Below are 72,089 nucleotides of genomic sequence, written 5' to 3'. Positions count from 1 at the left end.
CAAATGTAAAATTTTGTGATGTAATTATTACAGCCAGGAAGATGGGTCATATGGTACGTTGACTCCTGCCTTTGGTATAATAATGTCCATCATATTACACCTAAGAAGTAGAAGAAAGTTTTCAATGATACAGGCATTCAATTCCATTCAAATGTATAAAAGTGGATGCAGTCAAAAGGTAATTAGATAATTTCATCTGATAATTAAATCATTACTTTATATGCCACCAGTGAAATAATTAGAAATAACAAGCCATGTAAAGATAAACAGCATGCACTGGTATTTGCTGAGCTAATTACTGGTACTGGGTTTGTGTGTTAGAGGTCATGACCTGCTCTAGTATTCCCATTGATTTGAATTTTTCTCTACGTATAATTAGCATATTTTTCTTTTGACAAAGATACATATATTTTTCATATATTAAATATTTTGAGCAACTGACTAATCAAGTTGTAGGCCTACAGCCACCCTTGAGGTGTCATTTACTCTTCACAGCGTGTTTAATTAGTCATAGTGATACTGTACTCTAACTCTCAGGAAATGCTTATTTATTAGCTCTTCCAGTGTTTTCAACATATTGGTATTTGCCTGGGTGTATTAGGTACACGACTCACAGTTGACAGACTTAGAAAAGAGTACAGTCATGAAATCAGTACCATGAAGAATAAGATAGAGGTACCATTATATTTAGCTTTATTTAGTTTTTTAGAATTCCTGATTATTACTGTGATGACAATTGCTATGCTTTAAGACACTGTTACTTCCTAGCTAAGAGAGTTCATATCAAGCTCGTTGTTCACAATGTCACGAAAGTTTGTATTTTACAGTGCTAGTGATTTAATTTAAAACAATGTTCAATTGACATTGTGGAAAATTGTGACATGGTGTATACATATCTTATTTTAGGCAAAAGATCATTATATTAGACAAAACAATTTTCCTATCTGAATTTGAATTGATTATTACATTTGTGATTTGATGTGAATAAATGATAATCATGTGTAAATCATTTTTGTGTGAAACAGATGGAGCTCAGAGGTAACTGTGAAACGGGTGCAACAGTTGAGAGAAACCTGACTTCCAATAATGACGTGGATGTTGGTAGTAGAGATGTTGCGTCTGTTGCCAGTCGTGATGATGATTTGATGATGATGATGATGATTACGATGATGATGACGATGACGATGACGACGATGATGATGATGGTGATGATGATGACAATGATGATGATGATGGTGATGGTGACAATGGTGATGATGTTGATGCTGATGATGATGGAGAAAGACATGACGAAGAGAGAACTGTTGGTAGACAAGGAAGACGCACATTGTTTGGACCTGATACTGGTGAAGGTGGTTTTGCCCCATTAGAGGAAGAGCTATGTCAGTATCAAAATATTTTTAATGTCTTTTTACGGCTTTGTAAGACAAATCCAGTAATAGTGAGATAAATTACCAAATATTAACTTAACTTAATTATTTCCCAATAATCATGGCTAAAAAAGCATGGAAATTGTACGAGGCATGTAGTATAAAAATTGTATTTCCTGTAACATGCCCCTGAAGATTAGTTAGGTAGGGTGGTGAAAATGTTTTTAATTTTTTTACTTTTTGTTGCTAGAATATGGTAAAAATTTGTAAAACTTTTTTTAATGTCAAAAAGGGTCTTTGGATGGTGATTATTCAATGGTTGGTACACTGGAAACACAAAGCAAATGTTTCAATGGGGGGGGGGGGGAGGGGAGAAATAAAAGTTTACAAAATTTTTAAATATTTTTTTCATATCACAAACTGCATACAGGTCCAGGTTACAGCCTTTGCTGGGACAATGTTCAAAAAATGACAGTGTCCCGATACCACACATCAACTGCTCAAAACAGATTTATGATGTGGGCAATGTGTTTTGCCACTGAGAACCGAGTAAGTGCAAGACACTTGACTGAGGAACAACACTGTACAGCGTCAAATATCCCACTGGAGGTTTTCCTTCAACAAATGAAGATTGGGTTGGCTTGCAAAGCAGGATGCAGATAATAGTGGAAAGGACCATTTGCAAACATTTGCCTCATTTTGCTGAAATGTACACTGATTGCCTGGTACAACATGTACAGCATGAGTACTCAGAGATATCTGCGAAGAAAAGTTCTGTTGTAAGTAAAAACCAATGTATTGTCATAGTTGTAATGCTATTCTGCTAATTCAAAATGAAAATCTGATTGCTTGTATAGACAACATTGTATATATTTAGCTTTGAGGCCATAGAAAATACTGCAATTTAAAGCTTACTGACTAGATGCTATTGTGTTTTACTTTGCACTAGGTAAATTTGGGTGTTATTAAAGAGAACCCAGCAAGTGGTAAGGGAGTTATTGAAATTATGAAGTATCTGAAGAAGTACGTTCCTGTACAACTTAATGACAAACCATTTCCTCTGGTATGTAATGGTGATCAGCTTTCTGTGGAGAGGATGATCCAAGGGAGAATTTCGATGTCGGCAGTGTTAATCCACTGAATCGTCTTGGCGGTTTGGAACCAAATCCACAAGAATTCCACAAAAGGTGTATAATACTACAGGTAAATATGAAATTAAAAATATGTTCAAAATACATATATATTTATTTATCTATTTATTTATTATTCATCCTTTGAAGAAATTATAATAAAAGTAAAAAATGTAACATTTGTATGAAAACAGAGACTAACTACACTCATTTAGTTACTATCACTCACTGATAGTGCACTTGTGATTTAAGAGGCACTGTCTGTAAAAACCTGCAAAAGGTGGCCAAGGTCAAATTTTCAATTAAGACGAAACATATCACATATCATAGGGCATAGTTTAACTAAGAAGGAATGAATTTTAATTTTTGTTTAAACGGACCCATTTTGATGTTACAGGCCATGTCACGTGATATGGTGAGGACCTAATATTTCCTTACTTTTTCCCCTTTAAAAAGTTGAAAATTCTGTAAAAATGCAACATATTCACTATATTGTAGATTTTTAACCAACAAAAAGTGCTGGTATAAGTATATATATTTGTCATGAGTAAGGTCCCCTCAGTACGTCCGTAACCTCATATTGACCTTTGACCCTTCTATGCCGTAGAGGGCGCTCTAATGCCGGAGAAGTGAAATCTGAGCAAATTTCAGCATTAAAAGCTTCCAATTTTTTAAATTAAAAATGGTAACCCTTGTGCGAGATCCCGTAGTGACATATACATCATGTTACATAACATGACTAATGTTTTGTGAATCACTTTTAAAACCTGCGGGCAAACAGTTATTTTTTATGTTATGCGGTCATGAAAAGTTATGAAATATTGCTACTTTCTGATTTTGATTTCTGCTAAAGCCTGTCTTAATTATTTATCAACAAGTTCGTTTTTTATACCATTGACAAAAAATAAACCCAAAAACATATTTTCAAATTTACAAACAACAAGAATAACAACAACAACAACAACACAAGTAGCAACTTCAATTCGTGCCACGTTTTATTTGTACCATACGAATACATATACTCCGGGTATAAGGGTGACGAATTCATAGACTAATTTCTTCGGTTTATTGCTAACAGTTTACTTTCGAAAAAAACGGAATATGACATTTAACACAAACAAAATTTAAACTCCAAACTAAACAAAATACGATGACTCATTTCCTTGTAAGCTTGAAGTATCATTGAGTACTACAAATAATGGTTAGACTTCTTGTATGTATTTACTGAAAGTCTGTCGCCTTGGAAAATATTTGACATTAGGAAGTGTTTAGAGACAGCAAACAAGTAAGCACTGCTTCTACTACAATTATAAAAATATTTACCGTCATTGGAACTGCTAGTGGGATTCCTTGACGTTTGTAAGTGAAGACATAAAAAGCAAATAATACAAAGCTTTCTGTCACTATGGGGTCAAAGGTTAATGACATTACGTTACCATACCTGCAACACGCAGTCCAACGTAAACAATAGACCCGCTTGCTGCAATCCGGAAGCAGCCGCCGGTGCACTCCGAGAAAATTGGTGAGTATTGGCATTTGTATCGATGATATTATCGATGAAAATAAATTCGACACACCAAACAGTTTTGTTTCTTTAGTTTTACAAACTTCGGAAGTAAAATTCAGTGATAAAATCCAGGCAACCTCTATCGGTCAAAACAGCGGGAATTTCAAATTTGTGATAGCGATCCTGGTGGTTGACTTGACGTTTATTTGTCAGTCAATGTCATATTTCAGCTTGATGACTTGATGAATCCTAGCAATGTACTGCTATCTTGAATTGCTGTGACATTATCAGCAATCACTTTACCTGGAAACATGGAGGCAGTAGGGTAAACCCTGGCTAGCAATGCCCTGAGTGTTTAATGATTAGACCTACCGTCACATCACATTATCAAATGCTGCATATTTTTATGAGAACTTAGCCGTTTATGATTCGAAATAGGCGAATGTGTACAAGTGTCTGAGACAGGTACAAGCAAGTAATCATTAGGAACGTAATTTGTTTTATTCTCAATTCACAATAATTTCAGATCTACCTGTTGTCATGAAATGAATATCTCTGTCACAGCTGTGGGTTGTGATGGCGGCATTGCTGCCGGAAAAGCAAGTGAATGCCATGGATCGCTAACAGCCCTTGAATTGTGTACTCAAGACATCACTGCACATCTCAGAAGAGTTCGTCAGTCGAAAACTCTTGTCACTGAGTCTGAACTTATTCTCTTGCGAGCTGGTATCGACCATGATGACGTTTCTGTAGAAAATGTTTGCAACTATCATAGAGATACTCTTGGCACGCACTGTACAGTGAAAGTTTCATGTCAACATCCCCTCCACGCAGTGTGTGAAATTAACTTGAAATGCATGCTGGTCCGAAGGACCAATAGCAAAGATAATCTGCTGGTCCTTCTTGACGTATGTTGTATGTCCAACAAAACCTAACAAAAACCTCTTCAAAAATGTATTTTCAATTGAAAATAGCTGATAATATGGTGAATTATCAGTCTCTCCAAATCTGGTGTTGTTATATAATATTGATACAAATAAATGAACAAATATGTATTTTAAAATTTAAGGTTTTTTTTGCTCAATAATATATGCCATAACTAGAGGTAGGTAACATTAAGAACCAGATCCCTATGGGAAAAGTTTTTATAGTTCATTCCAAAAGTAACACGGGGAAAAGTCTTTCAGTTTTCATTCCAAATTAATATGGGAAAAATTCTTTCAGTCCTCATTTCCAATTAACATGGGAAATAGTCTCAGTTTTCATTTCAAATAAGCATGGGGAAAAGTCTTTCAGTTATCATCTCAAATCTCTACTACATTGGAACAAGTCTCCAGTCAGTTTCATTTACACCATCAGCTATTTCAAAGAGATCATGGGCAATATCATCCTCAGAGCAGCTAGAGTCTCCAAACTCAAAGTCAGATCCATAGTCTGATTCAGTGTCCCGATCTGCACACTCAGTAGCAATTGCATTTGCAGCATCTGCCTCCTTCTGCACGGTTTCCTGTTCTTGAGTAGATGTAGATGCAGTGACTGTCACAGCATCTGCCAGCAACTCCTTTTTACGTCGAGTGAAGCCATCCAGACAAAGTCTTTTGATGGACGGTTATTCATACATATGGCATGGACATTACGGGACAGATACTGAAATAGCAGAGTTTTGTGAAGACCGCACTGTTCATTTTTACAGTGTTGCCTCAGCTGTGGCGTATTACGGTTCTTAGCGTGTTCCACGGCGATTTTATGAAACTCTGACTGACTGTGTGAGGCTAAATTTGAGTGTCTAAAGTTGTTAGTGCCAACCACACACGGGCCCTTAGAATAAGTTGAGAAAACAGACTTACAAGATATGCGGCTACTTATGGGCAGAGAGATCGCCGTATGCTCGTCGGCATGGCATGTAGTACATACATCTTCGACTTATGAAGTAATAACCAGTCGCGGAACTCATTCTGCCATGAATGCTGAAAAGATCGCCATTTTCGTATTTCTCGATCAGGCAAAACATAAATAAATAAATAAATTGTGCTGTTCCGATAACATGGTTTTCAAAACTAAGGTAGGTTGGTCTGCAGGGATTTTTTTCCAATTCAATATTTTTATCTTCAAATATGTATTTTTCAGGGGTTCAGGGCGGTCAAACACTGGCCAAAACATTTCCAGAAAAATGTATCATACATATAAAAGAAATAAACATAAAAGACATCCTTGTTCAAGTAAAAATAAAATGTCAAGTATTACGAACACTTGATTTTACGGGTTTTTTCTCTTTCTTTTTTTACTTATGTGTTTACGTAGCTCTAAAAAGTGTAGGGTCAGCAGGCAAAAATTAGGGTAGGTCGGGTTATCGGAACAGCACAATTTTTTTTTGCCTCATATTTCCTTCGTGCCTGTTACTTCTCCTTGTCGTTTGTTTTTGTATTTTTTTTGGGGTGGGAGTGGGCTCGCACCCTTCAAAAACACGCCACATATTGGTAGGGTGATCCGAAACAGCGTAGTCAAGTCGCGCAAGTGTGACAGCAGACTTGCAAGACCTATTACCTTTAACAAACTTTGTTAGTATCAAAATTGTGATAAGTCAAAATTATGAACGCCGTAGCTGTCATAAATGCATTTTAAGCATATTATCTTTTTCAATTTCAGAACATGATTCGCATTTTCATAATATGCTAGGCATTACTCCCACGTCACTACGCATTGAGATGAACATTTTGACATTTCAATAACGTTATTGGCATTCAATAAATCATGTTAGGCATTTGCAATACGTTTGTACGCATCCAGTTAATCATGCTAGGCATTACTCCTACGGCATTAAGCATTGAGATGGTCATGTAAGGCATTTGCAATGACATTATTCGCATTCAGTTAATCATGTTAAGCATTTGCAAAAACGTCATTCGCATTTAGTTGATTATGTTTGGCATTTTAAGCAACATCATTTGCATTTAATAATCATGATAGGCATTCACAATAGCTTTGTAGGCATTCAATTATTTATATTGGCATTTTCATAAATGTTACAGAAAATTTAGTTTACTGTTAAATGCATTCAGTTTGTTATTTCAGGCATTTCAAACACTGATATAACCATTTTTTAAACATTGTAAGCATTTTTATTACTGTTATATCCTTGTGACTGATTTTTGAGGCATTTATTTGGTCATTTTACGAACATTTAACAATTTGATAGGCTTTTAATTAATTATTTTACACTTTACAAACGTTGGAGTCGTGTAAGTAATGATTTTAAGAATCAGCGAGATTTTTAAGGCGTTTCATCTATTATGACAGGTATTTGTAATAATGTAAAAGTTACTACAGACACTTCGCCATCTATCTTAGGCATTAGCAATACAGGCCTTGGCAATAGCTTTGCATACAAGTATGACATCATGGTTGGTATTTTTAACATTCCGTTGAAGTATCTTTTTTCAAGGAGGGATGACCTCTAACCTCAAATGATTCTATTTTCCGAGTGACCTCTGAACCCAAATTAGTCATTCGCGAAAAATGATCAGATCAACTAACAAAAACGTATGAAATATCTTCTTTTAGGCTTTCACATGGTTGACACTTTATTTTGTGACAGGAATCACCACATGTAAGTCACATGAAAAGAATATAAATGATTTTCCAACAATGCATTGCTTTCACAGCAAGTGTAAACTCACTGTACTGACCTAGAACTGAACTGATACTAATATCTATTCAAAATGAAGACAATGGCGGAGATTCTTGCCTCTCATAACCTTGGGGACGTAATTGATACTTTTGAGGGACATCTTGTGGTATACAAAGGTCAACGACATAACAGTGAGAAAATACTGGACATAAGAACACACACGAAAACCACAGATACGTTTCAATTCCTACATAGAACATCATGCCATCCAAAATCTACCTTTAAAGGCCTGATCAAAGGCGAAACACTAAGGTACATCAGAACTTGCAACAATGAGAATGACTTTAGTGCTAAAGTCAATTCATTCAATGCAAGATTAGTTGAACGTGGCTACAAACAGGATGAAATCTCTAGAATTTACATCACAAACAAAGTTCGTCACCAGAATTACGCAATTACAACACCAGCGAACAAAAAACAGAACGAAAAACACACTTGTGTTCACAACAAGATATAGCCCATACATAAAGACACAAGCTATCAAACTAGCTCTGTGTGAAAACTGGGATCACATAGAAAAGGACGAAACATTAAGGAATTTATTTCCTAAAGAACGATCATCGCTTACAAAGAAATACGAACATAAGCGACACACTGATTAAGGCTAAAAACCATTGCATTAGAAACAAGTCAATGAACGAACGAACACATTACGATCCAAACATAAGCATTCTGGCTTCACTGCTAGAAGCACAGGAGATCGACAATATCGACATGACATAAAACAAAAAAGATATGCACATATCTTAGGCGACTGAGGGAGAGACGGCTCTGGTTTCGAAACGTTGGGATAAAAAAAGAGTCACCGCTGTCAATTAAGGACACATCTGACTGCGCCCACGTCTCGCCATGGCTTATTTTAAAATTAACGACTCGTTTGTTACTAGTAATTTCCACACTAACAGCCAAAACACAACTCTGACACTAAACACACCAAAGCACATACAAGACGAGATGGCTGATGTGTGAAGCCACTTTCCCTTTATTACACGGCGGCGTCACCTTCACTTTCCTGTGTTTCTGCTTGAATATGCGCCTGGCATAGCTGGAGACCCATTGTGCCAACTCCCAGTCGCATGAGTTGGCCCTCACTCATAGATGGAACAAGCGTTGGATCGATTCGCTCAGCTTCAAAATTCGAAGCCAAAGTACTGAGAGACATTTGTTCGAGGATTCGTTTCATGGCCATGGCGAAAAGTTTGAGCTCAAGCGTACAATATCATGCGAATGCCCGTTGGAGACGATAGCAGTAAAAGTGGGTTAAAAGTGCGCGGAATTCGCGGGAGTGCTTAGTCTCGGTTACCCAGACCCTCTGCCGCTTCTCGCCGGTAGCGCAGAGGAGTCTGGGTAACCGAGACTAGTCTCGCCGGTAGCGCAGAGGAGTCTGGGTAACCGAGACTAGGGAGTGCTCTGTGATTCGGACCTATTGCGCAGACTCGGAGTTGAGAACAGCGCCCTCACAAATGGGCTCTACAATGATGAAAATGCCTAAGACGATGAGCTGAATGACTTTGACTGTATTGTGCAAGCCTACTATCGACATGGTAATGAGTTGGTCAATCTAAAATAACAGAACAGCGCCCGCACAGTACTATAACAGTATTGCAAATGCCGAAAGTGAACAATCGAGTGCCTTCAACAATCACCTTAATTGTCTATAACATTGTTTGAAATGCCTAACACGATCATTTAAATGTCAGTAATGTTATTGCGAATGCCTAAATGATAATTTCAATGCCTATAACATTGTTTGAAATGCCTTACACGATCAGTTGAATGTCAGTAATGTTATTGCAAATGCCTAAAATGATAATTTCAATGCCTATAACATTGTTTGAAATGCCTTACACGATCAGTTGAATGTCAGTAATGTTATTGCAAATGCCTAAAATGATAATTTCAATGCCTATAACATTGTTTGAAATGCCTTACACGATCAGTTGAATGTCAGTAATGTTATTGCAAATGCCTAAAATGATAATTTCAATGCCTATAACATTGTTTGAAATGCCTAACACGATCAGTTGAATGTCAGTAATGTTATTGCAAATGCCTAAAATGATAATCTCAATGCAGAGTGACGTGAGAGTAATGCCTAACATGTTCTAAAAATGCGAAATAAGTTCTGAAAATGGAAAGAAAATGCATTTATGATAGCTACGGCGTTCCATACAAAATAATAGCCTGCCCGTGAAATTGGCCAATTGCGTACGTTATTTTAAAAAGTTTTAGCTGTCGCGGCTGTCGTTCTCTGTTCGAAGATTTTGTAATTCGTTACGTACTGCAGTAGCAAAACTAGGAAAAACACTCATGCAAGCGGGGATCGGACCGACAAATAGTTGGATACATAGCCAAACAAATTCGATTTTCAAAATTATTATGTGAATTTTGCCTGGTCCGTCGGGGATTCTGTTGGTCTCGGACCAGCGTTAATTTCGCACGCTGCCTGCACGGTGTGCGAGTATCAAAGAAAACGTGTGATCGAACGATTGGCGTTGATATGGTGATGCAAATAAGATTCGCCTGGGTTGTACATGTTCTGTTTGGTAGTGGTGAGTACTAGAGAACTAATACTCAAAATAAAATCCATGAGTATCGAAATACTTAATTTTCATAAATATCCTGTATATTTTTCTCTGAGTTTTTGTTCACCAACCATCAAAGATGGAAAAACATTATATTTTGCCGAATTTTTAAATGTGAGCTCCTTTGAGTGATAAGGGCAAGGTACAAAATAAGCGATGCGAATTTAGAGTTTTATAACAGCGTTTTTGTATAGCTTTCAGTTTAAAAATACTCCACACACTGTTACTCAAAACAAACTAGCGGCCGTGCTTTGCAACCAAGTAGGCCTAACACAGTTCTGTTAAGTTTTGTCTCGCACACGTAGATGTATTAGCACTGTCAATTTGGGAAGTACATTTTTATTTTTTTTTTTTTTTTTATCAGGGGTATGCAGGAAATGTCGTGAAGCTCATTCTAGTCGGAATAAACTTTTGTTGAAACTTTCAGAATAAATTATAGGGGATATTTGAAAGAAAATAAGGCTAAAAATTAGGGGGTCACAACGTAAATTTTTAAGGTAGAAGAAGTCAAATATAGACTATATGAATGTTTTTATAGCGTTTAATGATGCCCACTAGTTCGGTTGCCATGGTAACAAATGATGATATGGTATGGGAATATCATGGGTGTATATAACAAACAATAATGTCTTATTATAAACCGCATCATAAACAACAGAGCGAAATTAAAAGGTACTATTCAAATGAAAACTTACTCTAAAAGTTCCACTGTTAGTGCGTTATTACACAGCATAGGGCATATTCTGCTCCTATGCACTCACTGTCTTTATGATAAAACACTTCAAAATGCTGCCATAACTTCTTTATATGATTTAGTCTCCCATAATTGGACTGGTTGAATCATATTTGCAAGTGATAAATGGTGGCGATAGAAATGTGTACAAAAACATCGACAGAATGGGTTGTTTTGGCATACCGGAAATGAGCTGTGATATACTGTGCAGAACTATGCGCAAAATTCAAAAATAACAGAGGTGCAGTATACCTTAAGACTTAATACACATTGGATTCTTCCAAAACGTGTTATAATATTGTATGTGTTCCATGACATAAGGTTGTATGTTTGTGAACACTAAAATACTCCTGTTCGCCAAATACTGGTTTCCCCATAGATCCTCAATAAAAGCACGGCCGCATTTCTGTTGGTTTAACAGTGACCTTTGACCTTTGCCCTTAACTGAGGTTTAGTGCCATATCGAATAAATAACACAATTATCTTTTGTGACGTGTGTAATATTTATTTATGTTAACAACTATGCATTTATTTATGTTAACAACTATGCATGCAGAGTGATTGGTATAATAAAATTTAACTAATTGTATAATTATTGCAATAATTTACAAAAACATTAACAATGTCAATCATTTATACTAGTCTGATCGATATCAATGGAAACAGAAATAAAGGCAGTACAAAGAAAATTAACAACTAAAATGTACATATTTTAAGAATAATAACATATGAGCACCATCCATTCCGACAGGGACACGCGGGATTGTGCTAGAATCAGTGAAAATAATTGAAAATGACGAGAAAACGCCATTTTTAGGAGTGTTGCCATGGCAACAAACCTTGCCAAATTAATATGATTTTTAATATTTTTGATAGAACTGAAAATGATGTTTCATAGTATACAAGATATCACAATTCAATTTAGTTTTTCTCACAACACTAAACAGTTTTTAACAAACGGGAAGGCTTTGCAAATATTTCTAATTTTCCACAATTTTAAAATAAAATTAAAGCAAAGAACAATGAGTGCCCGCACGTTTTTAATCGGATTATTAGACATCGGTCATGGGTTAATGTAAATATTATATTAACTTTTTACGGTCCCACTTCCTTTTTGAGTTAAACACGTTTGAATTTGAGAAGTTTTCTGTATTTCCACAAATCCGAAAAACATGGCCACTTGAGGGCGCTATCACGAATCTAAGATGGGGTCAAAGGTTAAATTATACCCATTGTCTTAATTGGCTTGACCATTCTCGTAACTATTTTACTGTACTTGTACAATTGAAAAATTAGATAAGACAAGTAATGATTGGTGAAATATTGGTATATTTGTTATATAGAAATGTTGTTTTTGACCGTTTGATGTAAAATTTGCGCCATTAATGTCTTATTTTTCAAACGCTGTTACTATGGTAACAGAAGGTAGCACAACAAAATTATTATACTGGTACTTTAGTTAGATCATGGCCTATCTTTTGGTATATAATTTATATGTTTTTGAAATTTACCCTTGGCCACCTCATATAGGCGCTCTGCAGGTTTTTACAGACAGTGCCTCTTAAATACATTAAGCCCTCGTATGCTATAGTGACATTGACAGCTATAGCAAAGCCAAGAAGTTCAGCTGAATTGACATGGCTTGCTGTTAAGTAGATGAATGCAAATCAGAATGGAAGAGTAATAGGGAAAAACTGTTTTAAACTTCGCAACCCTTCTGTAGTAAAACAATTGGAAAAGACTTGGTGAAAACTGGAAGTTGCATCAGAACAATTCATGGCATGTCCTTGTGTATGTCACTTCCGCCTGTGAGCTCACGCTTTTCAATCACTGATAGTCCACTACTAAAATTAGCAAAAATTGTCTTTGTTGTTTATGCTTCTTTTAGTGATATCAATTTAGTTGCATGGAAACAAACCCTTAGTAGACCCCACTTATACTCACAGCAGTTTTATTTTTTGGGGGTTTTATAGGATACAATGGACTGCTTGTATTCATCAAGAAGTGTTGGTAGCAGTGGCACACTGTACAATATAAAACACTTTTCAAATACAAACAAGTGAAGGCAAGAGTTATGGACAACGTGAACAACGTTACCAATCTACTTAACTTCAGCACTGAAAGTCTTGTCATCCTGCTGACCATGAAAATTCTCCAAATGGAAACTATGGATGGTGTTCCTGAGAACTCACCAGCCCATGATGGAAAAGCAGCAAGGAAGCAGTACATGAAGAATATTTCAAAAAAGTGGTATTCTTCTTGTGGCCAGAAATTGACACGACATCTATTCAGCAAGTGACTGAGGCAAACAATGATGATGATAGTGATGACAGAGAATTTGTGTATCGTGATCATGATGAAGGTATGTACTATGCCAGATAGAGTGTGTTGTACTGTCATGATAGATTGCAATTACAGTCCATACATATCTATGCTAGGATTGGTGTTGAAAATGCCTGAATAGGCCATTAACCCTGAGTGAACTCACATCCTGGTCTTTTTGGTGAATTGGTATCCTATAACATTTAGCGTTTCTCCCTTTTGTAACTGATTACATCTAATGTTTTGTTCTAGGATGATTGTGAATGCATAAATTGAATTTTTGGGTCAACTGTTCCAGAGTTTGAACTCAAAATGGTAAACGCATACCAACAAAAAAAGCCAGGATGTAAAGGTCATACAGGGGTCATGAAAGTGGCCTATTACCAAATCTGTAACTATAATTACACTGTTCTTTTCTTTTGCTAGGTGTTGATTGCTACACATGGATAGAGTGTTCTGCCGGTGATAAGTGTGTCCTTGGAAGGTGGTACCATATAGTATGTGTGGACATTGAAGCAGATATGATACCAGATGAGGAATGGTGGTGTTCACCAGACTGCCAACAGCATGTAACATTTGTTGTAAGACAAACAAACCAGGCACCCCACTAGTGGAATGTTCTGCAGCTAATAATTGTGTGTATGGCATAAAATTTCACTGTGAATGCAAACAATTGACAGAAATTCCAGGTGAGTGTTTACTATAGAGTTGTATGAATTATATTCTCAATAATTTTTGAAAACAAAATTAAATGAAAAATTCCTCTATTTTCATAAAAGTATCAGTGAAATATTCTTGTCCTGAACACCAAAACCTTCCAATGGCATTATACTATCTCAAATGTAAAATATGTCATGTTCTCAAACAACTTTTCTTGGACTAAGATTACCCCTGAGTTTGTTTATGAGGTACTTGGTGACATCACAGTGGACATATTTTGCATCAGTAGTGTAACCTTATTTGATCTGCTTCTGTCATAGCTCTATGCAACAAACCTTAAGCTACAACTACTTCTACTTTGTCTTAACAAAAGTCTTGAGGAAAGAGTTAAATATTGATACTTGACTTCAAACAGATTTTAAACAGCTAGCAGTGTTCATTTTGAGGACACATCCACTCTCAATTGTTACTCAGCATCATCTCATGAATGTACACTTCCAATGTTGGCAGAAATGAATGTTACCAGCTATAGGTAATGAAGATTTAGCAATGGGGCTGTTAATTGGGACAAATCAGATGCACAACAGTCTGATGCCATAGATGAAGAATCATATTTAATACACTGAAATCGCAAGGATTAAAACACAAGAGTGGGCATATAGTTGTAGAAATGACGTTTTTTATTTACATTCAAATACATAATTATTTACAGATGAATGGTACTGCTCCCTAAGTTGTCAGTCTGCAAGAAAGCCAAATGAAAGAATTAGAGATCATGTTCTTGAATATTCCAAAGCCCTTGCTTGGAGAGGCTTGCTGCATATGTCATTAGAGTATGCAGAAAGGGAAAACGATGGCCCAGCAATGCTGTCTCACTGGAGATTAAATATGTTGGATTTTGGATGAACCACCACACAAAATATCTCATACTTGGACCCGGCTACTAGCAGGTACTGTGATCAATTGCAAATATACATCATTACTCATTGTCAGGGAAATCTGGCAAAAGTCATGTATGAATTTTCATGCTTTCTGACTCAATCTTCTGAAGGCCAGACTGCAGCTGAAATTTATGACAAAAGGGACAAATTCAGGTAACGCTGTATTTCTAGTTTAATGTATTTTATAAGAAAAATCTACCAGGTTTTTGTTGAAGTTTGAGATCAGATAAAGCTTTCCTTAAAGGCTGGCTGTAAGTTTTATGATTTTTGATAAATAATTTTTCATCTTTGAAAAGCTGCAATGACTGGCCAAGTATACTGCCTTGTATACAGATTTTGTATCTGTACTGGAGCATGATTACTGGAGATTGAATTCATTTGTCAATTAAATTCGCAGCTACACGTACACACAGTAGGAACATGATATGGAGCAAGCTTTTTTAATTCAGTGAACATCAACACCCCCCTCCCCCCAAAAATAAAATTAACACAGAAAAAAAGGCTTACAAATATGCTGCAACTGTGTCCCCCTTAAATTTATAAAAAATGTAATGCATTGTCATCAATTTTAAAATTTTTGTTGACATTTTTTTCATTTTCAGGAGTGAATGGATGGTTGTCCCCCAGGTTAGCACACGAGATGACTTGGAATCGAACAGCTAATATCCATGGTGGAGCTGGCCACAATATTGCTCTTGACCTTGTCAATGAATTCCTCAATAATGAATTTAAAGGTATTGTGATCTTCTGTCACATTTTGCTCAATGAGCCATGTGACCCAGACACTGTCAATTTCAAGATGTCAGTATGCGATAAGTTTTGGCCTCCTAGATTTCAATAATGAGATTGGCAAAATCTACAAAAATCAGAATTATTTTATTTCAATAGACAGACAGTTTCAGCCTATGGAGAGAATAATTCCTTTCTTTGAGAGGTAAATTGTTTACCTTCTTGAATGTCCCACCACTGTAAAGTTGTGTCTCTTGAGTTACATTTTTACATCAAAACTACTAAACCAATTAGCTGGTCTGACTAAATTCAGGAGACAACCAACAAATCTAACTGTCAAAATCTAGTAATTGTATTTCTGTCAGGGTGTCAGAATTTACATACACAATAGTTTTCGTCACCTTTTAATGGCCTGTACAAATCTAAATGGTATGATCTGACTTTGATGGATGGAAATGTTTGTATTTCTCTCCTGAACTGCGCAGGCACATAGCCCTACAGTGATACCTGTGAAACAGAGAAACACGAGTGACATAAGCCACCAGCTGCAAAATTGTGTATTGCAATTATTTCAAAATTGTGTATGACAATTATTTCATTTCCGATGAAAATAATTTTTCTGCACAGAAAATCTAAAGCACAGCCATGGCCAGTACTCTGATATGCAGGTGGAAAGATGCAGCCAGCTGGTGGGTTCACTGGGACAGCGAATGGACCAAGCATACAGTGTGAACGTGGTTGATAAATACATATCTAAACCCAAAGCAACTCAGGAATCATACAAGTCTGACGTTGCAAAGTTTTTTCCACCTACAAGGATGACAACTTATTTGATGAAATAATAGGTAGACAACACTGCCAGTATGGCAGTTTTGTTCACAGAGTTGGTGTCAAAGATCCACACAAGCTCAAATCTAGGCTAGAGTACTATTCTGAGAACTTAGACAATGAGAGAGACTGTCTTCCTCAAGACACATAATAGAGAGTCAATGACAGACGGGTAGACATGTAGTCAGTCAGTCAGTCAGTCAGTCAGACAGACAGACAGACACCAATACTTTCAATATCCTTAGGTTTGTTGTGATTTGTACCATCACAGATTCCTCATTGATGTCTTGCAAGTCCCCCTGTGCAGATAACGTTGTAGGTTACTAATGTTAATTTGGAAATCATAGTACTGGTAATGACATTGACAATTTGAAAAGCATAGTACAATGGCTGTTTTCATTGTTCAGTTTGTGTTGTTGCGTTTGTTCTGCATGGTTTGAAAAATCATACTTAATTCAGACTTTCGGGATATACCGGTATAACTTTTTGAAATCAATAGTTTTGTGGCAATTGGGCCATACTTAATGTCTAATTTAAGTTAGAAGCCTTTCTGCACTTTTTGGCAAACAAATGGATATTTTTAGAATGAGATCCACAAAAGTTATTTGCAGGCAGACAGGCAAACAGTCAGAAGGCAGTCATTTGAGAGAGAGAGAGAGAGAGAGAGAGAGAGAGAGAGAGAGAGAGAGAGAGTGTGTGACAGAGACAGAGACAGAGACTGTCAGTCATTGGTCATACAATCAGTCAAACAGCAAGGTAGGATTATTTGAATCAAAGCAAATGACAAATAGCTTTCCCATTCCATAAGTACTGCAAAGTGCAGTAAAGAGAGTGCATGTTTATGTAACAAGAAGGCACCAAGCTTGAGGTTTACATGCAAAATTTCTTACATTTTTATTTAAAATATTAGTTGTTTTCAGTGAATATGGGATTATTACAGATAGACGACTATTAATCTTAAGTTTTCTTTGTTTTACATGACTTTTTTTCAATTTCAAACATACAGTTTGAATGCTGGAAAGACATTACAGTTGATTTAAGTGTGGTATGTATTTTGAAAAGGTTTAGCATTACATGTCCACAGTTGTAGAAAAAATAGAAAAAAAATTGTGTGTAAAAGTGGGGGATACTGATTTATCCAACTTTTTTTTTTCATAGGACAATGTTACTTTTGAACCTCATGACCAACCTTTTTTTCACAATCGTTCAAACAGAAATCATAAGAACTTAATGAGCACAATAAATTGACCAAATTGCAACAATATCTAATAATTTTGATACTGAATTACCATTTCTCTGCATTGTGCTCATTTGAACAAGGACCTATGCTTGAGGTGAAAATTCAAGATACAAAACATGTTCATTCAATAAAAGGTCATAAGGGACTGGTCAGTTTCTTCGGCCTGGGGGGGGGGGGGGGCGGTGGTGGATTATATTTTGCCGACGTCAAAAAGTGGCTGACCCCCCCTATTCCAAATTTCGAAAACAGGGTGACCCCCCATTCCAAATTTTGAAAACAGGGTGACCCCCCCGCACGCAACAACTGTAATATGTAATAATATAATACTGTAATATATATATATATATATATATATATATATATATATATATATATATATATATGTTATATTTTACATACATTTATATTTTAAGTCATTCTGTGTTTTAATGAAATTGTTGGCATGTCAGTTGTAAGATAGGAATTTCAAAGTGTCAACTTAAAGTTTGAATACAGTACATTTTGAATGAGCTGTGAATATATTTCACACTTTCTATGCTCAACCAGATGTCCTGAACTGTTGTACAGAAATGGATGTCAATCATTAATATCAAACAGGAAAAAGCAGTAATTCAAAAACTTTGATGGGTGTTAAGACTTGCCAGCCATCCAATTAAATCTCCTGAGGAACAATAGAGAGGCATTTTAGCCAAATCTGATGTGTGCAGAGTTTGAGATGACCTTTTCTTGTAACATTGATATTTGTGCATGTTGCTTTCTCATACTGAATTCTCATAGAGAGCTAACAGAAAAGTATCAGGAATTTGTCATGCTTTTCATATGAAATGCAGATTTCATAATAGTACACTTTAACTTAGCAAACATCAAGATATCTCTGGCATATATCTCTCATTTATTAAAGTATGGCGCCCGAAGGGCGCGGAGAAAAATATGAAACATCCTGATATCTCTGATATATATGTCTTGTATATTAAAGTAATGCACAGGAAGGGTGTGCTGAAAAATGTCTGATATATTAAAGTAATGCGCTCGAAGAGCACGCTGAAAAATATTGAACATACATATATCTCTGATATATGTATGCCTGATATGTTAAAGTTGGGCGTGCTGAAAAATAAGTCTGATTATTAAAGTTACGCGCCCTAAGGGCGCGCCGAAAAATGCAACTGGATGAAATTTGTGGCTGACACGATGCATTTTAGGCAATGATGAGCCTGTGTCGAAATTCAAAAACACACTGACCCCCCTATTGGGCATTTCAAAAACATGGTGACCCCCCTATCACCAAAGTCAAAAACAGGGTGACCCCCCCCCCCCATGAATCCACCGCCCCCCCCCAGGCCGAAGAAACTGACCAGTCCCTAATAGTGCAAGTACAATGTCGGTGATTCTTTCAATGATGTCAGACTATGTTTGATCCAAATCATAAAATTATGTTAAGGTGAGTGACTACCCATTACTAAGAATATTGTCATTTTTCTAGAAATTATAACCAGAATGATATGACCAGAAAAATGGGGTTTCCTTCTACTTTTTGAGATAATTTATGTTTAATCACCTATCATCCTATTACTTTGAGCATTACATTTACCCCTTTAAAATGAAGGCTGTGTGGGATAATTAAATGTTCTTTCCTTTTGCTTCTAAGAATTCTCTACATATTGTATTTTCAGTTGAACTAACACATATAAAGTTACTTCTCATGTAACAAGGATACAGCTATAATGCTGACAGCCAACAAAATGCTGAGTCGGTGCTTTTTATGTTAATATTTTGTCAATGGAAAAGATACATTTATGGTGCTATCAAAAAATCACTGAAGCATGGTGACATTGTGTTTGTTGTACGTTTTTAATAAAGGATATTGCAATTAATCATTTGTGAAAATCATGAAAATGAAAAAACTATGTGTGTTTTCTGACATTTCTACATGCAATACAATGGTCACTATTGTTGTTGACATGCATAGTCTACTACCTTAATTAAGCAAGGTTATTTTTAGCAAAACCAGAGAAACCAGAGAAGCTTTTTTATCTGAATGGAGCGACTGTCAAAATGGTATGGTTATGCGCTCTTCCTGTGATGACTGTTGAGAGTGGTACATACTGTTGATATAATGACTCAATGAAATCAGCATGTGTGAAACTAATTTTGTTGTAGTCTTAATTATTACTTCTGACATGGACATGATGCTTTGCATAGAGAGCAACATTCACAGTATCTGCAGGTACATTTCACACAACACCTGTCACATGGTGGTTTGCCGGCAAGTGTTTTCAAATAGTCTGGACACATGCCTGTTACAGTTAAAGCTTTCATTACTTCCATGCGCAGACAAGCTAGTTTACCTTTAATAAAACCATTACATAGAGCTTGCATGTCATCATCACATTGATGAATATCAGTTCTTATGCATCAAGTGTGCTTGACCTTTCCTGTCGGGTCCCCTAGCCGCTCGCCCCACTTCCTGCCAATATTGTAAAATATTGTTACTGGGACCCCAATGTACGATTATCTCAATGTCTGGTATATTAATACCTAGTCCGAAAGCATTGTAGCAACAACGCATCTGATGTTACTACTCACGCTTGAAAATTCAGTTAAAATTCGTCTTTGGTCTTCTGGCTCAAGTTGGGCATGGTATAGATCAACCATTCTGTTTTCAACCGATTGGATATTGGTGATATATGCCTTTTCACCAAGGCTGCACATGAGGTACTTCCATAGCTTTCCTGCTTGATAATGCTCCTTAAATCGAAACACACAATTCATTTTGAATTGACTAACTGACTGATGTTTGTCATTTCAAATATTACATCTATTTTATAATCACAGGTTTCTTTGGCAACCATTTAGACCATCAGAATTATATTTTTCTTAAAATCAGCACAACATGAACACAGACAGTCATCAAACTTACAACATAAAGGTTATTGATGTTTGTTATTTCAAATATTTCATCCATTTTATAAGCACACTGAGATCTTGATGGCTACCATTTGGCCGTCAAAATTCCATTACTAGATTTCTATACATGACTTATAGCCCCTAAACTTGTATTACTACTACTACTACTACTAATAATAATAATATTTAATTTATAAAAAAAAGAAACACGACAAATATCTCTTTGCGCTGTACTGCTCTACACTACAGTTAAAAAGATACCAAAGACTACTAGAAAACAGTCAAAACTATAATGACGAGTAAAAATTTTGGAAAAAAGGTGAGTCTTCTTAAGCCAGCAAGAATGTATAATTCCCAAATTTTAATTATTTCTGGTATTGCTATAATCTTTTATTACCTGACATAAGTGATGCATTTTCTTGCCTGCTTTCCATTTTCCTTGAGTTCCCTGGTGTACCACACAATTTCTTCTCTAAATTCCATCCCTGATTCTGCTTTTAATGTCATGTAGATATTGGGTCTGTGAAAAAAATATTAATCCTCTTACAGTCAGTTGAATATTAATCTTTTATTAAGAAAATGGCTGATTCATTCAGAAGAAACATATATTTACCTGTCAGGATGTTTTGCAACAACTTGAATGTCACTTTCAGCAAGGCCCATTGTTTTCAAAATGTTATGCTTGATTGGTTCAGTACATGTTGCTGTTAGGATAAGCACACTTGCTCTAGTGTAAAAACTTCTTACATCTCCTATTTCTTTGTAGATGGGTCTGAATGTATTGCCCCTGAAATTGAAATTACGTAAGTTTGTCAGTAAAAAGATGAGTCTTTGTACAAAAGTGATAAAGTCACTGTCTTTTTATTATTATTATTTAATATTCTAATTACATGCGAGAAGTCATTCATATTGTTTAGCCCACTACGAGCTATTAATTTTTCATTAGAGCTCTAAATAAGCTTTGATATGGGTATGTAAATATACCAATGTTATGATTTCTGGTAGCCTCCCCTAAATTATGTCATCCAAGAATTTTAACGTTATATCAACAAGGTAAAAGTCTGAAAGTCTGGTGGTTCTGTATGTGTTACAATGCCAAACAACATACATAACTTCCCACAGGAAAAGAAAATGTCTAAGATAATGTCAAAAGCTATTGACTTGTCCCTTTAATAACTTTGCATAACAGTATAGGTAATTGTATGTAAATGAGGTTTTTGGTTTTCCAAAAGTTACTGAACGGTGGCAACTGCTCTGTAATTGCTCTGGAAAGAACACTAGTTGACTGCTAACAAATAATCCGCAGAGTCAAAATTGTCCATTAATACATGAAAATAGATATTTATAGAGTTTAAAAACAAGAATGTGAATAAATACAACTATAAATGTTTAAATCAATACAACCATGTATACATCACATGTGCCTCATCAATTGCCATTAGGCAGACCCCTTCTTATATGCATCTGTTTCAAACAGAAATGACCACTTCTCCATTTGCATATTGCCTCTGGTGACAAAAAGACAATACTAAACTGTCCCTGTTGAAGACCTAGAATGACAGTTTATGCTGGTTAGAAAAAAGTTCACAGGTTCTCTGAGAGGGAATTTATAGGGGTGGGCCACCCTGTTTTTTTTTATAAATCCATTCATATTTTAATAGCCAAACAAAAGAGTACATTATATGAACAAAAGTATATGTAAATGATCCCATGTTAGGTAATTATTCACTTTTGGTGTTTTCTAAGCTGTGAAGTACTTTTTCTTAATGCAAAAAAAGGGTGAACAAATGAAAATATGTATGAAAAACAATTTGTTTTAGTAATTGTCTTTTGATTGAATAGAAAGGGTGAAATAGAAAATGAAAATGGGATGTTTTATAAAATATCTTAAGATGCACTTGGTTCAACTATCCTTGTACTTACCATCTATATTTTCTTGGTCTAATTCTTCTTGGTTAATAGTATAAGCACACTTGATCCCCTTCTGAGAACAAGTGTTTACTTGGCGATTACTAACCTTTTAAGTGGACTTACTGCTATTGCAATATGGTGAATCAAGGGATTGACCTTATCTAGTAAAAGTGGAGGAATGACATACATGTCACTCTTTCCATATCCTGTGGGGAGTATGCCCATTGAATTTTTGTGACTCATCACATTTGTAATAATTTGAGACTGTTCATCTTTAAGATGATACCCAAACTTTTCTGCCAAATGCAGATCAAACAAAGATTTAACCTCTGTGATGGAGAACATCATGATCTATGATGTAAAATTTCTCTGGGGAATTTAACATAATTCGCATAATTTGCATGATGGATAATAGTTGGACAAGTTTAGTGTCATTAAACAATTTATTTTATTTATAAACATATTTCATATTTTTTCACAATTTTAAAGTTTAAAGTTATTTGCTTTCTGTTCATTCACTTTTTACCATGCGAAAATTCGCATAACGTAGCCGACGATGCTGAGACAGCAATACTAGTCAGCGCACATGTTGTTTGTTCATATCTGAATGCAAATGAAGTAGGAACGGGAACTTGCGAGACTTGCATGACGTCATGGGTCAAGCAGCTTTAAATTCAAGATGGCGGTTAAGCAAGGCGATCGTCGGTCTTGCTGCGAAAAATCCATTTGGAGGAGAGAAAATGACAAATACCGAGTAATTATTGAGCGGGTAGGTTATATGAACACCGGACACGGTCCTTTTGAAAAGTTATGTCAAATTTGTGCCTTTGAAAATTTCTGGCCGAGGCCGTATCCTGTGCGATATTTGCGTATTACACATCGTAGCCCTACCACTCCAATGACCAACCTACCCGAGTGGTAGAGGCTACGGATTCGCAGCAACATGTAGGCCTATAGGCCTACATCAATATCTCACGTACGGTGATTCTTTTTCTGAATAATCAAGTCGTATATAGACATTCTACATATTAAATACGATTATTATCCCAGCAATGTGCCAAACGCCTGTGGCCAAGCTTACTATCTGTATCCTTCTACGAATTCAACTGCAACCTGTTGGTATACCAATCGCCTACTGGGACACAATGCTCTGAATTCTACTGTTGCCCGTCTTTGCAAGAAAGCTGGACTTGAAGGATATCACACAAACCACTCCTTGAGGGCACAGCAGCACACGACTGTGATGCCAGTGTTGACGAACAACTGATTTGTGAAAAAACTAGTCACAGAAGCGAGGCGGTTAGAAGCCATAAACGAACGTCAGACAACCAGCAACACGACATCAGTAGAATTCTACAAGGTCTGTAGTATTGTAAACAACTTTAAGCTTTAGCGCATATCAATTTTTGTCGCCTTGATAAAATGTACCCAGTTATTTTTTCAGATTGTTGCCCAAAGTTTGATTTTAAAAGTGTAACCAATAAAATTTGATGTCCGTTCGGTCAAAAGTTACCTACAAGATTTCAGAACAATTCATAATAATCGATAAAAGTTGTTTTAAAATTTTCGAGGGAAAAATTACAGCACCAGAAGGATTAACATGGTGTCTTCGGAAATGTTCTTATATTTCATATGATACATAAATGGCTAGAACAAAATGAAATGTTAAAGTGAACGAAGGCGATCAAGTGTATGCAAGTTAAGTAAGTTCTGAGTGATTGACGGATAAAGAACCTCTTACTGTGCCGTGCTATCCTTCAAATTTACTAAAGGAATATTCTTGGAATTCGATTGCAGGGACCGTGACTATAAACAACAACCACCACCAAAGAGAACATGCCTTGTATCGCGGGAAGCGACAGTATGCCATGCAGCATGTGATGAGCGGAGCACTGAAGAAAAAGAATTATCTGGAGAGAAAAAGCTATCTGACTGCTGCGTTGTCAAAGAATCATCTTCCATAAATATCACAATTAATCTGTCAAAATAAACATTTGTCACCAATAAACTAAAAGCACGAAATTAGAATAAAATCAATTTTCAGAGTATCCTTTGTTATGTCGTATTATTTCAGGACCAATCATGGTTCTATGTTAATTTTATCCCAAACCAGGTGTCCATAAACTCCCGGAGGTATTTCCAGAAACACCCGGAGGTGTTTCTGGAAATACCTCCGGAAGTTTATGAAAACAACAGAGGGGTTTCTTCTGGATAATTACTGGCGTTTTGAATGGTGTGACGTCACGATCGTGGTTTAACAGTAGCAAACCCAGTCAGCTCCTGTAAGAGGTTTTATTTTCAAATATTCAATTAAAGTATTCATGTCTGACTATTTGTCGATGGGCTAGTAAATATAGTATCAATGTGTTCTAATGCAAAATAAGCAGTGTTTACGGAGTGAATGGTCAAATGCTAGTAAGTTCACTCGTAAAGGATTATTAGCAGACACCCACTGAGTTCTGATGTTGGCGTTTTGTCTCTGCCAAGATCAGAGTCTCCGCTACGTCTTTCTTGCAAACTACTACTGATACATCTTTCGGCAACAATCTTTCAAGACTGATGCCCTTGTCCCGTTTTTATTGGAAATGATTAAATGAGTCGAAATTACAGTAAGACCGGGTTACCAACACATTGTGCCCGGATTATGTCATGTGCATTTGTGTTAACATAATGTCTGTGTTGTTTGATGTTTCACAATATTAATGGTCAACATAAAATATATTCATGTTGTTGTAGGACTTTTATCCACTTTCACCGTTGTTTCAACGTTATTTCTGTAGCTTGAAATAAAATGTCCTGTTGGAATATACTGTATTGTTCACAGCTTTAAGTTTACTCCTAGAAGCAATGGTGGAATAAACGATCTCCTTCTACTTTCACAGACACTGATAGCGCCCAGTTAATTACTTTAGTGGCACTTCAATCCAATGTTTATGTTACCGTGATAAAATAGACAGCGAACTACGTTGCTCCTATCTTCTCGAATTCTTATACTCAATCGAAATCTGTAGTAGATAAAGAAAGCTAAGGGATTGGACAGAAATTACAGGAAGTAGGGCGGCTTTTTGGGGGACGGGAAGGTCACCATTTTTCGATGAAGCGGAATTGAAGGGTCATAATATTTCAGACATGCCTTAAGGCGAGGGTCACCATTTTTGCGCAACTATCACAACTATAAAAAGGCAGAATGTCGTTGATATAGTGCTTCATACAAAATGTCAAATCACTACATTGGAGTCTTTTTGGCAAACTATAATAATAATAATAATAATAATAATAATTATATATATATAATATACATAAATATAAATATTCATATATATATATATATATATATATATATATATATATATATATATATATAATATATATATAATATATATATATATATATATATATATATACAGGATAGCAGAGGTGGCAAACTGTTGAGATGAATTGTGTAACTAACATTACGGCGAATTTAACATTGTAACTAACCCTGTGTTTCCTCTGGAGGAGAACTCACTAATGCCAGAACCAGGGATTGAAAACTGCCCTGTAACTTTGTATGTGTTGAAACAATCGAACTCGGACTATTAATCCACCATGTTTGCAAATAACAAAGTTTCGCTAAAACGTTTTCAATTTTACCTAGTGTGAGAACGATCCGATAACATTGTCTTAACATAGACAAAGAAAGCCAAGGCAGCTTTCATTTCGATTTCGGTGGAACCAACAATCACAAGAAGCCCCACTGACAAACTGTCACTGAGGTATTGTTGTATGAGTTCTTCGTCCATGGCAACAACTCCATGGTCTACAAACTCTTAAACCTGGGTTACTTGTTCTTAGTATACTCACCCGCAAATATATCCATACAACCCTGACCTTTCGATGAAATCTGGAAGCATACACTTGTCTTGACCTGTTTCCCAAGGTGACTTTTACCTGACCTGATAGTGATGACAGTGTACACCAAAGTTGAGAGTGTTACAGGAGCGCCTGGTTGCGGGCTTTCATGCCAGTTTTGAATAACGTAGCCTCAAAAGGATAAGCAGGGAATTCAGCTTCTATCTATTTCGATCCTCTGATTTATTCCGAACGCTTCGGTGGTTTGGCTACATCTCAAAGTTTGAAACAAGCTTGATCGACCAGATACAATAGTTTGCTTGTTCTCTGTTACTCTACACATTTTGCTATACGCCTACACCTACATTTCTTCGCGTTAAACTTATTGCATTTTACAAAATAAACCATTAAATGCATCACTTCAAATTAACGATCCCAGGCCTGGCTGAAGGCTCTAGAAAAAGAATCAATGGTCTGAGCGTGAACATTAATCTTTTCTCTGAACCTTTTAGTAGATGACCTGCTTTCTTTTGACATGTCACTGCAACCATGGTCTATCGTGTTCGTTGTACTAGAAACTTAAAAATTTCCGTAATGTCTCGTATAACTCTAACTAATTCTATATAGATCTAGTAGAGGATGATTTCACTTTGAAGGAGAAACAGTGTAACCGGAAGAGAGTGAATATACGAAATTGCCCTTCCATGAACCGGTAATTGCAGTACGATTCGGGATTTAGATGACATGCGTTGAGTTAATAGGCATTTGTAGTCAAGGTGACGATGCGATCGTCAGGCATTGTTAACTTTGTTTTACACCTTCGTATTTGACAGAGGTTTTTCATCTGAACGGCATGTATAGATTAATGTTTAAAAGAAAGTTTTGAGTAGAGAGCTTTGCAATTTTTCGCAGATGTTTGTGCGGCTTGCTGTATTTCCAGGTCAATGTAAGTGTCGTAGTTATCGTTTCGCCGAGTCTTGAAAGAAAAAAATCGGTATAGACTCTCGTTAGAGTTCTGCCAAAATTTCTTTTACAGGCGAGTCTGGTTTGAGATCTGTCTCTTTGTCCTACAGCATAAATGTATGGAGCTCATTGAATATTGTAGAGTTGTCTCAAAATTTTTGATGTAAAGCAATTTGATTTATTAATGTCCATATGGAAATGTACTGGTATTTCCAAATCTATGCTGTAATTTTGATCAAAATTATTCATCACTAATCATAACAAGTCCCTGAAAGACATGCACATGCATGCCATAATGTGCATAAAGATTTAATTTTCATTAACCTAACCGGATAGTGTATGTGTACAGTTTCTTGTGTGGTTGTCACAGTGATCTTCCGGCAATATAAATTGTATTCCGATTTTTAATGGCTGAAATATGTCTAACATTTTTATTACGGACGTACAAGTCATAGGTAGAAAAGTATTTTCTATTTTCGAAAGAGATAAATCAGGGGATCAAAATAGATAGAAGCGGCAATTAATGCAACTTTGTAGTCTTCTCATAGTATGGATTTCTGGAAGAGGACACACTCAACTCATTTTGAATTTTTAATCAAGCCAAGGATATCTACAAATTAAATTTCAAAAATGTTTTCCCTTATCTCATTTCACATCGAGTTGTAACCTCGAACATTCGATCGTTAACACATATTGTGATCTCTTTTTAATCCGATAACATTGGCTTTACATACTACAGATGCTTAACATACTACAGATTTCGATTGCGTGTAACATTTCGCGATATTAGGAACAACGTCTTTTCGTGTAAATTTAATCTTGATAACATAAACATTGGATTGCAGAGCCACTAAAAGTAATTATCAGTGGATATGGAAATAGAAGGGGTCGTATTTCACCCTGAGTTCTACTCATGATAGAAAGGAAGATCATTTACCAACGTTTATCAGAAGCCAACCCAGTCAGCTCCTGTACTAGTGATATATCTTTCGGCAACAGTCTGATTGAATGAGTCGAAATTACAATAAGACAGAGTTATCAACACTTCGTGCCCGGGTTAAATCATGCGCATTTGTGTCAACACAATGTCTGTGTTTTTGGATGTTTCACAATTTTATTGGTCAACATAAAATATATTCATGTTGTTGTTGGATTTGTATCCACTTTCACCATTGTTTCAACGTTTTTTCTGTAGCTTGAAATAAAGTGTCCTGTTGGAATATACAGTATTGTTCACAGCTGTAAGTTTACTCCTAGAAGCAGTGGTGTAATAAACGATCTCCTTCTACTGAAAGCGCCCAGTTAATTACTTTAGTGGCACTTCAATCCAATGTTTATGTTACCGTGATAAAATAGACAGCGAACTACGTTGCTCCTATCTTCTCGAATTCTTATACTCAATCGAAATCTGTAGTAGATAAAGAAAGCTAAGGGATTGGACAGAAATTACAGGAAGTAGGGCGGGCTTTTTGGAGGAGGGGGAGGTTACCATTTGATATTGGAATTTCACCCTATATTAATTCACATCTGATGGTAGTTTACGGTAAACTATTAAACATTTTCCCACTTTCAAATTTTTTATATATGTAAATCCATATGTAAATATTGGTAAATGTTGACGTTTAGGTAGTAAAAAGTTTCTAACTACAATAGTGCTCTCAGTACAATTACAAACCAAACTAAAAGAAGGTAAACATAACAGCTATCGCCCCTTTTGACTTTGTCATTTTTTGATCTCTTTACTTGAAATCTCGCATAAAAGTGATTAATTGTAAGGGTTAAAATTGATTCTTTGAAAGTTCAGAGGTTAAATTACATATTATATGGACTCTAATATGCAGGGGAGGCTCACTGTTTTTCGCGCATAAAAATTGAGAGGGTCACTATTTATTGTGCGAACACTTTTGAAGGGTGACAATTTTTCATGCAGTGTCATTTTGAAAAACACCAGTCCCACTCCCCTCTGTAATTTCTGTTAAGTCCCTAAGCAGCTTTCACAAGAAGCTCTACTGACCAACTATCATTAAGGTATTATAATATGAGTTCTGCCCAGGGGCGACAACTCTGTGGGCTACTGACCAGCAAATGTCTCAGTGCAGCCCTGACCTCTCCAAGATACCTTGAAGCATAAATCTTTCTTGACCTGTTTTCCCATGCAATGCGTATAAACGAGGCAACTTTACCTGACCTGATGGTGAAAGTGTGCAAAACAGTGAGATTTGTTACAGGGTGATCTCCTTGGTTGCGGGACTTTATTCCAATTTCGGATTACGTAGTCACAAAAGGGAAAGCAGTGAATTCAGTGAAGCTTTAAAATTTACTATGTAAATTATAAAGGTTTGATGAAAATACTTGTGACTTGTTAAGGGACCGTTCGTTTTTACGGCCGGGGGGCGGCAAAATCCAGGGGGGGGGGGTCATCATATATTTTGGAATCTGCGAAGGGGGGGGGTCATCACTTTTCACTGGTAGGAAAGGGGGGGTCACCACATTTTCAAAAACATAATACCTACAATAAAGTTCACTTTATGCCATGGCCATGATTGACCTCTTTCCTGGCGGGCCGCCTTCGGAGGCCCACTACAATAAATATATTTTATGTATTACCCATGAGCCTCTTAACGGGCAGACGCCTTTTGCAGCCTGCTCCAATTAGGTTTACTTCATGCAATGGCCATGATCGACCCTCTTTACCGGCAGGCGGCCCACTACAATAAATTGACTTTATTGCAATACCTCATTACCATCTTTACGGCCGGACGCCTTCAGCGGCCCTGTTCAGTAAAGTTTACTTCGTGCAATGGCCATGATCGACCCACCATTTTACCAGCGGGCCACCTTTGGTTACCCACTGGAATAAAGTTGACATTACGTAATGGCCCATGACCCTCTTAACTGGAGGGCTGCCTATGGCGAACCACTCCAATAAAGTTTACTTTATACAATGTCCATGGACATGAGTTGTCTATGGAAATGAAGTTAAAAATCGCCTTTCAGTCGTCCTAATTAACAGACGTTTGCATGGATGTGGCTGAGAAGTTTGTGCACTGGCATCTGTGCTACATGAATAAAGTGCGCCGCGTACCGGAGTTCAAATGCAAACCATATGGGTAAATTTGACATATGGGTTTGGGTTATATTTCCGCGGGGGGGGGGGGGGGGGTCATCAAATTTTTCGTCTGACAAAGGGGGGGTCATCATTTTTTCGCGAAAAATGCAGGGGGTCTATATTTTTTGAACACCGGCGACAAGATTTTGCTGGTCCCCAGGCCGTAAAAACTGAACGGTCCCTAAAGCAACTTTTAACAGCTTCTTTACTTTTCACAAATGCCTCAACTTTAGATGACATGACTTCTATTTAATGACCTAGGAACGGCAAGGTCTATTGCTTTAATGAGACTGCCTGAAACGAGACTTCGTTTGCAGGGATTTTTATAATAGCACGTTACTGCAATCTAAATAACTTTATACAAAACCAGCAGCTATGTCGCTTTTGACGTTGGTGAAGTTATTGAGCGTCTAATACCACATTGGTAAGTGTACAACATGACCAGAGCCTAAATTCGTATTAGTATCAGAATAACAGAGAAAGGAGATTCTTCCATAATATCGACATGTCAGACACACTCAAAGTTTACTTTCCTATTGAAGACAAGTCACTGTTATTGGGAATTTGTCACTGGAAGTGATTAAAAATTGAAGTCGATATGATACACATGAAAAAAGAAATGCGGTTACCATAGCCCTGTCTATAACTGATGCCTATATTGGATTGAATTGTAAACAAGTTGACATTAAAAGTCTCGCCAGCGGCTTACTGACTACGCATGCGCAGATTCATAATATACTATGCGAGTAACCGGAAGTGTACCCGACTTAATTCATGGGCGCCGCCATGGTTTTGGGTGCTTGTAAATAAACAAGTACAAAACGTGCAAAGTATAATTTTATAACATGGCATTAGCAAAATATATCTCTTTTATCAGCCAGTAAGTATTACAACCATTTCAGCATTAGATAGCGAAGCCACTGCAGTGGACTGCAATAAAACTGCTCACACTAATAGTTTCAGCTGTAGCCAGCTGGCATAGTTGACAAAATTGTATGTCCCATGCAAACAGTTGTCTGGGGAAGTTGAAATAAACAAGATTTGTACACGGACCAGTGTGCATGGCTTGTTTTCTTTTCATAGTGCATTATAGAATATTGAAATTTTGTAGCTCGCAAAGAAAAAGTCTTGCTAGTGGTAGATTCAATTCAAAATTCATTTATCGTTTGTATTTTCTTTTAAACTCTAAAGACTATTTTTCAAAAGTACGATTATAGTTTTTTCAAAGCATGTGTTAGCTGCCTGTCTCATAGGCAGTAGGTGCCCATTGCTTGCCAAAGTTGTTATATTGATATAATTTTAAACGTTTGTATAACTAGTAAAATGTTTTCCTGCAATAAAATGTTTCAAACCAGATCGATGTGTCAGTGTAGTGTGTTATGACTGGGCAGTTTCTGTTTACGAGGCGCCAAATGTAAAAAAAAAATAATATACATACATACATACATACACACGCATATATATATATATATATATATATATATATATATATATATATATATATATATATATATATAAATAATCATACGCGTACGCATAGAGTGTATTCATTCAGACATGTACAATACATACATACGTTCATACATACATCATACGTATACACGTACACACATAATTTCGCACAAACATGCATAAACACACACACTACACATACATACATACATAGATACATACATACATACATACATACATACATACATACATACATACATACATACATACATAGACTATAGAGCCTGGACAAGGGTCGAGCCTCGACGCGAAAAAATTTATATACATAGAACCTCGTTCTGACTTACTGATACAGCTGGACGTCGTTCTGACTTACTGATACAGCTCGAAAATTTTATATACATAGAACCTCGTTCTGACTTACTGATACAGCTGCAAAATTTTATATACATAGGACCTCGTTCTGACTTACTGATAGAGCTGCAAAATTTTATATTCACAGAACCTTGTTCTGACTTACTGATAGCGCTGCAAAATTTTATATACATAGAACCTCGTCCTGACTTACTGATAGAGCTGCAAAATTTTATATACATAGAACCTCGTCCTGACTTACTGATAGAGCTGCAAAATTTTATATACATAGGACCTCGTTCTAACTTACTGATACAGCCGCAAAATTATATAATATATAATATATATATTATATGTAGGAACTTGTTCTGGCTGACTAATACAGCCGCAAAACGATGCTGTGCGTTCCGGCGTTGAAGGTGCTGGACGAGAGGCGGTAGGCCTCTCGCGCCGCGCTGGGAAAACACAGTATCGTACGCAGGGCCATGGAGCTAAGAAGGTACCATGGCAGGGCTAAGAATGATCCAGGCTAGGTGCAATTATTGTAGCCCATATGCCGTGCGCGTGCGCTGGCTTTTCTGACCTGTTTCCTTTGCAGCGCTGGCCTGTAGCGGCTGCTGCTTCACAGCAACACGTTAGGAAAAGACCGCGCACAGCCCGGCCGGCCGTGAGCTGCCTTTTTTGCGGCTAGACCCTGGCAAGACTAAAGCTGATACACGCATAGTGCTAGCTCTGCATGGCAGGGCTGTGTGTTACCGGCGTTATACGGCCTCCCACCACAAGAGCCACCATGGGAGGCCGTATAATGCCGGTAACACACAGCCCTGCCATGCAGAGCTAGCATAGTGCTAGCGCTTATGCTATTCAAGTGCATTTGAACTTTCCGGTTTATTTTGTGCTAGCGACAACAATGACCGTGGTATTGCTATCACGAGAGATCACCACTGATCTGGGCTGTTCGTAGAAGAAAGGACATGCGCTAGGCGTCGACCACACAGTGCTTGTTCACTGCAGGTCACTGCAGTCGGCTGTGCAACCTACTTTCGCGGTCTACAGAGTTAAGAGAATAAAGACAAAAATTTAATTCGGAAATTTTGGTGCAATAAACCCATGCACTATGATGGATGAAGGCAAATTTGTGTAACAAGACAGCAATTCTTGGTCTTGGACTTTTCTCGGGCATTCGACGCAAGGAGAATGGCGGTACACAGAGCATTGTGCTTGGTTGTGTTTACGAGAATTAGAAATGATCAGACATTCCAATTCACCAGTCAATAAGCGACACTCAGCCGATAGAATATATGAGATTCATTGAAAATGGCATGGAGGTAGAAAGAGATCTCTTACGACCTCCAATCCGTCTTCAATGAATCTGATATACTCTGTCGGTTGAGCGTGCTGATTTACTGGTGTTTAGAGTGTCTGATCATTTCTAATTCTGGTAAACAAAACAGTTGTATTAGGGACTGGTCAGTGTCTTGGCCTAGGGGCGGTGGATTATTTTTTGCCGATGTCAAAAAGTGGCTGAACCCCCCAATTTCAACTTTCGAAAACAGGATGTCCCCACATTCCAACTTTCGAAAACAGGGTGACCCCCCCCCCCACAAAAATATGTTTATTATTAAAGTAACGCGCCCGAAGGGCGCCCGAAAATGCAACTTAATGCTGAAATTTGTGGCTGGCACAATGCATTTTATGCAAGTATGAGCCTTGTTGAACTTGAAAAACACACTGACCCCCCTATTGGGCATTTCAAAAACATGGTGCCCCCCCGTCACCAAAGTCAAAACCAGGGTGACCCCCATGAATCCACCGCCACCCCTGGCTGGAGCAACTGACCAGTCCCTTAGCTACATGCTCGCGTGTACCGCCATTCTCCTTGCGTCGAATGACCCGAGGAAAGCCCAAGACCAAGAATTGCTGTCTTGTTAGACAAATTTGCCTTCATTCATCATTGTGCATGGGTTTATTGCACCAAGATTTCAGTATTAAATTTTTGTCTTTATTCTCGTAACTGTGTAGACTGCGACAGTTTCGTTGCACAGCTGATGGACTGCAGCGGTCTCAGTGAACGATCGTTGTATGGATGACGCCGTTGTATGGTTGATGAGTAGCCCTGCGTACAGGTCTGTGTGTTCCCAGCCGTATAATGCCGGGAACGCACAGATATGTACACAGGGCTAGGCTGCGAGCAACCCAGATCAATGGTGATCTCACCTGATAGCAATACCACGATCATTGTTGTGGCTACCTGATAGATCAAAATAAACCGGAAAGTTCAAATGCACTGAATAGCACCAGCCCCAGCACTATGCGTGTATTGGCTTTCGTCTTGCCAGGGTCTAGCCACGTACGATACTGGCCAGAGTTCAATCACACTTTCTGAGCACAAGCATCACCAGGTATTACACTTAATCCAAGACGAGTCTGTATGTAAAAGTTTCTCCACAGAGTCTGTGTATAAAACTTCCCAGCTAGCTGTATGTAAAATTTTACCACCGAGTCTGTGTATAAAACTTCCCAGCTAACTGTATTTAAAATTTTCCACCGAGTCTGTGTATAAAACTTCCCAGCGTGCTGTCTTCAGAACGAGTTGGTATGTAAAATCTTCCCACATAGTCTGTGTATAAAACTTCTCAGCTATAGCTCTCTTCAGAACGAGTCTGTATGTAAAATTTACCCACCGAGTCTGTGTATAAAACTTCCCAGCTATAGTTGTGCCCTCAGAACGAGACTGTATGTAGATTTTGCTGTGTGTAGTTGTATCATCAGAACGCTCAGGCCCGATATATGTAAACTTTTTGCAGCTGTATCGCTGTATCAGAACGAGGTTCAATATGTAAGAAACTTACTCAGCTCAGCTTCATCAGAACGAGGCTGTATATATAAGATTTTGCAGCGCTGTCAGATACTGTAAACGTCAGCAGCTGCCTCGAAAACGAGGCTCAATGTAAAATCTTCGAGCTGTATCATATGGAACGTCATTGCTGCCTTCTGAGGTTTATTTGCTGTATTTGATGAGATGACATCAGAGTCATGCCTTTATATGATGAGTCGTATAATATATGATTAGGTGACGCCTTTTTATTATAAGATGGTGTCAATATATCATAAGGTGTTGTTCTTATATAATTAGGTGACGTCAATATGTGATTTAGTAATGCCTTTATATGGTTAGGTCGTGTCAATATATGACTAGTGACGCCTTTATACTATAAGGTGGTATCAATATATCATAAAGTGCTGTTCTTATATAATTAGGTGACATCTACATATGATTTAGTCATGCCTTTATATGATTAGGTAGTGTCAATATATGATTAGGTGACGCCTTTATATTATAAGGTGGTATCAATATATCATAAGGTGCTGTTATTATATAATTAGGTGACATCAATATATGATTTATAATGCCTTTATATGGTTAGGTCGTGTCAATATATGATTAGGTGACGCCTTTATATTATAAGGTGGTATCAATATATCATAAAGTGCTGTTATTATATAATTAGGTGACATCAATATATGATTTAGTAATGCCTTTATATGACTAGGTCGTGTCAATATGTGATTAGGTGACACCTTCATATTATAAAGGTGGTAATCAATATATAATAAGGTGCTGTTATTACATAATTAGGTGACATCAATATATGATTAGGTTGTGTCAATACATGATTAGGTGACGCCTTTATATTATGAGTTTGTGTCAATATATCATAAGTTCCGTAAATATATAATTAGGTGACATCCACATGTGAATAGGCAATGCCGTTATATTTCGAGTCAATAACAGTACATGATTAAGTAGTGCTTATATATTGTTAGATCACAGCATTATATGAATTGAAAAGGCCATTATATTATAAGGTAATGTCAATATATTATTTAGTAGCGTCAATATATTATGTGTGCACGCCATTATTATTATGTGTAACGTCTTTATTATTATGTTTAAAGTCATTATATGATTATATAGAGGGCGCACGCCTTTGGACACTTTCTTTGAGCGTGCAAACTTTCATTCGCTTTGCCCGACGCATAAGTTCTTGCGGGGTACATCACTCAAATCTCAATGGATGGAACGGATTTTATGGGAGTTGGGACTTGGAAATTTCTTGCAGAAATTCATAGACGAATTATTATTTGCAATCTATGTATTTATGTATGCGTGATTTTTGATATGTATGTTCTTGATTAGACTAGAGTGGTTACAAGTCAATGTGTGTGCAAGAAATTTGATTTTGGAATTTCACCGAATGTTGATTCACTATACATGGCAGTCTATGATGAAACCCTATAAATAATTTTTTTAAAATAAAAAAATAGGAAAACCTGTGCATTTATGTACACCTAATTACTAGTATTAATAATCATGATTAGACTACAGTGGTTTCAAGTCAATGGTTTGGGCAAGAAATTCGATTTTGGAATTCACTGAAATGTCCATTCACTATACGTGGCAGTGTATAATGAACTATGAATAATTTTTTTTCCAATACAAACAAGTTAACTTTGCATTTATGTACACCTAATTACTAGTATTAATATTCATGATTAGACTAGAGTGGTTTCAAGTCAATGGTTGTACAAGAAATTTGATTTTGGAATTTCACCGAAATGTTGATTCACTATAATTTGAGGCTATAAGGAAACAGCAAATAACTCATAGGTTATCTGATTGTCATGATCTCGCATCCACCGATACGCAAACTCAATCACGACGAGGTCTTGTTCTTTACAACTGAACACTAACACCTTTATTGCATAACGCCATAACTCAAAAGCACATGGTAAGCACTTACATATCCATACGCCAGTGAAAGGATCACTGTTTACTCATACCTATGAATGTATACATGGGTACAAAAAACAATGTAGTCCCAAAAATCATCACATTCCTCCCCCCCCCCCCCCTTATGAGTCAGAACCCCGTTTCTGAAAAAGCATAAGAGCACTGGGAAAGAATAATACTCAATGTGTCGTCAATAGCAAAAGTCTGGAGCATATCACATTATGGCTCAAATGATTTTTAGGGCTTTAATTTACCCATGCACGAGACAAACATCTGCATTACTGTTTGCAGTACCTTCACTGCATGAAAATGCAATAATACAGATAAATTCACATTAATGAGTTGCCTGTATTATAGAATAATACACGTGAATTCACATGAATCCACGTGAATATAGGCTTGCTGAATACAAACAATGGATTCTTGACTGTATTCATTTGTATATGCACTCTTCAGTTAAAATACAGGCAATAATCCATGCTAATACAGTAAGTATTATAGTGTTTTTACGCAGTGCTTTAAGATGAACAATGTCAAATGAGTACTCTTGAAGTATCAAACTCCACCGCAAAAGTCTCTGATTCTTATCTTTCATATGTAACAACCAACGCAATGGATGATGATTTGTTTGAACAATAAAATGCTTACCAAACAGGTAATGTCTCAATGATTGTATAGCCCAAACAATACTCAAACATTCCCGCTCTATGGTAGAATAGTTAATTTCTCTCTGAGCGAGCTTGCGACTTAAGTAAGCAATAGGGTGCTCTTCGTTGTCATCATCAACTTGGCTAAGTACAGCGCCAATCCCTCTGTTACTTGCATCCACCTGGACGATGAAGGGCTTGTTGAAGTCAGGATTACTCAACACAGGATACGAAGTCATAACTTCTTCAGCTCTGCAAAAGCCTCTTCACACTCTGTGGTCCAGCTTACTCGTGTAGGTACACCTTTCTTGGTTAACTCTGTCAACGGACAAGCAATACTTGAAAAGTTGGGTATAAAACGCCTGTAGTATCCAACTAGGCCCAGGAACGCTCTGACATCAGTTTTCGTTACTGGTCTCGGAAAACTCTGTACTGCTTTAATTTTCTCTGGCTGGGGTTTCACTTTGCCACATCCTGCAATGTGTCCAACCACTGGAACTTCTGGAAATCCAACTTTACATTTGCTTGGTCGAATTGTCAGTCCCGCATCTCTGATTCTGACAATAGTTGTCTGAGGTGCTCAATATGCTCATTCCATGTTTGATCGGCAGTATCAACATCATCAAAGTATGAATTGACAAACTCTTGACATCCATCAAGTACCATCTGCATCAACCTCATAAAGGTTGCGGGGGCGTTTTGCATACCAAAGGGCATCACAAGGAATTCATACTGGCCATATGGTGTGATGAATGCAGACTGGCTCTGGCATCTCTGTCCAAAGGTATCTGCCAATACCCTTTAGTTAGGTCGATACTGGTTATATAGTTGGCCATCCCTAACTTCTCAATCATCTCATCTGTACGCGGCATGGGAAATGGGTCAAACTCCGTCACTTTGTTCAGTCCGCGATAGTCTATGCAAAAAAGCCATGATTGGTCCTTTTTCTTGACAAGAATAATAGAAGCAGCGTACGGACTATGTGACTTCTGTATTGTGCCGGCCTTCAGCATCTTACTCAGTTCCACCTTGACTGTTTCCTTCAAAGACTCAGGAAGTCTGTAGGGTCTGAGCCGAACAGGTTGTTCTGTGGTTGTAGTAATACTATGCTCTATGAGTGGTGTGCGTCCAGGACAGTCAGTAAACAAATCACCGAACTCTTCTAACAACGCTGTTGCTTCTGCCCTCTGTACATCTGTCAATCCACTGTATATCTCAACATCTTTCCATGTCTCCTCGGAAGACACCAATGGCAATATCATTTCCACTGGGCACAGACTCATCATAGTCTTCATCAGTTTTCCTCACAAGAAAGGCAGTCCCTTCTCTTGAAAACCACTTTCGCAACATGTTCACATGATACACTTTCTTCTTCTTTCTCTTGTTTCCTATCTCTACTTCATAGTCAACTGTAGAAATCCTCTTGGTTACTTTGTATGGTCCCTGCCATTGTGCTTGCAATTTGTTGGTGGACGATGGCAACAAAATCAGCACCTGGTCCCCTATCTGGAACTCTCTTTCTCTCGCAGTTCGGTCATACCATACTTTCTGTTTCTTCTGAGCGGTGGACAGGTTTTCTGTAGCCAGATCTGTCATCTGCGCTAATCTGTCACGAGTCTCAACAACAAACTGTGCTAAGTTCTCTTCACTAGGCAATTCTCCGGTCCACAACTCTCTCATGCACGGGTGTTCAGATAGCTTGTATACGGAAACTTAGCGAACTCACGCGCATGGCGAGATTGCGCGAGATTTTGTAACGTGACTTGCTTCGTTAGAGGTCGCCATCTTGATTGTGCTCATCGAGTGTATGCTTCGTACTCGGAAATATTCGGATTTGTTCGATATTATCGCAGGTATATATTGTTTTGAGAGTTCGGTTAGACTCGGGAGTTGTCGGCAGTACGTCGGCCGTTCGGACGTTTGTTTTACGTGGAGGTGAAGTTGCAGTGATTTGACTTCAATTTCGATCGCGATTTTCAAGCACGGACAGAGGCAAGTAACATTCATGTAGATGTATATGTATTTTTAGGGGTCGAAATTTCAAATAAACATATTGTTTATGTCTTGAAACCAATTTTTCGTTGTTGAGTGGGTTTTATCCAATGAAACTGTGACATTGCCGTTCCCTTGGTTATTTTCTGTTTACGTTGGCATTTTTCCAAAATGACCTATAAATCGCTGTGTGGCGCCAAAATTGCTCGTTTGGTAACTTTCAGTGAATGTTGTCATGATGGCGAAATCTGTGACCGATCATGAAAATTACCTTCAAACACATTGTCGAATCTGCTCAAAGTTGCTGACAGGGACTGTACACGATTGTTTTGGCTTGAACGTCGTAGAAGATGTAGGCGGTGTACACCCTACGAAATTTTGCAATGCATGTAAACGTAGTATTGTCACGTACAGAGTATCCAAGGCTAACGGCAAAGTATACAGGCCCGGGACTGTCCCCATACACTGGAACAAACATCCGCGAATAGGACACTGTTTTGTTTGTGCTCGAATGAGTAAACCCGGAAGAAAGTGCAAGGAGAGAAAGAATAGGGGAAGGCCCAAAGTACTGTCCGATGGCTTACAGCAGACTGCAAAAGGTACTTGTGAAACAGCTGGTGTCAATACCGAAAATGCAAGCGAAATACTTATAGTCATTGAACAGAAAGCAGTCAGAAGTCTCAGTGATAATGACATTCCTGTTGATAGATGTGTTGGTGACAATTTGGATTTAATTTTTAGTATCTGTAAGCAGATATTCGATAAGCCTGTTTTGGTAGATTGTAATTGTGATGGAGGGGGCCATATATTTTGTGCAGAATGCATATCTGAGTGGATTAACACCACTCAAAGTTGTCCTGTCTGCCGCACGCAAATTACATCTAATTCCATATCATCAATTCCCAATGTGGTATTTAATTTATTGCTTTCTCTTCGTGTAAAATGTGAGCACAGTATTAAGGGATGCGTTGCAATTCTTAATCTTGAAAACCTTATCCAACATGAGAATCAGTGTCCTAAAAGTCAGCCCCAGTAGTTTGTGATCATGATTACATTGCAACAAATACAAATATCCATGCTAGAAGTGATCCTGATAGAAATGATCGTATAGATCCCAACATCAGTCAAGATAATAGTGCGTGTACACACAGAAAGCAATACAAACCCTGCTAGAGTCAGATAACCTTGATGAAACTCCAGGTTTTGAGGAATTGACAACTGCGTGCATCAAGAGAAAACTGTCAGCGACTGCAGGTTACAAATCTGGTGCACCAATAAAACTAAAGACAAAGGGACAGGTAAGGACTTTATTTTTCTGATTGTTAGGAGTTATACCAGTCACTTCTATTGTCATTCATATGTGAGGAAAGATTTTTCAGAGTGAATAATTGAAAAAAGAGCTGCATATAAATACAGTTATAATAAAGTGCAGAGATAAATACAGTGCATATAAATAGTTATAATTAAAGCGTAAAGATTTTTCAGGGATCTTTAACTTTATTCCTGTTGGCATAAAAGTGGCACATAATGATAGTTTCTGATTTTTTTTCCTGTGTAGCCCTTATGCCAAACCTATGTACCCCAGGCCAGGAAAGTATCTGGAGAAGTCAGTGAGCGGACAAAAGCAATGAGGGCCAAGTGGGTGGAAGAGACCCGGAGCAGACTTGCTGGTGGTGATGATTACTCAACAGTGCAACAACAAAAGGAAATAAAGAGGATAAAAAAGGATGAGAAAGATGTCATTCTTGGAGAATTGGGTCTTACACCAAACATTCCTGACGGCGCTGGTCTTATCCTGAAATCTAGCTTAAGTTTGCCATGGAACAAGCTTCGATCACTGAAACGGTTAGTACCTTCATGTAGTAACCAAGTAGTTTGGTAGTGCAGTGCACTGTCGTTACAATTGCTCGAATGCACAGATATATGTGATCAATTGTTTTAAAAAGTTGTATTAGTTGACATCTTTATTGTATGATTTGCCGAGGTAGATGTCAGCATCAAAGCGAGTGAAATAGTTCCCAAGAAAATTTGTGTAAAATGTAGTAGCTTGGAAGTTTTTCTGTTCATTGTAACTTTTTCATGGCCAATGTTAGCCAACTGTTGATATATCGAATTTTGACATTGTATATTGTATGCAAATGTAAAATGTTTTGTTTGAATTATCAGGTACTTAGTGCAGGTACTTTTGATTTATTGATGCGTATTGTTTATTCATTAGATGGCTTCGTAGTTGGAGAGTGAACTTAGGTAGTGAGAGGATAGAGAGACAGCTTGCCACTAACAGGAAGTATCCATTATCTGCTGTAAACCTTCCCTTTGTATTCACTGTAAGAGGCCCTGATAATAAACAGGACACTGAGATCCGTCTGGCACCTTGTGTAGCAGTGCAGGATCTTGTGCAAACTGTTGTCAGCTACTTGGATTACTTGGAAAGGTAAACCTGTAGATTTCAGTAGATCAAGAACAAGCATAGTTTTTGCTTTCAGAAACTTAAAGTCAATTCAGTTAGACTTGATTAAGTGCCCTTTGTAGTCAGGGATTGATACCAGATATTTCAAAGTGACAATGACCATCATTTAACTCTATAGGTGACATTCATATTGTTGATAAGTGGATTTTAGGGAGACTGAAATTCACTTGTTTGCACATAATCAATTGTGACCCTAAATAATGATATCAGTGATTTTTTTTCTTTTCAGTGAAAACAAACTCACTACACATGATGGTTACATCCCAAAAGACCAGATATGGATGAAAGTAGGAGGTGATAAGGGGAAAGGATACATGAAAAGTGTGTTTGAAATCTGTAATGTGGAGTCCCCCAATTCTCTGAAGCACTCTGTTGTATGGAACCTATTTGCTGCTGCTGATAGTGAGGTCAACTTGAGGACAGCAATGGGGGTGTACAAAAGCAGATTGACCAACTTGATGGCCATAAATGGAAGTAAGTGATCAAATATCAAACTTTCACCTATTCTGTTTTCTCTTTTACAGGAGTTACTCATGTCATTTCCATTACAACAGCTGAGATTGACCATGTTCAAATGAATTCACCTTTCCTTTTATTTCAGGCAGTTCTTAATTTCCCCAGTGGCAGTTAGTTTTCAGTGGATTACATTTATTTAAACTAATAACTCAAATCAGCGTACATTTCTTTCAGATGCCAACAGTACAGATCAACAGTCATTTTCAGCACTGGCTTTGCATTGCCGGGTTAACCAACGGCCAAGTTGGAACCTTTTTGTGCACAACTCTGACAACACCACTATAACACTGTGTTAACACTATGTGAGCCTAGTTAAGCTGACTGGAAGCCGACTCTTTTTTTGCTGTATTATGGTATGATAATTAGTGTGACATTTATCATCCACTACTGTAAGTTTGTTTTGTATTGTCAGTAGATACATAGTGTGTGCACTTTATTTATTTATCTATTCAATTAATGAACACCATGTATTCAATTTTAGAGATAAAACAATTGTAGTCCATACAATGGGAGACTATGAATATCTTGGAAGAATCTATGGTCTTTCAGGGCCCAGTGGTGAGTACCTTGGTTTGATAAGATGTATTATAAGGCACTTGAAGATGAATGGGCTTACATGTTTGTGGGCATAGTTTGTGTCATCTCATCAAAAATAAAGTGTTCTGTGGTAACACTTTGCATGTAGAGTAGCAGTACTCTTATATGACAAAATTACAGTTTCCACTGTTCTAATGTATGCCACTAATCTACAGGTTGAGTAGTAATAATAATTAATATATGTTGTTGACACACATATATTTACAGACAGAAATGCACAAGTTTGCTCCTTGAGAGACAACTGTGCTGTTTGCTATATTTACAGTATTCTATCTATGTGTATCAACTTTAGATACTTGTCTTATTCAAAAAAGCATGCTACAATAACAAGCTTTCATACATTTGGCTGTGTCAGTCTACTTTGTATGTCATTATGTCTCAGGGTAGTGGACCAAGGAACCATAACTGATATACAGAACAAAAATACAGAACAAATTGCCAAAAACTTTGTTGACGGAGCTTTAAGGATTCTACTTTTGTGCATTTCAGGAAAATACTACTGCCTTTGGTGTTATGTTACCAAATCAGAGGCAGTTATGTCACCAGAAGAGAGACCCAATATTGCAGAAAGGACTCTTGATGACCTGGACACATGTCATGCTAAATTTGTTGCAGCTGGCAGCAAACGCAGTCAAGCAGCTGACTTCAAAAATTGTATCCAGAAGCCATACTTTCAATATTCCCTTAGACAGGGTTTGTAGCATTTTCATTTTTCTTTCACTTGAATATGTGACATTTTTGGACTATTTAATAACCCTTTTCTATCTCTCTTCAATAGAACATGGTTTGATCATTGATTTTGCTTTTCTTCTGATATAGGTCTCTATTCCAGTGTTACACCTAAGCCTGGGAATCTTCCTAAGATTCTTCCGGATGTTTGAAAATGCTTGTGCTGAACTTGATTATAAAATTTTAAGTTTTCAGCACAAGCATTATGGAGAGATTGATGAGCCTCTTTTAAAACCTGCTCACTTTGATGTCTATGCTGAAACAGTTCGGAAGGTGTTAGCCATAGAGGAGGAGGCCAAGCAATGCACTGAAAAGGCTACAGAACTAGGGAGTGAAATTGAGGCAGCAGTGTTTGACGATGATGATAGCAGCGATGAGGAGGAGGATGGCCATGGATCTCTGGCACAAATACAGTGTCTGATGAAGAAAAAGAAACAGTGTCTTGCTACAGCAAAAGAAAAGGTTATGATATGTGTTATTTAAAATTGATATAAATATTTTGATTGAAATTAATGTGTTTCAATATTTCTTTCAGCTTACAAGGTCCAACAGTAAATAATGCAAACTCCATTTTGTTACACATTTCAGGAAGAGGAAGCAGAGGCTCTTAAATCCAGTCTCCCCAAAGAGGCTGGACCTACCGTAAAGTCCCTAGATAGGGCCCTAGCATCAATAAATGTAGCCAGGCAGGCTTATCATGGCAAATCATTTGTTGGCAATCATGTTGACAAATGCTGCCAGGTTAGAATTGAAAAGTAATTTAAGCATGCAAGTGTTTTATTACAATTCATCTGGTGAAAAAACAGATTTTTTTCTTTATTTTTCATTTGTGAGTATTATTCACACAGTTATACTGACATTTATCTTTTCAAAGTTCCATTAGCTCTAATTTTGTATACTTTTTCAGAGTTGTTGTTCTGTGTGCCAACTGCTTTTAGTCCCCACGGACACCGTCCGGGGGGACTTATAGGTTTGGTCATGTCTGTGCGTGCGTGCGTGCGTCCGTGCGTCCGTGCGTCCGTCCGTTCACGCAGATATCTCAGAGATGCAAGGAGCGATTTCATTCAAAACTTGGTACAAGGATTACTTCATATGTCATACAGATGCACGTCGATTTGTTTGTGATACGATCCAATATGGCCGCCAGGCGGCCTTTTATTACGATATTTTCATGTACAGAGCCATAACTCAGACATGTTTCAACCAATTTTATTCAAAGTTGGGTACAAGGACATTGACCAATGTCATAGATATGCACGTCGATTTGTTTTGTAATACGATCCAATATGGCCGCCAGGCGGCCATTTTATTACAATTTTTTCATGTATAGAGCCAAAACTCAGGCATATCTCAACCGATTTCATTCCAAGTTGGTACAAGGACATTGACCAATGTCATACATATGTACGTCTATTTGTTTTGTGATACGATCCAATATGGCCGCTAGGCAGCCATTTTATTACGATGTTTTCATGTACAGAGCCATAATACTCAGACATGTATCAAGCGAATTTATTCAAAGTTGGTACAAGGAGATTGACTAGTGTCATACATATGCATGTCAATTTGTTATGTGATACGATCCAATATGGCTGCCGTGCGGCCATTTTGTTACGATTTTTTCATGTACAGAACCATAATACTAAGGCATATCTCAACCGATTTTATTCAAAGTTGGTACAAGGACATTAACCCTATGTCATACATATGTAGGTCTTTCTTGTATGTAGGTCATTCTTGGCCATTGAGCGCTATCTGTATCAAAGTATTTTATCACAGACCAATTAATGAAGAGGACTCTATCCTCTCTGAGGACATGTAATCAAAGTACCCATTAACAAGTGGGGACTGTGTCATCAACGATGACTTGTTCTTGTTTGAATCCCTGAAACATGATGAAATATCCAGCATTCAGCTTTTCAGTACAGCTTGTATGTTAACATGTGCATGTTGTGTCTACAAACAATACTGGCCAATTTACCATGCTTCAGGGAGTAAAACAAGAACTGCAGGTCATACACTGAAATGAATATTAAAAATAGCTAAAAGTTACAGTTAATGCCCCTTTTAAGGGCGCGGAGTTACAAACTGTTTACTTATGTTCACAGAAGTAGTACTGTGATGTTCTTTTCTGAATATCACTTGCTTGTTTGCATATCTACATAGTTCATTTTTTTTTCAGTTCCAAGGTAACAGCTTGTAGAGCATTAACTGGCCATTTTCATGACCACATATGACCTCTCATTCTTTCACATTTCACTGGTATGAATCCATAAATTTGTTGTGAAACTCAAAAGGCTAAGTCATTTTCAAGAGGAGGAAAACACTTCATTCTTGTTTCAAATATTTTTTAATACAGCACACTGCCGAATATGTCAGGAGGTACATGTAGGATCACATATAAGTCTCGAGAATGGCCTGTTACTTGGTTTATTTCAATAAATATTGTGTATAATGTAAGTAAGTCTAAAGGGACAATACCGGTAATTTTTTCAGGATTTGGATATTGCTTTGTAAAGTAGTATGTTATCTTGTTCCTCACAATCAAATATGTTGAAATGTTCAGAAATTAGTTTCTAACCCAAACTTTGTGATTGACACTGTCACATCTTGCATGTGAATTTTAGTCATAGTTATACATTGCTTGATATTCACATTTCCCTTTTGTGTACAAGTTGAGTTGATGCATGATGTCAGTTTTTGTGAAGAAGTTCAATTGATGCAAGAAGAAATGCCCGCTTATAATTTGGTTGCAGCATTATTTACACTGATGGGAATGCAAAGCTAGGTTTCACATTAAATAATTGAATAACTGTCTACTTGCATCAACTGACCTACAGTGACAAACGGAAGAGAAGTCATGAGGCCTCTTACAGTATTATTTCTTATTTTTTTTCTTCAAACTGAAGGCAGAAAACATTCGTGTAATCTTCAACGCAATATCAACGACAACTGAACGGATTTGCCCAGAGTTAGTGCAGGATCCTGAATCCATCAGGGCCAGACACCAACCCCTATTGTTGTTGTTTGGAGCGTGCCACAACATATATTCTTTGTCAAGGGTACTTACTGATGAAGAAATTATACACTTTGGTAAGCATGTCTTCTTGCAGTAAAGATGTACAGTTTATTGTTGCACTAAACACTGATATTATAGTGTTCCACGCTGTTTATAATTGCCTTACAGGTAGGTGTCAGCAATGCAAACAACAAATATTTTTATTCATAAATGCAGACATGTTTTTATCACAGAAAAGACATGAAATAACATGACAGCAGGTATAGCATTTAGTTTAAGTGCCTCTTGTAGTATAAATTTATCAAATGATGAGTCATTTAAAATTTTCTGATTTTTTTTACTGTGTACAGTTGATGACGTGAAGGCACTGATGGTCTACTACCGGAGGCATTTTCCCACTGAATCAGTCTTCCCAAAGCTTCACATTCTTGAAGATCATGTACCACAACGTATCAAACTGACCAAAAGAGGGTTGGGCTTTTATGGGGAAAGTGGGTTGGAAGCTATCCACCATTCATTTAATGTTGCAGCTGTTAACTATGCCAACATGCCTGATGCTCTGAATCGAATGAAATGCCTTGTAAATGATCACCATGTTAAAACACGCCTGTGAGAGATGAATATTAAAGCAGTGTGAGAATTTTACTGGCCTTGGGTAGGAGACTTGGGTGTATTGCACATTTGTGTATATATTTTGAAGTGTTTTGTTATTAAATAATTCATTCTTTATCATGAATTGAAAAGAAAAAGTTGATGTGTGTCGTGTCTTTATTTACTTCAGTTCCCCTCTAGTTCTGCACCAAAGTCCTGTATCAGTAGCAATTAAATGAAATTAAACATCCATTTACACCTGAAAATGAATTCCATTTTTATAATTATATTTTTGTTATTGATTAGTCAATTTCATAAGTGAAACAAGCAAATTTTTTTACACATGTAATAAGTTTTCCAATGCCAAAGAAAAGAATTTAAAATTCAGCTTTGCCTCAAGTGACCGTGTGAGGGCGCTGTTCGATAGAATTTTCGTGTGTTGGTTGGTACTTCTTTCCTCCACCTAAGTTTCTCTGTAGGAAAACTGTTCATGATTGCCAACGGTCCTCTAACCTGGCGTCCATATAGAAGTTCAAATGGAGAGAAGCCAGTAGATTGCTGCGGCGCTTCTCTATATGCGAAGAACAAGTACGGAATGTATCTGTCCCAACTCCTTTGGCTCGTTGCTGCGAACTTCTTCAACATGGATTTACAACGTCCCGTAAAGTTCTCCACAAGACCATTTGCCATAGGGTGATATGGGGATGTCTTCAACTTCTTGATGTGCAACAGTTTACACAAATCTTCCATCAAGTGTGACAGGAAATTAGTACCCTGTCTGACAATATCTCTCTTGGTATTCCAACTCGACTAAAGACAGTGACCACTCCTCAGCTATCCTCTTTGCTTCTAATGTAGGTATAGGTATGGCTTTAGGATATCGCGTAGCGTAATCACATATGGTTAACATGAAACGATTACCACGTGACGTTACAGGTAATGGACCAATCATGTCCATCGCAATGCGCTGAAATGGTTCTTCCAACACCGGCATCGGAATGAGTTTAGCTTTAATACCAGCTTTTTTTGTAGCAGCTTTCTGGCATGCTTCACAAGTACGACAATACTTGGCTACATCTGGAAAGATTCCTGGCCAGTAGTAGTGTTGAAGGAGGCGCGTCTTCGTCTTCTCTACCCCAAGATGTCCAGCAAGAGGTATATCATGAGCAAGGCGAAGTAGTGTTGCACGACACTGTCTTGGCACTACCAACTGATTCAATGTTCGCCCAGGCTTGACTTTTGATGTCCATTTCCTATACAGGAAACCATCTCTCCAATAGAAGCATATATCCTCACTAGCAACTTGGCTTGCTGCAACTGCCAATTTGCGAAATCCACTAAGAGTAGAACAACTCTTCTGAGCTCTCACAATTTAGTGGGCCCTATGTCAAAGACATCAATCACTTCCTCTTCACAAGGAAAGTCTTCATCAACCACTTCTTGGGTTGGTCCACCACTGTCAGCATCAGAACTCAACTGTTGCTCATCACAGACCTCCGTCAGTGACTCAGTGTCATGAGTCATTGACTCAGTCTCTCTGGGTTCTTTAGTCTCTCCACTTGTTGTGTAGGCTTCCTTATTGTCCTCAGGCACAACATGTTCAACACCAGAGATATCATTCATCTGTTCCACTGTAATATCAACTGACTCATCATCAGCAGTACAACGTTGGTTACTCAGTGGTACAACATCATCTATATGAACTGGCTTTGGCTGCACACCAGTTCTGTGAATATCAATCAGCTCGTCTTGAAGCTGTTGCTGCTTCAACTGTGCTTGTCTTGAGTGACGAAGAGTGCTGGCTTGCACCAACTACTATCATCAGTGTCTTCAATGTCATTACCAAGAAGTACATCCTCTGGTAAAGTGTCTAACACAGCAGCCAAAATCTGACCTTCATAGCACTGACACATCACGAGATTCAGCGAATTCAGCGAATTCAATGTTCACATACTGATCATCTACATATGTATCTGGAGGTACAAGAGCTGATGGACAATTGTCTGGTCACAACCTGTGTCTCTCAGTATGCAGGCATGCTGACTGTTCACCTTACCAGGATAGCGGTGTTGGTTTCCACGGTTTCTGGCCACATCACGACATCCACTAGGCACCAACTGCTGGACGCAACATCTGTAAGCCTTCTGTCTTTCCTCAGTGACCTTTCTTTTAGGGCATTTGTTGGCTTTGTGTCCAGGTTTGTGGCAAGAGTAACATGTGAGAACACTCCTTGGTTTACCTTGTTTGGAGTCAGTTTTATCGTTTGCTTGAATGGGTTGCTTCTTTACGTCTGGAGGACGTCCATTAGTACGCTCGCTCTACTTGTGAGTCTCCACATAATGATCAGCCATGTCAACTAATTCTTCAGAATTCTTCGGTTTCTTTTCCATCAACCATACTTGCACATAAGGTGGGGACATCTCTAGCAGTTGCTCAACTGGCATCAGATCCTTCAGTTTATCAAAACTGTTGACATCTACTGCTTCTAGCCATCTGTCAAGAAATCCAGATAGAACAGTTTTCCATTCACCATAGGAATCATCTTTCTGTTTCTTGATCATTCTAAACTTTGAACGATATGCTTCACCTGTAAGTTCATACCGTTCCAAGATCGCATTGCGAACTTTCTTGTAATCTTCACTCACTGCAGGGGGTAACTTTGAGTACGCATCAAGGGCTTTCCCGCCAAAGGTCCAGCCAATCTAGTCGCCCATGTGACTCTGGCCATTCATGTACCTTGGCTAATTTCTCAAAAGTTCTGAGGTATGCATCAATATCTCACCCTCTTCGAACTTTGGCACTTTCGGTCCCTTGTACTCTGACTTCTTAGCATTAGCCAGCTCTGTCTGTAATTGTAGGAGTTTTCGCTGAAACTCTTGATTCTGTCTCCGAAACTCTTGATTCTGTTTCTGAAACTCTTGATTCTGCTTCTGCTGGCTCTTGTGTCCCCAACTGTACAAGTGCCTCTGCTACACTGTGGTCACCTTCACGTCTTTCAGTGTCACTCATCTTGGCTTACCTGTAGTACACCCTTAAGCTTACTCAGTACACAAACTCAGCCAAAATAACTTTAAAAACAGTTAACACTGATAATATACCACAACAAGGTATCAATGAAAGGATACTCTTTGAATACACAAAATGTAAGCAATACCCAAAATACGAACACAGCTGCTTTAGTATTGCAGCACTGAAATGCTGATAAGAAAGTACAGACAAATAAGCTCTCTCAAAAAATTCTGAATATTACACTTTAACTGAAGTAATTCACTTGCAATTAATACACACAATGTGTTACAATATACTTGCAGTTCAATAGTAGTACACTTGTTGCTATGCAACACACAAGTAACTGTTCAGTGTCTCTGATAACAGCCGTCATACTATTAATTTATATTCAGGTTTTTCTGATATTTGACTTGCAAACCACCTTGATGCATACAGCTGACATGCAAATACTGAAAACACAATACCGTATTGTTATTTGTTTTACTCTGTGGTTAATTTATCAAGTCCGATACCACACATCTATGTTCACAATGCACCGTAAACACAGTCAATTTCACTGTAAGATTTCCTTCAGTCTTCTCCGTAGCAAAGCTATGCAATAGCTTCGACTTCACTTCAAAATGCACCACTCGTTAGAACTCCACTGGCTTGGTTCATTGCAGGGGGCACACCGTGCAGGTATTTCTACAACTACACACACTAACGTATACGAGGTAATCCTAGGCTGGTACTCACACAACCTTGAATGGGCCGCTCACTGTAGACATTCAAGTGAAGGTCGCTTCAGAGTTTCACTTTACACTTGCAAACTTTTATGACGTACAAGTATCTCAATGTTTATTTTGTTTTGGCTTTCTCCTGTCAATCTTGATGACTTTCTTCATCACCAGACGAGTTCTTAATTGGCGTTAAGGTAAAGGGCGATGAATTGGAACCGACACGCTTTAGAACATTTCTGCGCAGATTTAACTCCAGCCTGCCGCAAATGGGTTATTTTGTAGCGCATGTATTTAACAATCACCTGTCATTGTTGAAATTGCGCTGTTACCTAATTTTTTGACCCAGTCTGTTAGAAATACATGTGACCTACCTTTTCATATTTTGACCCCCTAGGAAGCTGGTTTTTGTTCAATATGAGCGCAAAATTAACATTTCTCTCCCATTTACATGGCGCATATTACCCATTCACCTGGAGATATTGTAAAAAGTAGCGTGGTGACACCCTTTTATTAAAAGTGTAAACTAAATGGTATTATGTCAGGATTTTATTCGCCAAGTTTGGTCAAAATGACACCATTCAAAGCGACAGGAAGAAAGTTCGAAAATTATGTAGTGATATAATTTCGATATCGTCATTTTGTAATCGATACTTATGTTTAAATTTCTTTACAAACATCGTGAAAAACTATACATTCGATAGATATGGATCTTAATTCTTGGTATTTATTAAAATTAACTCATTTGCTAAGCGTTTTATAATTGCTTTCTTTGGTTTAAGTGAATTATATCATTTTTATTTATTTCTAGCGACGCCATTTTAACATCCTTTTCCATGGAAACGAGCGTGGTGACCCCCATTTTTCATTCATTTTTGCACTTGCACAACTTCCAAGAATATTTGTGCAAAGTTTTAAAAAATGACACCACAACCTAATTTTGACGTAATTCGTAGTACTTCACCTTAAACTGTAGTTGTACTAGAGTTCTCTGTGTTGCTCAACTTGCAGACAGACTCTCTCTATCACTACACATGCAAGCTCTCTTAACTGTACCGTCTATGACAGTCTTGATCAGTTATCTGTTTGTGTTAGTTCCGACCTCAGTTCACAGTTTATAGACACAGGAATATTGACAAGTTGCCTGAGCTTGGTATTCAGTCACAACAGTTACTTACGACAACAACCTAAAGTCAGTACCATCGACTCACCACAGCTAGCATCATGACTTTCCCGCGCTCAAATCACTGCACTGTAGTCTGCAACAGGTGCACGGCAAACTTGCCTCTTACTCAGAGTTGAATTCCTTTGGGTCTGTTTTCAGAATGACGTTGGCACTCGCCTACCTCGTCAATCCATTAGCTGCCACCAATTGTCATGATCTCGCATCCACCAATACGCAAACTCAATAATGACGAGGTCTTGTTCTTACAACTGAACACTAATGCCATAACTCCAAAAGCACATGGTAAGCACTTACATATCCATACGCCAGTGAAAGGATCACTGTTTTCTCATACATATGAATGGTATACATGGGTACTAAACAATGTAGTCCCAAAAATCATCACACTGATCCAAAATTATGATTCAAAAGTTGTTCGACCTGAAGCTTCCAGTTGTTACTGATGACACTATGCACTATTCTGAATAGTTGTATTCTGTCAATGTCCTCAAAAATAACAAATGTAAATACAGCGACATCAACGTTTGACACTGACCTACACCCAATGTATTGTCAATGGGAGAATGATGTAAAATAGTGATCTCCCAAATTGTTATTGAAAGAGTCATTATAGGGGACAGTTATGCACAATAGAGGAGTTGAATAAGTAGAAATCATGACAACTTAAATCAATGTGGCTGCTTGGCTCATCGATACATTGTTTATTATACCTGAAATTTGCACCCAAAGGGCGCGCCGAAAATTGAAATGGCAGAAAATGAAAGTGCCAGGAGGTATTTTTTCTTTTTTCAGTATTCCATATTCTTCAATACGTGCACATGCAATTTCAGCTTTGATGCATGAAAAAGGTGACCCTCCCCAATAGGCTTGCACAAAATTTTTATGGCCCTTCAAAAATGCTTGGGCGAAAAATGGCGACCCAACCGGCCCACTACTCCTGTAATTTATGTCCAGTCCCTTACATTCAGAAATTACAATCACAGCATGTTACCATCCTGCTCACTTCAGTCTTGCTTATAGATTTAGGCCAGCCAAAGCCTTATCATCAGCAAATTGGTAAAGCTTATCATTATTGTCCATATGCATAGGAATATACTCAGATGTAAAAATAGTAAATAATTACGGTGATATAACCGAACGTTGAGGCGAGCCGGCATTTGTCAATCGATCATACGATCGTATGTGGTCTCCTGATCAAAACAATTGCAACCCAACCGACTAACTGCCTGTTGATGAACATTTTTTTTAATTTTCTGATCAACAAATTTGGTGTTATAGTAAACGCACTTGAGAAGTCGGCAAATAAAATTCGAACAGACGCATTGGAAGTGTCAAAGTGTTGTGTGAGGGTATGCAGAAGACAAAGAACTGCACTTTCCGTATTCCTGTGTTGGCGGTAAGCAATTTGTAGTAGGTCTTGATACGGTAATATTTAAGAAACCAAATATTGCAGAAGGATTCTTGCCAGGAATTTCATTGGAATTGACGTTAGTGCAACAGGTCGGTAGTTATTATGTTTCTCTATGAATCAAAAGCACGGGTACACATGTGAGTCAAAGTCGTGACAGAAAGATGTGCCGGCGTCTTGTAAAACAACCAAGAAGTGATGTCAGGTGCTTCTTGTTTACTAAGAAAATACTCAACTTTTCTTAATGTTAGTTTTAAGTGCGGACCAACCAAGCCTACAAGGTTGTAACATTTCTGCAACTCACTCTCGCCTGCTTTCACGATAAAAATACGCTGAACCTCTGAAATCGGTATCATTGCTCCGTCAATTTAGATACGTCCATTCGGAAACAAAATATAATATAAATTACCAGCGTTATATTGAGTATCTCATATTGAACAATAAGAATAAAATAAAATAAGAATAAAATATTAAAGTGACGACAGAGACATACCCGATTCTTGAAAGGGACACAAAATATTAAGTGATGACTGAGAACCAGTACATTAACATTAGCAAAAATAAAAACATCGAAACGGCTATAGACTGACACTAGTACAGAAATTTGCGAGAAATTTTGCGAGAAATGGATACTTCTGCGAGAAGTAAGCGAGAATACATACTTTCTCGGGATCAAGCTGCGAGAACTGTGCTTTCTCGCATGCATGCGAGAAATTGAATTCTCGCAATCAATCAGCGAGAACTATGTTTTCTCGCTCTGCATCTGCCAGAAATTGTGAAATTTTTGTGAAATGCTTACACAGAAGAATACAATTTCTCGCAGATGCAGAGCGAGAAAACAAATTTCTCGCTGATTGATTGCCAGAATTCAGTTTCTCGCAGATGCTGAGTGAGAAAACACAGCTCTCGCCAGCTGATTGTGAGAAAATGGAATTCTCGCTAAGTTATTGCGAGCAAGTATGTATTCTCGCTTACTTCTCGCAAGAAACGAGAGAGTGTCCACTTCTAGCAAATTTCTCGCGAATTTCTGTACGTGTGTGTGTGTGTGTGTGTGTGTGTGTGTGTGAGAGAGAGAGAGAGAGAGAGAGAGAGAGAGAGAGGGAGAGGAGAGAGAGAAAGAGAGAGAGCGATTTAAGCGTCCACAAATGAATAAACAAAGCCAGAGAGTGTTAAACTTTTACTCTTCTGATGTTGGTTTCGCGATTATGCTGACTGAGAATACTTTAAGCTTACAGGAAAATTGTCGCCATAGTTTTCTGTTAAAATGTTTTTTTCCAACACCACGTTTCTTACGATCGGTGATTCAATTTTTTCATAGTTTTATGGATTTAGATGCACTACAGGTTTCATTTTTTCATGCCTTTCACAAAAGTAATATTTTTTTTCAGGGGCGACTCGCTTCGTCCATCTATTGGTTGATCGCGACGTTTTACAGGTAGCTTGTAATTACGATCTCGTTGATTTTTCATGATCCCCATATTCAATATGTGTTGATTTGTGCATTTACGGCATAGAAATACTTGACGACGAATTTTCGATGTCGGGACGTCACAATTATCATGTAATAGGTGCCCATCGTTTGAAGCAGTCTCTTTTTACCCCCATGCACATATTACATATGTCTATTGTAAAAATTTGTGTTTGTCCTCTCTATTTTATATCGGTGGCGTTATTCTCCTTTTTACTTCGACGATTTCAAATTTTAATCATATTTTGTGATACAATCTTATAGCGGTCAACAGTAACATTGGGTCCCCTACACACTGGGTACGCTGGGTTTTAAACCCCATTTGGCATTATAGTGAATAAGTTTGTCCAGTGACGCACATGCACAAATTTCAGCCTTGAGACTGGAAATTGAACACCGCGTGGTCCGACAAACGAAACTGGCTAGGAAAAGGCTTTGACTTCGAGACCCTGAAATCTTTCTTAATCATCTATCACATGATAACTAAACCGCGATTTGTTATCATAAACAAGAGAGTGGGTACCCTCTACTGTCTATAGTTAAACTGCGGTAATTTGGCATATTTTCAGGGGTCGGTGTGAGGGTAATAGAAACTAGCTCCATGATAGAACCAAACTCATGATCTGTGACATAATTTTGTTTATTTTACTATTATACCATGGGTTTGGTTTTGTTGATCTGGTCGGTTAGTCGTCCGGGGCCTTTGAACAGTAGCTGCAAGCTTGTCAAACGCTAACTAGTGTCAACAGATTAGTCATTTAGAGGGTACTTATCTAACAGGTAGCTGTTGTACAAAGACAATGCACTGATTATAATAGGCAGGTGGCAAGGTGGTTGTTCCCACCACAGTGGATGGAGGGACGGTGTTCCCACCACAGATTTTTCTCCTTGTCTTTCTCATTTCTTTCGGCAACTCTTCGTCGAAGAGAACCATCAAGCCATGTAGCCAAACGGTTCACTCGGGTTTTGTGGGGCTAAAAATTCATGATAAATTTAGGCATAACACATGGTAAAATCAAGCCATTGAAATACATTCAAAATACAGGAATGGATACAGATAAATTTAGACCATAAAGTCGTTTCGGCCCAAGTCGTTACGACATCTCAATTTCCGGCCGCAAGTCATTTCGGCACCGTGACCCAAGACGTTTTGGCATCCCTGTTTCGATTTGTTGTTTTGTTTTGTTTTTTTTGTTTTTTGGGGGGGTTCCAAACTAATCAGTCATTGACTGACTAGTCATATTCGTAAGCTTGATTGACCTTTGCCTTCTTACCTTTACTTTTACGTGCATTTTGATTTTTGTGTGACTTTTGCCGTGCCGTTTCTCCAACGGGTCCGCCTTCAAGCTTTTGACAAATCAGCGGCTACTGCTATTTGTGTCACAGAATTGAAAATAATGTGAAGATTTTTTCTTACTGTTTTTTACCATGTTTTCTGTAAGATAGAACATGGCGGTCTGTGATGGAAACTATTAATTTTTTTCCAGTACAAAATTAGATAAATCTGTGCATGTATGTATGCTGGATTATTTACATTATTGTTCTTGATTAGACTAGAGTGGTTACAAGTCCATGGTTGTGCAAGAAATTTGATTTTGGAAGTTCACTGAAAGTTAATTTACTGTACATGGTAGTCTATGAGAGAACTATGAACACTTTTTTCAATTTAAAAATTGACAATATCTTTGCATTTATGTACATTTGATAATTAGGGGTTATTACACGAAGTTTGGGCGATACCGCGTCGTATTCGAGTGATGTGTCCGTATTTTGACGAGTTGCGCAGCAACGAGTCAAAATACGGACACATCACGAGAATACGACGCGGTATCGCCCTAACTTCGTGTAATAACTCCTTTATCATACATGCATGCTTTGGTTATGACTGTTTTCCTACAGACGCTCCGAAATTAGCGACGAAATCAACTTGAAATCGACCTTGCTTCCTCCAGGCTGTACTTATAAAAAGTTGGTTGCTAAGGAGTGATGACAACCGTATCACTTCTTGATATTATTCCGCTATTGGGCCATTCCACTGCAAAGGAGGATTTATGGAGCACTTTTACAGCAAACAATTTAAATATTACGATGTCGACACAGGTTTTCACAATTGAAGAAGATTTATTTTTAGTTTAAAATGACGGTGGATGTAAAACATAGGCGGGAGTCCACAAAATGGGTGTGTTTTCGTGTTTTAATACATAACCTCATCCCTGCGTGAAAGTTATGAGGCCGCCAAAATCGGGTCAAAATACTCGCGCCACGCTCAAACTCTTATCGTGTATGAACAGCTGAGAGCACAGAGCAAGCAGCTCTGCGACATCTATGAATGCACATACAGTGGATATAAAACCTGTACCAGTCAGTTTATCTCGAAGAATTATACATGTTCCCAGACGTCAAATATGCTGAATTTACCATCTCAGTAAGCGGATTAGTGAAAACATGAAGTGAGTACACTGTAAGCTGAAGTGTCGAAACTCGTTCGTGATTTTGTTGCTGTGCGAATAAAAGTACATTTCAAAGGTATTTCCGTCGTCTGCTCGTATATTTTCCTTCCTGGCTTGCCTAAATAGAACTAAACTTCCTTTAACAACCGAAGTGAAAGTTTGACTTTCCCAAGATGGCACATTGTATCTGAAACCTGCACCGCATCGGTGCCACCAGACCCGATCATGACCTGTGAACTGACAGGTACAAATCGGAAATATCATGTGCACCTTCAACTTTGCTTAGTCTGTCGCGAGTATTTCAGTGCGGTTGGTATTTCGTGGCTCATTTACGACTGTAAACGATGTAATTCACCGCCCAGATACTTTAAGCTCATCAACAGGAAAATTGTCTTAAACCGATTCTATCATGATGCTCTGTCAACCGATATCTTTACGTGTAATGATACTTCCATTGTGTAAATATTCAGCAGCATAGACGACACGAAAACACTGCATCGTGCACCGCCACGGGACCGGCCGTGAATTGACAGGTGTCAGCAAATTATACAAATTTTCAATACGTTTGTTTGCATGTTTTTGGTACAACTGTACTTGTGCCTAAGGGCAATGCCCGTGAAGTGACTGCAAACAACAGAATTTTGACCATAATCATAATGACGTTTCGGATTGTCATTTGTCTTATTCGCTCAGCTGTTTTATGTACATATACCAACGAAGGTCATGCATACAGTGAAGGTCACGCGTCCGTGTCGCTGTGAGTAGTTCGGTTACAGTGAAAATATAATTCGTATTTTCACTAGTTAAAATATGGGCTCATATCAGTACCGTCTGAAAACATAGAAGAATGGCAATACAGCATAGCATGTATGATAATTGATAAGCACTTTTCCACCCGTTGCATATGTTTTTGTATCTTGTTTCTATCAGTTGTAACTGTTCAAGGTGTTTAATGTAGGATACCACTGCATCTTCTTTGCTTTTGAAACTTGTGGATATGTGTACGTATTTTGTTGGTGATTTCCTATTCAGGAAATATCACACCAACAATCAGAGTTTTGGCCATAAAATCAGCTTCTGTCAAAAGTCACCCTCCCCTAAGATAGGTTTATGAAAGGTGACCCTTCCCCTTTGAGCTGATTTGTAAAAAGTGACCCTCCCCCATTCCCCCGGCCCACCCCCTAATTGTAATTACTAGAAAGCTCCCTTTAGTCTAGTCGGAAGGTAAGGTTCCCATGCACCCCATGGATGTATTTTTAACCTACATTTTTGTAATTCTTAGGGTCTATATTTAATGAATTTTGAAGTTCCCAAATCAAATAGTGTCCCATGGGGTTCATTTGGCGCCATCTTTGCCGCCATCTTCTCCGCCATCTTGGATTTCAACAATGGGGTAGGGGTCACGTATTTACCGCTCGACGGAAACAAAAACAATAAAATACTATAAACGTTACATTTTTAGAAAGCCAAGATCATGGCCTTTTCATTGATATATAACTTAATAGGGATAAATTAATATTCGAACGTCGATTAGACTTTATATCGGCCATTGACCGTAAATCGTAAAATTTGCTAAATTTCACACCAAATAATTAAGTTCCCGTTCCTCCAAACAATTTTTCATAAGGTATTTATATATTTTTTGGAAAAACTCAGTGCAATAAACAAGAAAAATAACATTAAAAGTATGTGTCTTGAGATTTAGTGGGTGCATGAGCTTGTTTTCTTATTACGCTGTATGCCATATATCCGTGTGTAACATAAGGGGTAGGGGTAATGTTTCCCTTTCTGTTTCGAATCATGAATGATGAAACCATAAAAATGTTACATTTTTTAAAAGTGCTGCATCAGACCTTTCTAAAAATATATAGATTGATGGGGAAAAAATTGTATATGTAAAAGTTACAAAGCTTAAACCTTTCGGTTTGTGTCGATTTTAAGTGATTTTTTAAGAACGAAATTACAACATATGGGGTAGGGGTAATGTTTCCCTTTCTGCCTCGAGCCATGAATTATGAAACCATATAAATGTTATACTGTTTGAAAGCTCTGAAATAGGCCTTTCCAAACATGTATAGTTTTATTGGGAAAAGTCCATATTTTAAAGTTACAAAGCTTATGCCTTTCAGTTTGTGTCGATTTTAAGTGATTTTTTAAGAACGAAATTACAACATATGGGGTAGGGGTAATGTTTCCCTTTCTGCCTCGAGCCATGAATTATGAAACCATATAATACCATGTGCACTAGAGAAGCCTTGACTTACTTTTTTTTCTTCAAAATGTACAATTGTCTATTCAAGAGGAAATGTCTTTAAGAACCAATTTACAAAAATTGAGTATGCATTTCATAAATATACGTGTTTTCAACACGAAAAGTAAGCAACTTTGGAGCTTTTTCAGATCATTTTTGTACGTTTTAAAGAAGTATGAACATAAAACATAATCCACAATATTTAAGTAAAACCAGTTTTATCATTACTTTGTCATAATTTAAAACGATCTACAGTGTTTATGGGGATTTTTTATTGCTTATGTTTTTGATAGGAGGGTGTTAACACCGTTGGTATTTTCCTCTGACAAACTTTACATACAAGTGGCAATGTTTGTTTGCCCATTTTACAGTAAATAATTGTATTTTACTCTAGAAATTTTTTGTGTATATTTAGAATAAAATAATTTTACTGAATGTCAGTGGTCAGTAATGTTAACTTATTCAAGGCTTGAACACCCCCTGAACGCCCAAAATTAAAGGTGTTCAACAAGCGCGCATCATGTGTTCTAGCCTCTAACACACTTACCGTTGAACGGCGTCCATGCGTTTCAAAATTGTTACAGCCCTTTGAACGCGTAAATGCGTTCAATTTTTGAACACATTTCAAGTGCAACGTGTGTTCAGATATGGAACGCCATGGTGTTCAATATAATGTCTGATGAACACGTAGCGTTCAAAATCTTCACACCTGTGTTCAAAAAATGAACGTTGGTTGAACACTTAGTGTTAAATTTCTGAACGTCTAGACGCGTTCAAAAAGTGTTACAAAAAGGCGTTTATTGGTGTTCTATCCTTACAGTGTACATATCAATAATCATTGATACCAGAAATAAACCAGTGTATCCAGAAATACCAAGTGTACAAATATAGTGTGAAATTAGTTTGGCATCTACTTGGATTTTTAGGGGTGTCTAGAAATAAATATTGAATAAACATCAATCATTTATTGCTCGATATGCTTTTCACAATACAGAATGAATGAATGGAAATAAGGTGACATTTTAGTATGGTTTAGTGTAGCTGTAAATATCATGTTGCGGTTTCGGGCCAGAGTTTGAAATTGATAACCCAGGTAAAAATCAGCAAGACTCAGATCTATAAATGACCTGATTTCAAACGTTGTCCCTCAGCTACAACATCATGTATTTACCTTGAGATTCATGATTCTCGCCCATCTAAATCTAAACCTAATCACGAGTTATCCAAGCCCCTCCAATGGCAGAGACACATTAGATATAGACACAAGATGCCGGGGAACAAGAATTTGATTTATTTGATCATTTTTTCCTACCTCCCCTGTTTTATATTTTCGGACAATTAAATAATTAAAGATCACCGTAGAAGGGATTGAGAGATAATTTTGAAATTCCCAAATTCTTGCTGTATATCAAAAACAAAATAATTGTAACAAAGAGCTTATTGTCATTGTCTCCAACCAAATTCTGTAAAATATTTTTACGTATATGATGTTTTGGGAATATGCAACTTTGTAGTCAACTGAACTTGCCGTATGCTTCAGTTCAGGTGAGGCAACTACTTGCAATATGTCAATGTGGGTCAATGATTAAGCCGACAAAAACAGGAAAACGTGAACATCTTTCTTAAGTCATGATGTCAAAATTGCACACTGAAAAATAGCGGACGCTAGACGCGTCTTTACGCGTTCAAAATGTACATGTCGGTGTTCAAATTTGAACGGCTAGTGTTCATATTGTTAACACTAGTGTTCATAATATTAACAATGATGTTCTAAACCTGAACACTATGTGTTAACAACGATCTCCTTCAAGTGTTCAAAAACTCAGCATTACAGAAATTTTACAATACTGTGAAACAATTAACAGTCTTTTGTGTTTTTTACTTTACAATGGCTATATTAAATTTACTATTGCTTCACTGTCCGGTAAACGTACACGGATTTTGGTGTAATGAATTTCACACCAAGTGAAAAATATTTCCGGCCTACAATTGCTGAAAGCATGTTTTTTCTAAAAAAGGAAGTATACAAAATAATTTTACACGTTTATTACGGGTTGAAAGTTTAAAGATTAGAAAAGAAAATCAGAAAACCACCATGAACGTTTTAATTTTAACATCGGCGTGCAAGAGGCGTTCTACTTCTAAACACTTGGTGTTCAATTTTGGTGCCTTTTCCTATCCCATGATGCATCTAAACGGAAGTTGCGACATTTTTCTTGTAAGCGCACCCTGAAGTCGTGATCGTGCGGAAGCAAGACCAGAAAGGGTAAGTTTCCTCTCCAAAATAGTAAAAGGTATTAGATTTTTGAAGCATCTATATTATCGTCCTTTGAAATTAATTGTATTGTACCTTGAAATAGCTTAACTATGAAGAAACCTTTACTTCTGTCAGTAGCTGCTATACCAGCAACTAGCTGTGACTACGCAGTGGTACTTTTGGCCATAGCCTATCGATCGATCTCACTCGGGTCAAGGGTCATCGGAACACAACTGTAGCGATAACCCTTGACCTGAGCGCGATCGATACGCCTTGTATAGTACCGCTGCGTAATCACAGCTAACACATGTGTTTTAGTAGACGCAATAGCATGTAAAATATCAGTTAAACATCGTGGAGTATACAATGTATCGCAGCATATGAGAGTTTGGCTTTTTTATTTTAATCAGTTGATGACAATTAGAAGCAGAAAATATTTTGTAACAGTATTGAAGAGAGGCACTGTATATGAAAGTCTCCCCTTTTCCTTAACCTAATCAGCCCCTTGTCTTTCATTTAAAGTTTCATCTCGCCATATTACCTATTGTTGCATTTTTTCAGGATGTAAAAAGTTGGATATAACTGAAAATCGAAGAGTTGTTACAGAAGCTGGTGGTACAGATAACGAAGAAGAGTCTACAGGTAGCTGTCTGGAAACAAGCTTGAGAACCTCAGTTCATCTCTAATGTAGATTTAAACTTCCAAGGGTCAGTAACAGTACTGAATTTTGATAAATTTCTGTATTTGTGTTCTGAATTAATCTAAGCTTTGGTAGCATGCTATGATCAACTAAATGTTGCCGGAGAATAAGTTTTCACAGACGTGTAGTCTCCCTTATTTAAATTAAAGCTGAAAGCGACAGACCATTCAGAGTAAAAATGTCCACTCTGAATTACTGATTTTTCTGAAATTTTCACTCTAAATTTTCTGTCACTTTCAGCTTCAATTTTTCAACCTCCCTTGCATCTGATGAAGGAGACTTCACGTCTTTGAAAGCTTATGCCCTTGTAATATTTAGTTGATCACAGCCTGCTACCAAACCGTAGATTATTTTGTATTGTACCTCAACACGTCTCTTGTACCTAGCAACTGGTTTTTAGCTTTGCTGTCAGCTAAATAGATGGATGTGTAGCATTGTCCTCAAATTTGTACATCCAAAGGTTTTTCTTCAAAACAGCCTGTACGAATCCTTTAATATTTGGATAATAGGTCCCAAGGGATTACCCTAATCAGATATGCTCAAATTATGATGAAATATGCAAATTTATATTTTTGAGGTTAATTTTGCTATTTTTTGGCAAAAATCTTCTTCTCTTTTACTGCCGTCTTCAATATTTGCTAAACATGTCTCTAAAAATGACCTTAGTCAAATTTGTGCTAGTTGTGATGAAATATTCAAATTTTTATATTTCATGCCAATTTTTGTCATTTTTGGTCAAAAAGTCTTTAAAAATCTTTTTCAAAACTGCTTATCGAACTGCTTTGATATTTAGGACATAGATCGCTACTGATAGTCTTTTTCAGATTGTTCAAATTATGCAGAAATTTGCAACTTTGTATTTTTAGGACATTAAAGACATTTCAGACATTTTAAGACATTAGGGATTACCAGAATGTGATATATTCAAGTTATGATGAAATGTACATTTTTTCATTTTAAGGGTGATTTTACCATTTTTGGTAAAAAAAAAATTGTATAAAATTAATAGCAGGGTACACCAGAATTTGAAAGGTCTTTACAAATATGTTTTAAATTTCTGAGAAGTATATTTTTGAAATGTCCCATTTATTTCAGGGTTTATTTAACATATTACAAACAAACAAACATTTTTGTTTATGAAGGATTTTGTTGGACAAGGAAATAGGTTTTACCCTGCCAAGGAACCCATTTCCCCACTTTCTGCATGTTGTGCCTTACTGTGACATTTTGACAACTTGACATGTTGTGTTTACTTTTGTGTGGACAACTATTTACCATGTGCACCAGAGAAGCCTTGACTAACTTCTTTTTTCTTCAAAATTTACAATTGTCTATACAAGAGGAAATGTCTTTAAGAAACCATCTTTAAAAAATGGAGTATGCATTTCATACATATACGTCTTGTCAACACAATAAGTATGCCAAATTTTGAGCTTTTTCAGATGATTTTTGTACATTTTAAACAAGTATGGACATGAAACGTTATCCACAATATGGTGATTTTTATTGCTATGTTTTTGATAGGAAGGTGTTAACACTGTTGGTTTTTTCCTCTGACAAACTTTACATACAAAGTTGCAATGTTTATTTGCCCTTTTACAGTAAATATTGTATTTTACTCTAGAAATGTTTCGTGTACTTTTAGAATAAAATAATTTTACTGGATATCAATGGTCTGTAATGTTATTTCAAGGCTTGAACACCCCATGAACGCCCAAAATTAAAGGTGTTCAACAAGCGCGCATCATGTGTTCTGGCCTTTAACACACTTATCGTTGAACGGCGTCCATGCGTTCAAAAATTGTTACAGCCTTTTGAACGCGTAAAAGCGTTCAATTTTTAGAACACATATCCTGTGCAACGTGTGTTCAGATATGGAACACCATGGTGTTCAATATAATGTCTGATGAACACGTAGCGTTCAAAATCTGCACACGTGTGTTCAAGAATTGAACGTTTGTTGAACACGTAGTGTTAAATTTCTGAACGTCTGGAGGCGTTCAAAAAGTGTTACAAAAAGGCGTTTAATTGGTGTTCTATTCTTGAACACTTAACTTACAGTGCAGAATCTGAAGAGCCTTTTGGGTGGGGGTGTGCTCTAAGATATCCACTTCTCAATAATTCTGGTAGCGCATAAAGCTATACACAACATAATCGGGAACTATTTCATTCAGCAGGTTCAACGAAGCATCTTGTTACTATTAGGCCTATATTATATCAGCTTGTGTGTCTTTGTTGCCATTGGTATTTTCATCACGCTAAGCCCCAAATGCAGAAAACGGACGTCTGAGAGATCGAACGTCGGAAATTCTTCGCCCGAGTCCGAGCATTTTTATAAGTTGGGATTACGTACAGACACACAGTACCCTACGATAAATACGCATTACGTTCCGACATTGCTAACTTGTCAAAAAATACCTGCTGCAGTTACTCAGAATTGGGTCAAGAGTTCAAATCAAAAGTTACAGGATCTATTTTTGATGGATAATTTGGACGTTAATTGTACCAGAAAACAAGCAGTTTTGAAATAATCCAGACTTGCGATGACTGCAACTGTGATGAACAGTTGTGCAGAGTGTGTTGCCTGATGCAGGGAGAGCTGGACGCTGACACTGCTCGTTGCATTTGATGTCAAATTTCGTCGCAGTCGCCAGGAGTCATCCCGTTGTTATTTTGAACTTCTTGGTCTACATCGTTAGGACACCCCGGTCTGTTACAGCCCAAACTTTGGTAAAGAATATCTGACATACCGTTACTGTGAGGAAGTGTCAATTTATTTGTGTATGAACGAATACTATCTTCATTTTAAAGAGCGGTAGGATATATCGCGTCTCGACTCCCGCAATATCAAGCAAAGTGCACGGTGCGCTGTCGCCCTAATATTTGTGTGCATCACACCCCAAATGTGCTGCTTCAGAGATGTCTTTCATCATCCATCCCATATTATTTACACCAAGAGGTGAGTTACAGACCCACACGTTAACTGTGTATCAAAATTCGGTCTTCGGTCTTGGAAACAAGGTGGACTGTTACGGTTTTTCTTGAGGGTCTGTGGTTTAGATAGGTAAGCTTACGTTCAAATGCACCTACCGGGCAATTTTCGAAAATGCTGGATTTGGGCCCTTTTTACCACCGCTCTCAGTGCTAAAACAGTATTTTAGCATCGATGGAATGAGCTGTCGTCGAATCAGAATGGCGCATGGTAGCATGCTATAAAATAATTTTCCATATAGAATTACGACAGGGTATATATTGCTGTCATCTTTAATGTAAATATCGATGTATTTTAGATCTCTTATCCCAAAACTTGGACTGTTACTCCTGATAATGAAAAAACAAAAACGATTCAAAGTTTCCTTGTAGAAATTTTGAACAACAGTTTAAAACTATCTGTTTCGAGGCGATCGGCGATTCAATCACTTCTTTACAATAACAGCTCTCCACGGTAAACACGAAAGCTATCTTTTTGAACTTCATCTCAAGAAACGTATTTACAGAAAAGTTCTGTACGAGTCTAACCGTTGACTCAGACTACTGGTGTTTTGTTAACACTACTCTTAATACTGAGAGAATACTCCGTTGGTATGATCTTCAAATTCTAAGTCGTTCTATCTTGATAGAAATTGTATTGCTGAATCATTTCTTCACATAATTTGGGGATTTTACCAGAGTGACAAAGTTGTTATATTGAAAAGCAGCAAAATATTTCCATATTCATCATAATATTGAATTCAAAATCTTCAGAATTACACGGCTACTGTAATCAAAGTCGTTAAAATCACACCATACCATTGCAAAGCGTGAACAACAAAGTGGGTTGTCCGAAATCCGACTAATATAAAGCTGAGGAGGAAGCGATGGATGAGTTTGTCAATGCAATTTTGTATCCTGACGTAGTAACGACTACTTGATCATGTTGAGCGTATTTTTTAATTTTGGAAGATTTCGTGTATTCTTTACGGGAAGTTAGCGGAGCTTACATATTTGATAAAATATATTCCTTATTGTAATAGTAGGTTTCTGTACATAGTCGACAAAAAGAAATATTTACACCTAGGAGGATATTATTGCCTGATCAGCAAAATGTTTGTATTCAGTTAGAGTCGAATTCGTATTTTCACGTTCGTTTCACTAAATAAAATGTAATCTTACTCTGATAAATTGTTCATAGCATTAACATTCTTTGTAGGAGCATTGAAAAGGATCCTTACAAAGGATTGGCATATAGATGTCAAATGGTCTGGACTGTAGACAGTAATAGCCGAAAGGCACATTTGACATTGTGCCTTTCCTGTAGCTAGTGTAGCTCTAACTTTTCGCTTGGTACAAGCTTGAACAAGGCTGAGGCCGCACAGGTTGGAAAGTGAATCCCCATTAATAGAACAATCGGTATTTCGTCTATGTGAAATATTACGGATGGCAGAGACTTTTCGGAATCTAACGTATCACAATGATTAAATAACATTTGACTATTCGATTACTGGTCTGACGATCTCGTATCTCTTAAGAATATGTACTGCATGGTTCGTTTGAAGAAACTTTCAGAAGAGGTTCAACATGACATTTTCGATAAAACCGATAACCTCTCCATTGAGGTGATTTTCCGGTGGGACAACTAGGCTTTCAGAAGACCAACACAAATTCAAGTCTCCAACCCACTGCGAGTTCTGTAGTACCGCAAAGTCAAGTCCAGTTGTAAGCTAATAATGTAAACAGGTTTGCTTCCGGCAATATTTGACTTTTCTTTACTCCAATTTTGACGCAAAGGACATAAGTATTCTATTTTCAAAGTCTATACCATTCTGAGTTTTTGTCTTGGTATAGATAATCAAATAAAAAGGATTTACTGTCATATCATGAAGAGAAGTATGTATTTTATTAAAGTGAAGTGAAAGCAATGATCAGTAATAAGGACTTAAAGTATCGTTTATATTATAATTTTGATTTGTAAGGGACTGGACACTAATTACAAGGGGTGGGCTGGTGTTTTTGGGGGTGGGTCGGCATTTTTCGCGCAAGCATTTTGAAGGTCATAAAATTTTGTGTATGCCTATGGGGAGGGTCACCTTTTTATGCATCAAAGCTGAAATTGCATGTGCAGGTATTGAAGAATATGGAATACTGAAAAAAAGAAAAATACCTCCTGGCACTTTCATTTTCTGTCATTTCCATTTTCTGCGTGCCCTTCGGGCGCAAGTTTAAGGGTATAATAAACAATTGAACATATTGATGATCCAAGCAGCCACATTGATTTAAGTTGTCATGATGTCTACTTATCAAACTCCTCTATTGTGCATAACTGTCCCCTATAATGACGCTTTCAATAACAATTTGGGAGATCACTTATTTGATATCATTCTCCCATCTACTTTACATTGGGTATAGGTCGGTGTTATATGTTCATGTCGCTGTATGTACATTTTTTGAGGACATTGACAGAATACAAACTATTCAGAATAGTGCAAAATGTCATCAATAACAACTGGAAGCTTCAGGTCGAACAACTTTTGAATCACAATTTTGGATCATATAACCTATGAGTTATTTGTAGTTTCCTCATAGCCTACAATGTATAGTGAATCAACATTTCAGTGAAATTCCAAAATCAAATTTCTTGCACAACCATGGACTTGAAACCACTCTAGTCTAGTCATGAACATTAATACTAATAATTAGGTGTATATAAATGCACATATTTACCTAGTTTTGTATTGGAAAAAATATTCATAGTTTCATCATAGGCTGCCATGCATAGTGAATCGACATTTCAGTGAAATTCTAAAATCAAATTTCTTGCACAACATTCTTGAAACCACAGACTATAGTCATGAACATTAATACTAATAATTAGGTGTACATAAATGCACAGATTTACCTATTTTTGTATTGGAAAAAATATTCATAGTTTCATCATAGGCTGCCATGCATAGTGAATCGACATTTCAGTGAAATTCCAAAATCAAATTTCTTGCACAACCATAGACTTGAAACCACTCTAACTCTCATCAACATTAACACCAATAATCGAGTGTATATAAATACACAGATTTGCCAAGTTTTGTATTTAAAAAAAAAATTATAGTTTCGTCAGAGACAATAATTATAATGGATCAACATTTTATGCGAAATTCCAAAAACAAATTTCTTGTACACTGATGCACGTGTTACCACCCTCTTCTAATCAAGTACAATTATATCAATTATTCAGGGTCCATATATGCACAAATAGTGCATATTTTTAATTGTGAAAACATTATTTTACAATTTTGTCATAGACTCCCATGTATAGTTGATCAACGAAATTCCAAAATCAAATATCTTGTCCACATCAGCACTTGTAAACAACCCAGGCAAATCAAGTATATTTATATCAGTCATTAAACATCTTTAGATGAACAGATATTGCTAGTTTTACATTGGAAAATATACGTTCATAGTTTTCTTATAGTCGACTACCATGTACAGTGAATCAACATTATTATCAATGAAATCTAAAAATTACATTTTTTGTACACGCATGAACTTGTTACCCGCCACCTCAAGCAAAATACATTTACATGAATTATCACACGCATATGATTTGATATTTTTTGGACAAAGCGTTATATCGGCCATATTTTGCCTTCCTTTTGGGAGGCGACTTCAAAAGTATAGCAAGTCAGAAGGAGGTCTTGAACACATTGCGGGTTTGTTTTGGGGGTATTGAGTAACAGGGGAGGGTCACTTATTTGATGCACGGATAAGGGAGGATCGCTAATTTTTGTGCATGAACTTTTGAAGGGTCACTTTTTTGATGCAGTAGTGTTTCGAAAAACACCGCCCCCCCTGTAATTTTGTCCAGTCCCTAATCGTAAAAGTTACCACTTTTGTGTATCGCACTGGCACTGGTGTTCAAGTTAATAATTAAAAGGAAATAGTCGTCGGAACTGCGCCTGTGCGAGTTTCCTGTAAACAATGTATTCCGTGCACGATATCTTGATACACCTCATCATCATAGCTGCAACGTTTAAATAATAAGATGTAGATTATGACAGATATGTTTTAACTTTCATCAATCACCATCGTACTTCGGATACAGTGTTTACATTGGTCGTATGGGTCCCATAAGACCTTTGTGCGCAGTTCCGACGACTGTATCCCTTTAAAGTCTGCATTGAACAGTGCTATGTAATTCGTTGTGATAAGTAATTCCATTTCATTGTGTTTTTGGTGTTTTACCGTTTGATGTAAGGATAAACACAACAGGATCTTTTGTACATTAGCATAAGCCGGCACCCACAGTTTTCGTTTGAAACCGGCGTTACCTTGTTCTTGGCCATGACTTGAACTTAATAAAATGTTATACCCGTAAATAGTCCATGAGACGAAAAAGTGTGTTTAACAATATATTTATTTAATCAGAAAGTGCACCATCGGACGGGAAATACATATGAATATATTTCAAAGATCTTCAGTCGTAGTCTTCTAACAAAGGGATCTTATCCTCTTTCTTTGATCTCGCAAAAGTTGACATAAACTTCTTCTTTATTGAAGATAAGCTGAATCGTCTTTTTCGACGGGGATGGCCGCTTGTGTTAGAGACGGTGTGTATCTGATTTGTGTCATTTGAAATCGCTTGAATAGCATCGTCTTTGGTAGTCGTATTGGAGCAGGCTCTATCATCGATGACTTCGACAGCTTTGCGAAGTGAAGTCGGCTTGTTATCTTGAAAGGCGCTACCGTTGACATCTTGTTTACACTGACCGATTGGAGCTGAGGTACCGACAGTTAGTGAATCGAAGACCCTTTTGGCATTTCCGTCCAGACGTGTTTTTGGTCTTCCATGCAATTCCTGTTGTTACTAAGTTATTGTTTTCCATCGCCTTGATGTCTGTGGCGGCCATTTGAGCTTTGCCGCCGCCTCAATAGGTGCCCGAGTATCGTACTGTTCACTTGAATAACATAAATCTTCATTTTCCGCGATTTTACTGAACCATCCATCATCGGTGTCGTCATAATTGGAGGACAGACCGACTAAATCCATCGTTTTATCAAACAAAGGAGCAGACACTTTCCCATCATTTCGATCATGCTGCAAATTTAAAGAAATGTGGTCATTAGAAAATGGATTGATAAATCGGAAACCATTGTGATTATTGCAATTGAAATAATCCAGTAAATATTTCTGTCTTACTTTTGTGTCATTGTGATCTATATCAACTTTACCTTTAAAGTCAAGGTAGAGTCCGTCTCTGCCATTAAGTCGGTAGCCGGGACAAGTGCCGCAGCGCCCTCACAACTAATCGTTGATAAAGAGGAAGTTGTCCGACAAGATTGTACGTCATTACAATTCCTCTGCAAAAGTTATCAAAGACATAAAGTTAACGATAAGTTTACTATTTATTCAGAGTGTGAATACTATCGTCACATTCACACAATGCAAGATTTGCAAACAATGGAAAATCCTAGGCTTACCATTTTAAGAAAAGAAACAAAATACAGAGTATTTTCTAGGACATGTTGCTATTAGTTAGATATATAAGCGAAGGCATATTTTTCATCAGACTTATTTGCTGAAGTAAATTTATTCAAATGATTTTCAGATAAACGAAAAAAAAAAAGTAAACGACCACAGTCTCATTTGTAGTTCTCTATCATCTAAACCATGCAATATATCTCGGAAACAAATTGGTCCTTTTGGAACACTACCCTTGTAATGCCAACTTTCTATCAAATTTGGGGGGGGGGGGAATACAGTATTCAATATCAAGCAATAGAAAATAAAAAAATATTCTGGACAAAAAAATGGTTTACCACGAATAAGATGTATAATATTAGAGAACAAAGACAAAATAATAGAGAGCTCAGCATTGCAAAGTATAACTTAGTCTGGTTCCCTGCTCCGTTTCTACCGCTGGCTAAGAAAAAGTGTCAGGTACACACCATTCTATCCATGGCTGTGATTGGATGACACTATGGAACACGTTGATTAGCTACAAAAGTTTCACGAAGAGCGGCCTGCTTCTGTTTCTGCTCCGTCCTCTGCAGT

At 37.4% G+C, this 72,089-nt stretch overlaps 3 protein-coding genes and 1 long non-coding RNA gene across 4 annotated transcripts in view; all 4 read left to right on the top strand.

The window, feature by feature from the left end:
* LOC139132947 (uncharacterized) overlaps nucleotides 1-1,542 on the top strand; it is a 2,621-nt gene extending 1,079 nt beyond the window's left edge. Inside the window, exons 3-5 of the mRNA XM_070699289.1 lie at nucleotides 34-178; nucleotides 556-675; nucleotides 1,026-1,542. Coding sequence (XP_070555390.1) covers nucleotides 34-178; nucleotides 556-675; nucleotides 1,026-1,370 — 610 coding nt within the window. The 3' untranslated portion in view covers nucleotides 1,371-1,542. The remainder of the gene's footprint in view (nucleotides 1-33; nucleotides 179-555; nucleotides 676-1,025) is intronic.
* Nucleotides 1,543-13,597: 12,055 nt separating this feature from the next.
* On the top strand, nucleotides 13,598-17,868 carry LOC139132946 (uncharacterized). Its single transcript, XR_011552499.1, has 4 exons — nucleotides 13,598-14,024; nucleotides 14,708-14,945; nucleotides 15,539-15,670; nucleotides 16,293-17,868. It is a non-coding gene; the product is annotated as an uncharacterized lncRNA (long non-coding RNA).
* A 22,337-nt stretch (nucleotides 17,869-40,205) lies between these two features.
* Nucleotides 40,206-42,646, top strand: LOC139132691 (uncharacterized). Its single transcript, XM_070698958.1, has 5 exons — nucleotides 40,206-40,406; nucleotides 40,846-40,992; nucleotides 41,253-41,539; nucleotides 41,913-42,128; nucleotides 42,394-42,646. The coding sequence occupies exons 1-5, from the start codon at nucleotides 40,206-40,208 to the stop codon at nucleotides 42,644-42,646; spliced, it is 1,104 nt and encodes a 367-aa protein (XP_070555059.1).
* A 268-nt stretch (nucleotides 42,647-42,914) lies between these two features.
* LOC139132945 (uncharacterized) lies at nucleotides 42,915-44,926 on the top strand. The gene is made up of 3 exons (XM_070699287.1): nucleotides 42,915-43,238; nucleotides 43,767-43,970; nucleotides 44,097-44,926. Exons 1-3 carry the CDS (start codon nucleotides 43,197-43,199, stop codon nucleotides 44,487-44,489), a joined length of 639 nt encoding a protein of 212 aa, XP_070555388.1. The 5' UTR covers nucleotides 42,915-43,196; the 3' UTR covers nucleotides 44,490-44,926.
* The last annotated feature ends 27,163 nt before the right edge of the window (nucleotides 44,927-72,089 follow it).

The sequence above is a fragment of the Ptychodera flava genome, chromosome 5 (genome assembly GCF_041260155.1).
Source record: "Ptychodera flava strain L36383 chromosome 5, AS_Pfla_20210202, whole genome shotgun sequence".
NCBI lineage: Eukaryota > Metazoa > Hemichordata > Enteropneusta > Ptychoderidae > Ptychodera > Ptychodera flava.
This window is presented reverse-complemented; position numbering and strand designations above follow the sequence as displayed.

Excerpts from the sequence above, each read along its gene's own strand:
- LOC139132691 (XM_070698958.1), top strand. The coding sequence starts at position 40,206 with ATGAGTAAACCCGGAAGAAAGTGCAAGGAGAGAAAGAATAGGGGAAGG. Across the intron at positions 40,407-40,845 it reads ACATTCCTGTTGATAGATGT|AAAGCAATACAAACCCTGCT; the intron begins GTTGGTGACAAT and ends GTGTACACACAG. Across the intron at positions 40,993-41,252 it reads AACTAAAGACAAAGGGACAG|CCCTTATGCCAAACCTATGT; the intron begins GTAAGGACTTTA and ends TTTCCTGTGTAG.
- LOC139132945 (XM_070699287.1), top strand. The coding sequence starts at position 43,197 with ATGAATATCTTGGAAGAATCTATGGTCTTTCAGGGCCCAGTG. Across the intron at positions 43,239-43,766 it reads TGGTCTTTCAGGGCCCAGTG|GAAAATACTACTGCCTTTGG; the intron begins GTGAGTACCTTG and ends TGTGCATTTCAG. Across the intron at positions 43,971-44,096 it reads TCAATATTCCCTTAGACAGG|GTCTCTATTCCAGTGTTACA; the intron begins GTTTGTAGCATT and ends CTTCTGATATAG.